The sequence below is a fragment of the Juglans regia genome, chromosome 1 (genome assembly GCF_001411555.2).
Source record: "Juglans regia cultivar Chandler chromosome 1, Walnut 2.0, whole genome shotgun sequence".
NCBI lineage: Eukaryota > Viridiplantae > Streptophyta > Magnoliopsida > Fagales > Juglandaceae > Juglans > Juglans regia.
In genome coordinates, this window is record NC_049901.1 from 23891754 (window position 1) to 23952701 (window position 60948).

The 60948-nt window shown below is 36.6% G+C and overlaps 1 protein-coding gene and 1 long non-coding RNA gene across 2 annotated transcripts; both read right to left on the reverse strand.

Annotated features, from left to right (window-relative positions):
• Positions 1-41396: 41396 nt before the first annotated feature.
• LOC108996715 lies at positions 41397-44352 on the reverse strand. Its single transcript, XR_004797825.1, has 3 exons — positions 44162-44352; positions 43968-44050; positions 41397-41646 (listed from the first exon to the last, which is right to left on the reverse strand). It is a non-coding gene; the product is annotated as an uncharacterized LOC108996715 (long non-coding RNA).
• Positions 44353-57820: 13468 nt separating this feature from the next.
• Positions 57821-60697, reverse strand: LOC108996690 (zinc finger protein NUTCRACKER). The gene is made up of 3 exons (XM_018972715.2): positions 60324-60697; positions 59767-60163; positions 57821-59155 (listed from the first exon to the last, which is right to left on the reverse strand). Exons 1-3 carry the CDS (start codon positions 60433-60435, stop codon positions 58288-58290), a joined length of 1377 nt encoding a protein of 458 aa, XP_018828260.1. The 5' UTR covers positions 60436-60697; the 3' UTR covers positions 57821-58287.
• Between the last annotated feature and the right edge of the window lie 251 nt (positions 60698-60948).

The following is a 60948-nucleotide window of genomic DNA, read 5'->3' on the forward strand; positions in this document are numbered from 1 at the left end:
CCCAACCAAAGTGCATTTGTACTTGGAAGGCTAATCTCTGATAATACCATGGTGGCCTATGAGATTCTACACTCTATGAACTCTAGAATGCAAGACAAAAAAGGCTTCATGGCTTTTAAATTGGACATGAGCAAGGCCTACGATAGGGTAGAGTGGAAATTCATTGAAGCCATCATGATCAAGATGGACATTCCTGTTCACTGGATCCATATCATTCAAGCTTGCCTCAATTCTGTATCTTATTCAATTCTTGTAAATAGAGAACCTCAACAGTCTTTTGTGCCTTCAAGGGGACAAAGGGTCCCCTTGTCTTATGTGCAGAAGCCCTCACTTCTCTTCTAAACCAGCTAAGGCATGTGGCAATTTAACTCCTATTTCTATTGGTAGAGGCCCAATCACTGTGAATCACCTTTTCTTTGCTGATGACAACCTCCTATTCTGCCAAGCAAAGCATGAGGAAATCAAGTGTGTGCTTAATATCCTTGAACTATACGAGAAAGGATCTGGACAGGTACTAAACAAGGATAAATCTGCTATTTTCTGTAGTAAGAACACTGCCCAGACTACTCAACAACAGATATTGCAGCTAGCAGGTGTCCAATCCACCTCTAGTCTCGAAAGATACCTGGGCTTACTTGCTTTGGTGGGTAGAAAAAATATTGACTCATTCCATTCCCTAATTGACAGAACCTGGACTCGAGTGACTAATTGGAGGACTAAGTTTCTCTCTACAGTAGGAAAGGAGATTTTGCTCAAGGCAGTCCTATAAGCCATCCCCACCTATGCAATGGGAATGTTCCTGTTACCAGCATCCATTACTAGAAAGTTGAATCAGATTCTTAGGAAATTCTGGTGGGGATTCAATGAAGACTCCTCCAAAATTCAATGGGTTAAGTGGAAGCAACTCAGTGGCAGCAAAGAAATAGGAGGACTTGGGTTTAGAGATCTAAGATGCTTTAATCTTGCTTTACTCTCAAAGCAGGGATGGAGGATCCTTCAAAATCCAACATCCCTAGTGGCACAAATTTTAAAGCAAAAGTATTTTAATAAAGGAGATTTGCTTGAAGCAAAGTTGGGGACAAGGCCTTCCTTTGTACGGAGAGGCATTCATGCTGGCTTAACACTGTTAAAGAAAGGTCTCATATGGAGGGTTGGAAATGGCCAGAAGATAAACATTTGGCAAGACAAATGGATCCTTTCACTACCTGCCCAAAAGTTCTTGACTCCTCGAGAAACAGATTGCTGGTGTGACAAGGTTAGTGATATTATTGAACCCCATCTGAAGCAATGGCACGAATCTCTCCTTTGTGAATTGTTTACTCATCAGGAAATAGAAGGCATCAAAGCCATTCCCATCAGTTTAGGGGGGAGAGAAGATAAACTTATATGGCAGTTTTCTCAAAATAACATATACACAGTCAAAAGTGGTTACCATCTCAGCAAAGAAATGGAAAGAGAGCAAGAAGGGGAATCATCAAGCAGGAAAAGGGACTGCCAAGTGTGGAAGACAATTTGGAAACTTAAAGTACCTCCTGCCACCAAGATGTTTCTATGGAGAGCATGCAGTGAGGCCCTTCCCACTCTGGCTAATCTTAAAAGGAGAAAGGTAGTAGAGGACATCATTTATCTAATATGCAACCAAGAACTTGAGACTTCTGGGCATGCTTTATGGGGATGTATTGGTGCTAAAGACGTGTGGTGTCAAGGTCCAAAGAAAGTGCAGAAATTATCTCTTCAAAGTGACTTGATTTTCAATGTGTGGGCAGGCCTGGTTGTTACTCTTGATCCAGTGGAGTTAGATGAGGTTGCAGTCACAATGAGGGTGATATGGTCTAGAAGAAATGACTGTTTGCATGGGAAAGTTTTTAAACATCCACAGGAAATCACAGATCAGGTCAGGACAGTAATTTCATCTCATAAGGAAGCCCTCCAATAGGAAACTGGCCTTAAAACAAAGCTTCTGGCAAGGGCTCATAGATGGACAAAACCTGTAGTAGGGATTCTAAAAGTTAACTGGGATGCAACTATGCAATCTAGGGAAGAGAAAATTGGTATAGGTGTACTCATTAACATTAATCGATGCCATGGTAATATCTTTGCCATGTAAGTTATCCAGAGACACCCTCTTATTTTGATCATATTCTTTTAAACCACGTACCTCAACAGTAGGTGTTACCACATTGCCTTTAGTGATTTCCCGCGTTCCCATTTCACAACCTAATTCCCTCGTAGGACCATTAGGGGTGTAATTCCTTGATATTAGGTTTGCTACAGCATCCATCCCCACTTGAGGACCATGGTTCTCTTGGAGGACAAAGGGTTCTAAAAACCTATCACCCTCCTGTACCGAAGTAGCCTGTGCATGGTCAGAGGGTTGACTTACCTCCTTTTTTCTAAACATGTTCCCGAGGCATAGATCATTAGGAGTTCCTACTCCTTATGTGCCCTCTGTTGGTGGCTGATATGGGCCTGCACGAAATCCTTCTTCCTTATTTTTTGCTGTCACCTTCTCATTCTCCTTCACTACCTTTTCTGGATAGACCTCTGGTACCTTGTGCAGTGAAACTTCTTGGACCAAATTGCCCTCTCCACCTTGCTGACCTCTCTGATGGTTATTTCTGCCCTTAGAACCACCATATCTACGTGTATAAAAAATGTTTGTATTACTGGGTTGTCCTCGAAGCCATGGACCAAACTAAGTTGAAGGCTGTGTGTCTCCTTGTTGAGTAGTACGTGATCTCAAGCACCCTTTTCCTTTGTGATTAAGTACACCACAATGAAAACAAAAGTTTTGCAGTCTCTCGTATTTAAGAGAAATCCAGTGTTGTTTATCGTCTAGCTTTAACCATTTCCCTCGTAACAATGGTTTATTGAGGTCCACAGCCACCCTTACTCTAAGGCACCTCCCCCATTCACGACCATCTGCCTCTGCCTCAACTCTAATGACATGGCCTATGGACTCTGCAAACTACTCTCCAAAACTTTCTGTCATAACTGAAAGTGGAAGGTTGTGGAGTTGTATCCAGAAGGGTTCAAAACAAAACTGCAGTGCCTCTATGGATACCTTGTCATCCACCTCCATCATGGTGAGTAGGTGTCTGTCAAAGAACCATGGACGTCCCACTCAAGACCTTTTCTTTGTCTTCTATCTTCTGAAACTCGATCATAACGGATTGTTCACCCAGCTCCTTAAAAGTTACCCACCCTTCCAACCTCCATATTTGGGACATTGTAATTCTAAAGCCATCGCTATTAACTCCCTTCTCGGTCAGAGCCTTCCCCACTATACAGTATTTGCCCCGTTTTTCCCCTCCGTTTGTGTTTCCCCTGCTTGAAATGGAAACAGTCGCTTTCTTCTTTGGAAAGTTGTAACCTCTCCCATCGTGATGCCAAGTCCTCAAACTCCATTACGTCTTACCACCCAAATCCCGAAACAGAACAAACGGAATGTTACACAAGCTCACAGAAGGTGAGACTTTAACCTTTGATAGAACAAAGGCACTGGAACCTCACGCTTTCTCCCAGAGAAAGAGAAGGCACTCTCTCGCGATTACTATGCCTTGAACTATACCTTATGTTTTAGTTAATTTTTTTTATTTTTTTGACAGGAAAACTCGTATTCATGAAAAACATTACAGAGAATGTTTATCTAGCCCTATGGCTTGGGATACATGAATAGGAACAGTATTGCACCACATCTCTATATCTTCAACATTTCAAATATGAGCAAGCCTATTATGAGCTACCTCATTCCCTAATCGATTAACATGATGAACTTTGCACTCTTTGAACAGTTGCATAAGTCTATTTGTATCCTGCACTAAAACTCTTAGTGAAGTAGATGAAACATTGGCTTCTTGAAGCTCATAAACCATCATCAAGCAATCATTTTCAAGGATAAGCTTTTCTATCCCCATATTTGCACATAACTGCAGGCCTCGAAACATGGCTAAAATTTCAATATTAGTAGGATCTGGAACGTCCTCTTCCAACTTACTAATTGCCATAACAATATCCCCTTTTGTATCTAGGAGAATGATACCCACTCCAACCTTATGTTGATCATAGAACATTGCACCATCTACATTCAATTTTAGAAAGTCTATTGGTGGGGGTTGCCAACTATAGCTTGTCTTCTGCTGAGAAACTGGGACTTACCTCATGGTATTCGGAACAATTTTCATTGATAAAGCAAAATCAATCACCTAATGTGGTTCCATGCATACTTTCTCATGCAACATTTTATTTCTTTTGAACCAAAAGCCCATGCAATTAGTACAAAACTAGTAAGCTCATCAAGTGTGCCTTCTTCCTTAATGCCCAGAGCCACTTCCTTCAATGTCATATTCTGATCCACATTTTGTATTAAAGGAACATATCTAATCCAGTGATCATGATTACTTGGACAGTGTAGAACAGCATGTAGTAGATCCTCAATTTTATCCTTGTAGAAGATACATTTACTATCCACATCAATTTGTTTCTTAGGTTTTTAAATGTTGGAAGTCCATCCCTGCATGCTCTCCAGGCAAATACTTTAACTTTGTTGGGAATCTTCAACTTCCATAGAGTAGACCATAATGAGTTTTGGTTTCTAGCATTCGATGTGTCCCCTATGCTCTCACCTTTGCTAGCTTTAAAGAATCGGTAGGCACTTTTGACACTAAATTTGCCACAATTTTTCTGGTCCCAAATCCATTTATATTCAACATCACTTGGGCATGACTAATCTTTAAGATCTCAGCTGCTATCTTTGGATTAAATTGAGCTCTGATTTTCCTCACATCTCACCAAAGGCATTTTAATCAATCAGTTCCTCAACATTGGCTTCAGGTGATGCAGACTCTACATAGGAGACTCCCTTTCTAGGGTTGGATGACTTGGTACCCAAGAGTCCTTCCAAGTTCTGACAGACTTGACATTCCCTATGCTCCACCTTCCTCTTTCAAGAAGTGGATTCTTGGCTTCCCAAATTACTCTCCAAGCATAAGAGGGGTTAGTTTCTAAAGGGGCGTAAAAAAAAATCAACTTTTGGAAAATACTTAGCCTTGTAGATTTTTTGTAGCAGACTTCCATCTTCTTGCAAGATTCTACCAACATGGCCATATTAAAAACTCTCAGATCTTTAAAACCTAGTCCTCCTCTATATTTTGATTCACACATTTTTGCCCAATTGACCTAGTGAATCTTCCTCTCTTCCTTTCTCTGACCCCACCATAATCTGGCCATCGTGTTTTCAAGCTCTGCACACAGACTACTAGGTAGCTTGAAATAACTCATAGCATAAGTTGGGATAAATAGTGTCACTGCTTTGATCAACACCTCTCTTCCCCCTTGAGAGAACATGTATTTGTTCCAGCTTTGTAACTTCAGCCATACCTTGTGCTTAATCTCATCGACTTGCCAATCACTGGAGGCAAACCAAGATACTTCAATTACTGTTGCACCTGACGAACCCCCCATAAGGACATAATTTCTTGTCGTTTCCACACTGATACATTCCTACTAAACACCAATAATGTTTTCTCTTCGTTAATCTGTTGTCCTGAGGAATTTTCATACTGCTGCAACAATAAGTGTAATCTTCTGTAGGTCTCAGTATTAACTTTGCAAAAGATGACATTGTCATCTGCAAAAAGCAAGTGATTAAGTTGTGGTGCTCCTCTGCAAATCTGGACCCTAGGATGGACTTGGAGCTATCAACTTTCCTTAAAAGACCAATGAGACCCTAAGTGCATGGTAGAAACATGTAGGGTGATAGAGGATCCCCTTGTCTTAACCCTCTAGTAGGAACTACATGCCCTGTGGGTTCCTCATTGATCATAATAGAAAAGGATGCAATCTGAACACGCTTCATTAGTAATTAAATCAATCTAGTGTCAAAACCCAGTTTGTTTATCATAGCCTCTAAGAAACCCTGTTCCACTATGTCATAAGTTTTACTCATATATAATTTTAAGGACATGAAACCTTTTTTCCCAATTCTCTTCTTTCCCAAGTGATGGATTAATTCATATGCAATCAACACATTACCTGTTATAAGTCTACAAGGAATAAAGGCACTTTGAAAATCAGAAATAACACGAGGATGTACAGCTTTAATCGATTTGCAATCACTTTTGACATTAGTTTATATTCAACATTGCAAAGGCTAATTGGTCAATAATCAGTCACTTTCAGAGGAGTTTTTTCTTAGGCACCAAGGTGATGAACATATAGTTTATAGATTGAGGGAACTCACCTGAGTTAAGTGCCTTGAGGACTACAGCAGAGACCGACTTTCTAATGATATGCTAGTATCGTTAGAAAAAATTTGGTGGCATACCATTTGGACCAGGGGCTTTTGTTGGATGCATCTACATGAGAGCCTTATAAACCTCTTCCTCTATGTAGACTTTGACCAGCTCCTCATTCATGCTATTGGTCACTTTCCTTTCCAAATTCTCCACTAGGTTGTCAACAAATCCCCTTTGCTCAGAAGCAATGAATAGTGAGCTAAAATAGTTAATAATAATCCTGTCTCGATTCTCTCTCTCTTGCCATTCTCCACACTCATTTTGCAACTTCTGAATGTTGTTCTTCTTTCTTCTTTGTGAGGCATTTGCATGAAAGAATTTAGTATTTTGGTCCCCCTCCTCTAACCACAAGACTCTTGATCTTTCTCTCCATATTATCTCATCTCTCTCTAGCCACAATTGAACATCCTGTCTTGCTTAGATGGCTTCATCCCTATCAAATCCTTTCAAATCAGTATACTGCAGCAACTGCAATTTCTGTTTAGCCTTCTGTAAATGAAAATGAACCTTTCCAAACTTAAGTTTATTCCAAGAGTCCAACTTTTGGTTGCTTCCTGTTATCATATCTACTACTTCACCCATACCATTATGAGAATTCCCAAACTTCCATTAGTCTTCAACAATCTTTGCACACCCTTCCTCTTCAACCCGCAAGGCTTCAAATCTAAAATCTGAAAGGCTTTTTTTCTTCTTTTAAAAATATTATCACCAGCTAATTCTAACCAAATAGGTAAATGATCAGAATAAGCTGTTGTTCCATGAGTAACAGTGGCTTTTTGGTATAAATTACACCAGGTGGAGTTTTCGACAAATCAATCTAACCTATCACTAATACTTGAAAGGCCCTTTCTTTTATTGCACCAAGTGAATATAGGTCCTTTAAAACCCAAATCTCTTAGCTCACACTTGGTTAAGACATTTCTAAAATCAGCCATCTCTTGCTCAGGTCTATTCCTGCCACCCCATTTCTCCTTCTGTGCTATGATTTCATTAAAATCACCAAAAACCAACTAGGCCTAATCCTCGCCTCTCCATAAAGCTCAAATTAAGATCCAAGTATTACCGCACTTAGTTGTATCAGGATGGTCATAGATACCCATAAGGAACAACACTTTTTTTAGAAGTAGTATCATCAATCATCATAGCATCAACGTGAGACTTTGAATAATTAAGAATAGACAAATTCACATCTTTTTTCCATAACATTGCATGCCCCCCCACTACGCCCTACACAGTCAATAGCTAAAAAATTAGCATACCCTAGTCTGAACTTACATTTCTCCATAGCATGAGCAACAAGTTTTGTTTCTTGAAGAAACAAAACGTCGGGATCTTCCTTCTTGATAAAATCTCGAAGGATTCGAATACCACGAGGGTTCCCAAGCCCATGGGTATTCCAGCTAAAGAGTTTCATGGTTCCTAGCGGGGTTGGGAACCAACCTCCACCGATAGTATTTGTTGATCTGTTGTATGCCCCTCACCCTCCCTCAGCTGAGCCTTGAGTCGTTTAGATGTTCTTCCTTGGTCCTTAAAAGTCACTGCCAACTTCTTCTTCCCCAGGTTTGTTAATTGACGAGGTTTCTTCTCTTGAGATGCTTTTAACAGTACCTTCCTTTTCCATCTACGGGTGCCTTCATTATTCTGTGAAAGAAATAAGCTTGCTAAAGGGCCTTCATTGTCCTGGTCTTTATTCTGGGGCAGCCTAGAAGTCCATGGGCCCAATTCATCTTCCACATTTCCTTCTAGTGGCCTATCCTTTGACTTATCTTCCTCATCATTCATCATCCACATCTTCCTTTCCTTTTCAAACTCCTATGATTTACGGCTTTCAAATTCTGGCTTATTTTGAACTTCTATATTTTGCTCCATAACGACTTCCTGCTGTAACGACCTAAATATAGGTTGTGTCCCAACAATCATGTCCTCCATAGTTTCCTCCGAGATTTCCTCTAAGTTTGAATTGGACAGATTCATTTCTGAGTAGATTGCCCCTCAAGGCTTGATGCTACCACCGTCCCCCGAGATGTTTACCAGCAAAGATGGTTTCTCCATCCCTCTCTTCTGATCCTATCTTCCCTTTGTCGTACCACCATTGCTACCTACAGGGAGCCAAGGGTCGTATGTAAACTCATTTACATCACGTGTTGCCATGTCTGTTGTGTAACAGCCCGCTAGAAATTCATTGGTGGAATTTCTATTGACTTTAGGAATCTCGTGAAAACTCCATAAGTTTTTATGAATCGACCAATCGCATAGGTTTTAGTCTGTCAACATAGTCAGTGTTATCACTCACTATAGTGCTAGAAATATGAGTTTTATTTATTTGAGATAGTTAGAAGTGTCAGAATGCGTTATGATCTACGCCATTAGACTCAGTTGATTATTTAGGATTTTATGGTGCAATAAATTTATTTTCATATTTTCGGACGAAACAGCTATTTGAAACCATAAAATTATTTTTAGGGGTACTTCGAGATTGAATTTTGGTAAACGATTTTCACTGTAGGTTAATATGAATATTTAGGAATTTTTAGTGCTAAGTTTATGATTCACTTTTTCGGAGTGAATAGTAATCTCGGTAAGCGCACCAATTGTAGTGTTTCAAAATCACAGTGTGGAATGTTCCAATTAGGTTAGAGAAATTTTATTTTGACACTTGGCAAGATCTTAGCCACACTTAGTGAATAATATTAGACATTTGGCACCATGAGGAGTGTTTGATGGATTTGAATGAATCAAGATATGAAATCATGCCACTTAAGCAAAACTTTGTTTCATCTGCTCAACCAAATTGTGTAGATCAAATAGGGCTTCAATCCTAGTGAAACCCTAAATGGTGAGAATCCAATTGAAATCCCAAAAGTATTATTGAAATCAGAACCCTAAACGGTTTCCCCAAAACCCTAAAGTTGGCCTCTAAATATTTTCTAATCCGATTTCTAGCATTGTGTTTAATCACTTGATTAAATCACTTCCACATGCTAATCCTTCAAATTTGTGTTAGAACATCATTATCCAACCTTGTTAACCTCAAAAAATTGATTGGGCTAAGTGATATTGGATTTGGGCTTGATAGCAACCCAAACCCTCTTTAAACCCCAAAATTTAGGCCCATTCAGTTAGGCCCATTAAGGCCCACGAATTTGGTCACCATAGGATTGCTTCATGGTAAAGTTTTATACCCCCACTTGGCTGGCCAGATCTTTACAAGAAGGGCCTAGAAGGTTTTTGAATTACAAAGCTAAAGGGCCACCTCACTCTTTCACTCTTATACTCCACCTTGAGAAAATATCTTGGACGGATTTTTATGAGAACAAAAGGGAAACACTCAAGCTTCCTTTCAGTCCTATCACTTTCCATAACTTATGTAAGAGGCTATCCAATCCACTTCCCACGAAAAGCAACTCTCCTTTACACTTTTCCTTTATAGAGCACAAAAGACACTCTCGGGCAGTTTTTCTTACCTCTATTGCACTCCTGTTTCCAAGCTTTTTTAAGTGTTTTCTTGCAAATTTTTCTTCATTAAAGTTGTTTCTTTTGGAGTCTAGTTTACGTGGATACCTTATTCATTCCATTTGGAGATAATTTGATTGGTCAAAAGTTGTTTAGACCCCATAAAGGTCATTCTGGGTGATTAACTGGAGAGATGTTATGTTTTGGAGTTTTTTACCAAGCTAATGAATAGATCTTGGTCCGAAATTTTTATGGAGTACTGTTAACATGTGTATATGATTATTGGTTGAGGATTTGTTGCATGATTAAAAGTTTTGGAGAAATATTTTCTTAGATCTAGAAACATAGAAACTGGAAGAGGAAAAACAGTTTCTGTTTTGAGAAAGTTAAAATCTTTTATGGTTTAATCTTATTCCAATGGTTTTGATATTTTTATTGGAAGATCCTAAGCCTCTTATATACATGTTAGAATGTTATTTTGAAGATATTTGATGTTAGTTTCAAAGATATGAAATTTTTTGCACTGAGATATTCGGTTAGGCCAAAGTGACGATGTTCTTGGCTAAATTTATGTTTTGGGTGATGTTTAACTATGTGATCTTGAGTTTGATGCTTGGATCTGTTTTAGGACACCTTTCTAAACCATGTGATGTTTTGGTTTAAAGATCACTTCTTTATAAGTCATGAATCAAGAGGTTGATCAAAACAAGTTAGAAACAAAATTCTATTTTGAACTTAGAAGAAAAACCAAAAAGTTCAAGTATGGTTTTAGTGATTTTGATGACTTTTGTTAATGATTCAAAACATGATTATTCTTAGGAATATGTTATGAGTATAGCAGAAGAAAAATTTTGGTTTAATCATGAGTTTTGAAATTTGAAAGAATTACAACAAAAATCAAAGGAAATAGCCTTTGTAAGTTTCGGCCCTATAGAGTTTTAATGGTTGTGTTTAGTTTTAAATTTTTCTGAATTGAGATTTGAGCTTAGGACAAAATTTACATAAGATATGTAAATTTTGGTATTTTTGGAGTTAGGATGCAAAATCATTAAGTTAGGGATAAAATGATCATTTTTCCATATGTAGAGGGTAAAATGGTAATTTTATAAGTTGATATTTTTTCATATTCCTAATTATTAGTGATTAAGTTCTAATTTTTAGAAATCACTATTTTCAGTTTCTCATTATCACACTTGAGTTTTGTCTAGAAGCGCGAAAATTAAGATAAGTTAGCTTTTAACTTACTATCAGTATAATGTGTATGAGTGATAAGTAAGGGAACTAAAGGGTATGTATGCATGTTATCATATATATGTGCCATGCCAAATCATTACATATTTATCTGTTACACATAATTTATTTTGTCATGTATTACTATAAATTGCTATACATTGCATGTTTATCATGTTAAGTTAAGTATACCATCTGTTACATGTATTTCATGTCATGTAATATTCACTGTCACATGTCATGTCATGTTACAAAATATTGTATGTTACATGTTATGCCAAGTTACAGAATATTGTCTGTTACATGTACACCATGTTATGAAATGGTGTCTGTTATATTTATGTCTTAAAGTATGTTATGTTTGTTGTCTTACGTTCATGTCACATTACGCTACGTCAGGACTTCTGTCTTTTATCTCACGTTCATATCATGTCACGTTACGAAATGCCATGTCTGCCAGTTAAGTTATTCATGTCAATCACGACCCTAAGCATTAGGATGAGGTAATATCCTAGTGGAACTCTTTTGTTCACACTAGAGTGTCTAAATAGGTGTGAAATTTCCTGGGTTGACGAAGTACAGTCAACAGGTTGTGAATGGGACCTAATTAGCTGGTCACCGGAGTGCGCCAGACACTAAAGCCAATGGAGCCACACTTTATGTTACGTGTGTCCACAGCAAGTGTGGCACAAACAATTAAGTCATGGGGTTACAACAATTATGGAGCATACACTACGTGAGACACATCAATTGTGACACATAGAATATGTGGGGCCACAACAATTGTGGAGTACGTATTAACGCACTCACAGTTGGTATAGAAACCTGTGATATGATGCAGTAATCGACAGGGACACACGGCTCAAGGGGACCTGTGTAGCACCCGTATGGTCACTTAAATGATTAAGTCTAGTGAATAAGATTTCAAGTTCATGTATTTTACATTCAAGTCATGTTTCACGTTATGTTATGTTCAAGTTCACGTTCATGTTATGCATCCTCACGTTCATGCTATGTTTCAAGTTCATATGATGTTTCAAGTTCGCGTTCATGTCAGGTTATGTTCACGTTCATGTTATGTTATGTACACATTCACGTTATGTTCAAGTTTACGTTCATGTCAAGTTTCAAGTTTATGTCATGTCAAGTTAAGTTTAATTTCCAAGTTCACATTTATGTTATGTCAGCTCATGTCATGTCATGTCAAGTTACGTTATACTTATTATTTCATGCCATGTTATGCCAGTATATGTTATGTTTTCTATTGACTTTAATTGTACATTCATGCCTTTATTGCCATGCATGCACCATTAACCTATGTGGAAGTTTCCTGTTAACTTGCTGAGATTTGTAATAAAATCTCATTGTGGTAGTCTCAACTACCATTTCTCCTGAATAGTAGATCTTGTTACAGGATCAGAAGGAGAATCGAGAGTTGACCAACTAGAAACGGTCGAGTAAGCAACGAGGTGACGTAGATGTAGTTACCTCAGATTACTACTTGTATTTTGTGGAGTTCAATCTCCAGCACTCTTTTGTTCTCAACCATTTTGGACTAATGTTGTGATCTCAGTTGTTTAGTATGTCATTATGTATAAAGTATGTTTTAAGTATTTGAGATATTTCAGTTTGGTGCATAATATTGCTAAAAAAAAAATTATCCGCTGCGAATATTGCATAATGCTAAATGCATGTTAGGAATATTGCATCTTATATGTCATGAATGAGGGTAAGTAACTTTGAGTTGCATGTCTCAACGCTTCAAATGCCCGTCCGATCCCAAGCGGAATTTGGAGGCGGCACACGTTGTCCATAGCTCACAATCACGGTATACATGTCCTAACTTCCCACATAAATAACAAAAAGTTGGGATACTCTTGTATGTGAATCTGATCCAAATAGGTTGAGTTGTGCCCAGATTAATCTTCTTATCTCTTAACAAGGGCTTTGTGATGTCCACACCGATAAATTCACCCGATGTCATCCCACCTTTTACCAAGTCAACTTACTTCTTGTACTCTTCCTATAGCATTACCAATGAGATTACCCATAAATTCATTCCTGGCTACATTACGGAGATTGTGGATACGTACGCAGAATAGAGCCTTTGTTAATCTAATTTGATGGATTTGTTTATGCCCATCCACTTCACTCACCAGTTCCAGATGTTTATCAAATGTCCAAGGTCCATCTCTCTTTACTCTATCCTTGTCCCGAACATCCTTAAATTCTGCAATGAACAATGTTGAGTCTAGATCACGAACTCTGATTGTCTTCACTGGTCAGAAGATTTTCTTCATAGTCTGCTTAAACGCTTCCTTGTTGTAATGCCTGGTTGTTAACAGCTAGAAGATTAGGCATTTGCCACTCCTAACGATTGCATCATCTAAATTTCAATTTTCAACTGAAGATGTCATTTTTAGTTTTTTTCGTTCACCTAGTTCAAAATAACTTTTACTAAATCACATATAGAGAGCATTGTTGTGAGTATTGAACCGGAATCCTTCTACTAAAAACCAAGTTACTCAATATTCTACTATTATAAATCAAAAACTCATATTTTTTGTTGAAGTAAAATGCTTGAGTACAAGAGATAAAAAAAAAAAGTTTCCTTTGAATGCACTTAAGTATTTTAATTTGTTGATGCATCTATTGCTACAAGCCGGAAAGGAAGGAGGAGCCCTATTCAGCCCACGATAATGGGTTGAGCATCGGTATGGAGGCCTTGCGTTCATCTATTGTAGTAAATAATATACCATGCAAATGAGGGAGATACACAAGATTTATGTAATTCAGCATAAAACCTACATTCACAGGGTGTTTTGAGTGCCAACCCACTCTCACGGCTTAACATATCTCTCAGTACAATAAGAGACGTACAATGGAGAATGAAGACCCTATTGCCTATAGGAAGAAGGTAATATCTCTGGAGTCCCCAAGATAAGGGAAGTTGAAGCCCCCCTTAGAAGCATTCCAGGAGTTCCCTGAATGTTTGGTAGGAAACCCTCTTTATTGAGGCATCCAGGGAGTAATTAGTGAGATGTTAGCTTATTGTCCCTATCACCCTTTCCCTGTACGTGTTTGACTTGTCTTGTAGTACTTTGTCACTTCTTTTTCATGTCTTATCACTTTATATGAGTTGCGCCTAGTTTATTTGGTATCAACAATTGCCCACAATTCTTAAGGCTGGTAGTGGCTAATCTGCATTGAGCTTAGTCCCCCCCCCCCAAAAAAAAAAAATATATAATTTCTCTATGCTTTTTTAAAATTTTTAAAATTTCAATGTACATAGAAATGCCACTCCAATGTTTCTTTTTTCCTATAGCCCCTGAATTTTGTAGAATTTCTATAAATTATCTAATTTCATAAAAATTAAATTAATACTAAGTTTAGGAGAAATAATAAACTATAACATGGATCCCAAACTAAGTTTAGATTTCTTAATATGGAATCTAAAGTAAAATACAAAAAAAAAAAATCATTTAAAATTGATGATCTATATGAAAAATGGTTGAAAGATTTTATCCTTTATACTTCATTGAGCAAGGAAAAATTTATTTAAAATCTCAATTGTAACGTTTTATACTTAATATGACACGAAGATATCTAGACTTTACATAAAATTTGATAAACTAACTTAGATACTAGAATGAAAGATGACATTCTAAAAGATCACTTGATAACTTATATGAAGAAAACAATTTCTAAATATGTTATTACAAAAATAATAGTGGATAAATATTATTCCATGAAATATTATCGTCAAGAATTTGAAACAGATATTAAGTTGTATTTTTTTAATTTTATTTCTATGCGTATACAATAAATTATTGAGATTTAATTATATATATAGTCATGCTTTATGATGTTTTAATCTTTTTTTCATTTTACATAAACATCTCGTGCAGTAGAAAAGTTTGATCCCCCAAAAAAATTTGCTGGTTCTACCACTAAAGGCTGGCTTGTCCAACAAGGAAGCCTTGGGAGTCTTCCAATTAATCAAAGTAGAGATGATTCGTGAAAACTACAAGAAGATAAAAGCTAAGAATTCGTCCCTAGTTTTCATCATTGTGTGAGGCAACAAAGATCTCTAAGGGCAGACCTCGAAGTGATGTGCAAATCTCAATAGGTCCATTGAGGATGGGCATCTGGAATGTCTGTTCGTGTGAACTTATACATGGTAATTGAGCATACTAATACTCGTTGTCATTTAGCGATTGTTGTGTAATGTGCATATCTCTGTGCTCTCTTTGTTGGTGCTAGTGGACTCTTTGCCCTCTTGAGGTGATTTCACCTTGTTGTTGTTGCTTTGGCGCTAAGGTTAGAAGTTTTTTTTGTTGTAACTTGTACTTAAATGGTCAGGGATCCTGTCTTCCAATGCTTCATCACCTTTTTGTCTTGTCTTTTCTTCCTTATTTTCCCTCTTGCTCTGGATGATTGTCAGAGTGGGTTGGGCCTAGTTTATTTGGTATCAACATATGCCAGCGATTCTTAAGACTGGCTTGTTCAACATGGAAACCTTGGAAATATTCCAATTATTCAAAGTAAAGATGATATGTGGAAACTACAAGAGGATGAACACTAGGAACTTGTCCCTGGTTTTTGTCATTGTGTGAGGCAACGAAGATCTCTGGGAGCAGACCTCAAAGAGATGTGCAAATCCCGATAAGGACATTGAGGATGGGCCTCTGGGATGTCTGGTCGTGTGAACGTCTACTTGATGGAATGTGCTTATCTTCGTGTGCTTTTTATTGGTGCTAGTGGACTCTATGCCCTCTTGAGGAAATTTCGGATTGGTGTCGTTGATTTGACGTTAAGGTTAGTACTTGATTGTAGCTCGAGAAGAGAATCGTTCTTCATGGAAGTTTTGTTGCTCGAGCGTTCCCTTGTTGATTGGAAAGAGTGTTGTAGGTTTGAGCTAGCATTGTTGCTTGGTGTGTTCCTTTGCTCTTGCGAAGGTAAGGAACTGAGGTGGCGAGAGATGTTCTCTACCATGCTACTACTTCGGGAGACGTACTCGACCACACTGTTGTGAGGGGAGCAATGCTCTATTGAGTTGCTACGGGAGACGTACTCAACCATGCTGCTCCCATGGGAGATGTACTCGACTGCACTGTTGCAGCAGGAGGCAATGCTCGACCGCTTTCCTAAGGTAGGATACATACTTGACTATGTTGCAGTGGAGGGAGCGATGATCCACTGAGCTAGTGCAGGAGACGTACCCAACTGCACTGCTCCTGTGGGAGATGTATTCAACCGCACTACTGTGGCAGGAGGCAGTTCTCGACCGCATTGCTCCTGTGGGAGATGTACTCAATCACACTGCTATGATGGAAGGCAATGCTCAACTACTCTGCTAAGGATGGAGACAGACTCGATTGTGCTATTGTGGGAAGAGTGATGCTCTACCGAGCTATTGTGGGAGATGTACTCAACTGCGCTGCTCTGATGGGATATGTACTTGACTGCACTATGTGGCAAGATGCGGTGAGGTTTTAATTGTACTTGCAAGTGGACAAACTATATCGAAGTATAGTTTAGTAAGAACAAGGTCAAACCCATAGGGGCTTGAAAAATCATAGGAAACCAATCAAATATAAACTAAAAAAATTCTAACTTAGTTCACAAAAATGAGTTTTGAAATAAAATAAGAAGTGAAGAACTAAACAATTAATAAATCAAAGTAAGAAATAATCAACTTAATAAGCTGATAAAAAAGTTAAAAAAATTCTAAAAATGCAAATTAATCTAAACAATGAATAAACTACTACTGGAGATTGAACTAAGATTTTGGAATTCATCTCATCAATTCATAGTAATATATTTATGAGAACTAATTCTTCTCGAACATCTACATGATAATCTAGAAATCAATCTTGTTATCATAGAAAATATCATCGTTGAAAGTTTACTTTTTAAGAAAACGTCTAAAGTATGTTGCTTTTCGCTCAAAAATATAAAATCAAATCATCACTTGTATTTCTTAAAACAAATTAGAAAAGATATTAGATTTTATTTTTAACAAAATTATGAATTAGGCTCTCAAATGATTAAGATTATTCTAAATCATGAGAGAAACATGATTGAATTCATATAAAAAATTATCTCTCAATTGATCTGAAGCACGAATAATATATTGTTGAACACATAAATAATTGGAAGAAAATCAATTTCATAAATAATATTATTAATCTTCAAGGAGGTTTCATCCTCAACTTTAGTAAAAAATCTAGCTAGATATATTTGTAACACATCGTACTTTAGTGTATTTTCAATGAGAGATTATTTTTAATTATTCAGAAATTTATTCTCTTATTTTAAAATTATTGGATTTTTAGTTGGGTTATTTTTATGATTTTTAGTTTACGAAAATTATTTTTGAAGTGTTTTCTCTAAATTAATTATTGTTATGCATTTAAATTTCTTCTCAAATTAAATTAACTTATTGTTGGATTTAATTATTTATTTTCATTTTAATCATTACGTTTGAATTATTTTATTTCACTTGCTGTTTTAAAATCGTTTCCATTAGATCATTTTTGTGATCTAAGATGTGAGAATTGGACCTCATTTTTTTCCTACATTTTCTCTTTCCTCTTTTCTTTTTCTTCTTTTCTTCTTTTCTTCTTTTCCATCCTTTCTTTCTTCTTTTCTTCCCTGGCTTCTCCCGCGCAACACCCCCTCTGCCTGTCTTCTCTCCGTCCATTTTCCTTCTCCCCCTAGCCTGCTGGCGCAGTGATCAACATCGCCCAACCCATCTTCCTCCTCAGCCACCAACGACCTCACCCCACCAACCTCAGCCCCTAACTCGTCGGCATTCTCCCCCACACACCACACCAAGCCGCGGCCACCAATTGCTCTAGCGCTGCCGTCGAGCCACCTCCGGCCACCATTCCTTCACCACTTCATCCTCCACCTCCTAGCAACCCAATGGACCCAACCCTAGCTCCGATCCGTCATCGATGAAGCACAACCAACCCCATTTCTGTTTTGGGTATTTTTGCACTTCAACCACCCTTTGCGCTGCCGCTGCCACCCACGGCCAACCACCACCACCACTAGCTTCACTGACATACCTAGGCCCTACCCTATCAATCTCGGGTCTTCGTTTGCACCCATTCAAAAGTGGATTTTTGAGACCCACGCCCACAGTGCATTTGGCACTGTTTTGTTGCTGCGTTGTCGCTTCTTGCAGCTCCGTGATCTTTCAAAAATTATATTATGACATTGTAAGTATTTTTCCAAAGAACTTTTGAGATTTAAATGTATTTTTGCGCTAACTCATATTTACTGTGAATTGGTTGGTTGTGCCGGACTAAGTCCGAGGAGTAAGGGAGTCCGTAGGATTGGATTATGGAGTTGTTTGGGTGATTGGTTTATGATGTGAGATTTATTGACGGTTTCGGATTTAAATATTGGTGTTTTGAGTTTGACTTTGGTTATGGTGGATATTGATGATTTTAGAAAGTGATGATATATTTTTAGAATTATGAGGGTTTTAAGTTTTGAGGAATTAAAAAAAAATGTTATTTTTGAAGTTTAGGCTTAAATATCGAAATACATGATTGATTGGAAACTTACGGAAATTACGTGATTATTTTTATAGGTGACGATTTATAGTCGACTCGACATTTTTGAAGAAAATTCTGGAAAAGTTAAGTCATCCAGGTAAGCGGGATTCCTATGCTAGGTTTTATATGAATTATTGAGACTGAGGTTGACTTTCTGAAAACTTTGCATATTTTGTGATTAAATGAAAACTTGAGAAAAACCAATCTCGGTCGTTTATTTGCATCACTCATGAAATCTGTACGAAAATGGAAAAATATTTTCTGACATACATTGTGTAGACATGAGCAATATTTGACATGCTTCTGAAATATGCAAAAGAGCGAATATGATATCATTGAGATTTTTTTATACATGTGATATGAAATGATTTGGATCCGTTTTTTATCAAATGGAAATGATGTGAATATGTTAAAAATGTGTTTTTATATGATATGGATATGAAAACTTTTGGCATACTTATCTGTTTAATTCTGATTCTGAATATGGTTCTGATATGATGATACTGGTTAAAATGATATGGTTGGTACCACCATGATATGATATGATATGAGTGCACCCACTTTGGAAACAAAGTGATCTTTTTACTTGTTCTTTCTTGTGTGCACACTCGGGGCTCCGAGATTGAAAAAGGAGAAGTTCACCACATGATACTGCCTGGTTTGGCCACCGAGGATAGCACAACCCTACCACGGGGGTTAAACATGGTATATGATATGATATGATAAGATGAAGATGTTCAGTTATGTTATGCCAAAGCGTTTTTGAGTATGAAATGGATCCTTAAATATGAATTGTTGATTTTGAGTATGAAAAGATTGAAAAGTCGCTCTGATTTTCTAATAACACGTTTTGCTGAGATCTGCATATAAAAATAAAATGTTTTTGTTTCTGCATACTGAACTTTCTGAAAAGACTCATGTTTACATACTAGTATATGTTCTCTACTTACTGAGTTGTTGATAACTCACTCATTATCTCCACAATATTTTTCAGATGATTTGAATGTTTCAGTTGAGGATCAAGGATATGGAGCATGGGTGAGAAGAGTTAAGAATGATGGTTTAAGCATAGAAGGTTTATATGGGTATTGAGGATTTTCATTCAGTAAGCTTGTTGTGCTCTGATGATGTGATTTGTTGGGAGATTGATGTTTATATTAAGACTTTGTATTGTCTTAGAATAGTTATTCTAGAGTAATTGATGTAAATATATGAGTATTTTGTTCGATAGAGAAAAATTAGAGTATGTACTATGTGGAAGGTAAATAATTTTTAAGTGACATGAGTTAACTCTTCAGACCCTCGGGGACGGGGCGTTACAATATTAATGGAAATAAACTCCAAAATATGAATGCAAATAAACATCAAAACAATATTTAAAAGAAACAAAAAAAAATTATAGTACTTTCAAAACATAAAGAAAAATTTTTTTCATCAGCTACTGTTCACTAACTCACACTCTCTGAAAAAAATGTGTGATGTGAAGGTGAATAGTGACTGATGTATAACATTCTTCAAACATAAATATAGCTGCAAAAATGGGGGTAGAACCCCTATTTTTATTTTTATTTTAGTTTATTTTATTTTATTTCCTCTTTTTCCCTACCACCGCGCTGAGTTCTATGTCTGTAAAATAGAACTTCACGGCCCCCTCTGTCCTCCCAGGGAGGAAGAGTACGGGACACTGCTATGGACACCAAATCCAATAGCCTATTTCAATTTTATTACTAACTAAAATAACAAAAAAACTACAAATAAAAACACATAACCAACTACACAGCCACAAGCACCAGCGTGAACCTAGACATCATGCCTACCGCAAGCATCAACAACTCGAGCCCCAACGGCATGAGCACCCAACTCACGCACGGACGCACAACCTCCACTGCCCAGGCGACACCTTCGCACTAGCACTGGTCGTATGACCACCGGTCGTAACATCGTCTGCCTCTCTCGAATAGCTCTTGCCCCAAATTGCATCCTATCCAAAGGTTCAACACCTCACTCGAGTCAAAATGAAGAAACATAACAACAAAAAATAGGACAAAAAAATATTGAAAAACTAAATGGATGAATAGTGCACATAGCGTCAGCAGTAGCATGTGCAGTACACTGATCACTCTGGAAGGAAAGTCGATAGTAATCTTGGAAGTCCCAGAGTTAGGGATTCCAGAGAAGCTGAGCGTGGTGTCGGCAGAAGTCTCCTTGGTGTAGCGTGATGGCCACGCGCAGACGAGATCCAAAACTTCCTCCCGCTCGTGCAGGCTACGCTCCACTCTGATGGACACCGGATTTGGTGGTTTTGAGGATCGATGGCTGGGCATCCTCCCGATGGGGCGTGTGTTGAAGGGTGACAACTAGAAAGACCCGAACGATGATCCTCCCTTATTTGGCCTAAAAAACACAAAAACATAACTAAAAAAACACTATACAAAAAATAAGAGGAGAAGGAAGCGGAGGAAAGAGAGAGAGGGGGGTGAGAGCCCCTTTCATTAGAATTGAGTCTAGGAGAGTTTAAAGAGAAGGGAGAGGGTTTTTTCTAGATTCTTCTACAGGACGTTACATTTAAAGTTAGAACATTGGTCAAATTAACTTCCAAGTTTGGTGACAATTGAAAGAAACCGTCACTAAAGGTTATCTTTGGTAACGACTAACTGACTTTCACAAATTATAAATCGACATAAAAAAAATCAAATCTGTTGTAATGCTTAAAGGAGTGGTTACCTAAAAAATGGAGTCTGGAGTGGAAAGGTCCATATTTTTCATGACAAAACCTTTAAACTTTAAAGTAGTAAAGATTAAAATTGTGAGAACTGATAGGATTCCAATGTTATTATAGAATAATGATAAAATTAGTAAATAATAGATAATAAATTTTAATAGAAGCAACAAAATTATAAAATCAACTATGTATATGCTAAATAGAGAACTAAAAAGTTGCTTACAAAATGGTGTAGGTAATAGATTTGGAGGTTGAGTTCTCAACTATTTTGAGGAAAATCGCTCAAGATGAATGAATATCTTGGTTATTTTTTGTTTTACAATTGCTATATATAGTGTGGGGAAAACAAAAGGGATGGAAATAAATTAATTAACAGTTTTAGCAAAATCCTGGATCTTATTTTGTCAGTTAGTTAGTAAAATGTCAGTACTCAGTACCCATTAATAGCATTGAGATTGATCTTGAGACGAGTATCTGAAAATCAATATTGTTGTTATTAGCATCTGATCAACATGACTTGTTTTATTAGTATGTTTTACTCACACAACTGAATTGTGAAGAGTTTACAAAACTACATGTCGGCGTGCAAGACTACTCACATGCATGCCTTCATATACTTATTATTGAGCCTACGCATGCAGTTCAAGTTGCTTGGACCCAAATAAAGTTCATTGTCTATACTTTTCCCTTCCAATGGAATACGCATATATATATATACACACACACACACACTAGTAGTAGAGCAATGTCCGAGGGACGTTAGCCTAGTTGGTGAAAAATATTTTTTACACAAAAAAAATGATTAATGAATTATCTAAGTGAAAACCTGGTGGCCGGTCCGTCGGTTCTTCTTCAATAAACAACCCTCCAATAGTAGCCCTCCATGTAAGCCTTCTGCTTTACATATTTTGCATTTGCTTACACCTGATCAACATCTCATACAACCCTCTCGTGCCTCCATCACTTTCTTCGTCTTCCACTTCATCCCAACCCAAACTCAGATCTCGACCCCACACTCCTCCCGATGACAACTCGACCCTGAGCCAAGTGACAGAGCTCGACCCCTAGAGAATGTTTCACAGTGCTCCCGTTCACTCGTTGTCGCTCTCTCTATCCTCACCATCGTGATTAATAATTTCGTTGCTTACATAACTTTTGCTGTTATGTTTTGATTTCGTTGCTCGTGGGTATTAGCTAATATCGGATTTCGGCAACATAGGCCAAGTGACTCCCATCAATTTGTGCGGCACTGCATGCTGACAATCTAAGTGATGAAATCAAACTAAATCGTAAACTTGGAATGGTTTATGGTTCTTTCTATAGTTTTGTTTTTGTGTTAGATGGACCTGGTTTTTTTAATGATGAGAGCAGTAAGCAGTTTAATTGTTCAGAGCACAACACAGGGAGAGAGGCATAGCTAGAGCGCTAGAGACACTCATTCGTCGTCACCAAGGGTCACATGCACAGTCGAGGTAAGGGTATTTCAACTTCTGCTCTCCCTTACAATAGGACATTTGTCAGGAAAATTATTATGGTGGAACAATTTGAAGATCCTTTACCACCCAGTGTCATTTCTCCCATATTTGCTTAGATTTGTTTGGAATTGATTGGTGGTAGTGACGAACTTTTCTCTATCGTTGTTCACGGTGTTGTGAAATGGGGAAGGGGTTTTGGTGGGGAAGGCATAGGCTAAAGGGATTTCTAAAGTGGGGGAAACTTTTCATTTGTGGATTCTAATCATGTGTGGGTTTGTGTATAGTGTATTTTTCTCCACTTTCTGACGTGTCTTTGTGTTATTGGTGGGTTGTTTTCCTCCCATTAACAGTTGGATTGTTCCAAAGCGTTTCACATTATCTAATGCATAGAAACAAAAAACAAATTTTAACAAATATCTTTGGATAATGATATGTTAGTGAAGTATAATAATTACATGTTTGGATAGATTAGAAAATAAAAAAATTAGTTCAAAATACACCATAGTTTAATACAAGTTTTGCAAATTGATCATTTTGCTAAATTTATTTAATACAAGTTTAACGAAAATATTAGTTCAAAATGTTGGCTGGCTAGTTTGTGGTAGACCATGCAATGCATGAAACCTCTTTATGATCATCGTGTAAATTAAGTCCAGGAAGATGCATATATATTGTGATTGGGCAGCATGTCACAGGTACATATTAATTTGAACATTACGTACCCATAATTCTTTTTTTTTAATCATGTTACGCCCCTTACATTTCATCTATCTTAATGGAGATATCTTAGCAAGAGCATAAATCATATTTATATTTCAAATCGGGATTAATTATTAGCTTATACTTTTGATCATAATATTAGCTAGTTTATCATTGTATTACAAAAATATTAAGAGTTTAAGAGTTTAATTCATAGACAACACTTCGATAATTCTGGCAACTGATTTTTGAGATCTCCACAATGATATTTCTCCATTGTTCTTCTCATGACGAGTGTGTAGGACATAGGGTTGCAAGCAAAATAATTGTTATGTATATCTCCAACTGTCTGACCATTGTTTGTGGTAGCCCAAACTTTTCCAGTACCATTTCTCTTTGCTCAATTGACCCAAGGGTACCCAGCAAATTCAATTTGCCATCAGAAAGGCCAGGACATGAACTTTTTCTATGATATTGATAACCATTGGGCACAAGGTTATGAACTTTGAGCCAAATTAAGCCCCGAATTTTGAGCAAAACTTACAAATGAAACTTAATGCAAAAAATCACCACAAAAGAAAAGACAAAATCAAAGTGGTAGAAGTTCTCATTCAATTAGATCAAAAGTTTTAGGAGCTTTACAATTACTTCTTTTCTATATAGGAAATAAAACTTCATTTCATCAAGAAACAGAATTACAAGATTGTTTATCAAGCCAAATAACATTTTCAACAAAAGAGAGAACACTATGCCCTCAAACTTGCATATCAGTTGCACTCCATGCATGTCTTGCAAGCCTATGTGCTGCCTAGTTTGCTGCTCTGTTTGTATGTTGCAGTTTGCACTCCTTGAATCCCTGCATCAGCCTTCGAACCTCAAGCACCAGTGTTTTGTCAGTTGCAAAAGACTCAATACCACTTTGTAAGCCTCTTCTATCATCAATAAGCAATCACTTTCCAGGATTAGATTATCAAAACCCATGTTCACACATAGTTGTAAGCCTCTTAACATAGCCAACACCTCAATACTTTTGGGGCTAGTTACCTCACTTTCCATCTTGCTAACAACCATAAGTACTTCACCACTACAATCCCTTAAAATAGCACCTACACCTGATTTCTTCATATCAAAAAACAAAGCTCCATCTGTATTAAGTTTGAAGAATCCATTAGGAGGAGGGGACCATTTGTAATCCACTTTCTGGATACTACCTCTCAATTGCATCCTAGGGACAGGTTTAATCTTTTGGGAAAGTGCAAAATCCATCACCGGATATGGAGGTACACAAATTTGGTCATGTAACATCTTATTGCACCTAAATCAGAAGCCCCATGCCATTAACACAAAGTCAAAGGAGAGCCTTTTGAATGAAAATCCATTGCAATGAGCAGAAAAGGCCTCTGGAGATCAAACTGAAGAATGGCAAGAAACGTTTTCACCCAATAATCATAGATAGAAGGACATGAAAACAAAGCATGTGCAAGATCTTCCAATTGAGTTTTACAAAAACAACCCATCCACATTAATGTTTCTCCTGATCAGATTAGCCATAGCAAGCAGTCCCTCCCTACAAGCTCTACAAGTAAAGATTTTAACCTTTTGAGGAACTTTTAATTTCCAAACAGCAGTCCAAAATGCTTTATGGGATGTCACAATGGACGTTTCCCCCATAGCAAGCTTCACATAGGTCTTGAAAAACCTATGGGCACTCTTCACACTAAACATACCACTCCTTTTATGCTTTTAAATCCATTTGTCAGTACCATTTGAGGGGCTAGGATGCAGCTTCAAAATGTCTTCTGCTTGTTTTGGATTGAAGAGATATCTCACTTTAGCTATTTCCCACCATTTAGTATTGATGTCGATAAGCATTGCAACCTATCCATCCAGTAAATCACACTCTCCATTCTGTTGTAAACTACCTCTATCCAAAACCTCTCCTAGATTTCAAATATCAGGGATCCATGCATCCCTCATAATATGAATGGAACAGTCATCCCCCCACCATCCATCTACCTCCTTTAATGAGATGATTCTTTGCTTCCCAAATCCCTCTCCAAGCATAAGAATGATTCACACCAAGAGTAGCATCTTGCAGGTTACGTTTTGGGAAATATTTAGCACTATAGACTTTGTAAAAAAGACTATCATTCTCTTGCAGTAGCCTCCATCCTTGCTTAGCCAAAAGAGCCATATTGAAAGTCTCGAACTCCTTGAATCCCAAACCACCAAAGAACTTAGACTCACACTGTAACGCCCTGTTCCCGAGGGTCCGGAGATTAACTCACATCACCTAAAAATCATTTCTAGATAATACTTTTAAAATAAACCAGAGTCTCCATAACATATTAACCTATTTGTTCAATACAAATATCCATTACTCTAAATACCAAAGCCACAAACAATATTAACTCTACCAAAAGACTCTCCAACAGTCATTGTGCCCTAAGGCACTTAGTCTTCTATGATCAACAAACTTGCAAGTACTTCCTATTCTTGATTTCCAGTTGTTGCATCAAAAATATCTGAAACATATTATGGAGATAGGGGTGAGTTATCAACAACTCAGTAAGCAGAGAACATATACTAGTATGTGAACATGAGCATTTACATATTTCATGATACAGAACAAAACACTTTATTTTCAGAATGCAGAGTCAGAACATGTTATTAAAAATATCAGAGCGAAAGTTCAAAAATATTCTTATTCAAATTCTTTTGGCATAGCATAACTGACCACCATCGTACCAGAGTATCATATCACATCAAAGGCCATGTTTCACCCCCGTGGTAGGGTTGTGCAAACCCCGGTAGCTAACCGAGCAGAAACAAAATGTGAATCTTCTCCTTATTTATTCTTGGAGCCCCGAGTGTGCACACAGGGAAGACCACCAGAAAACCACTTTGTTTCCAAAGTGGGTGCACCAAAAACAGAACAGTTGGTACCAACCCAAACAGAAGCCACTATTAGCACCCGTGGTAGGTCAAATAGGTCACCATCCACAAACCACATCCCGATTCAGAATGTCATGCCAAAAGTTTTCAGAAATTACATCATATCAGAATACAGAACATCTTCAGAACATAACAGAGTTTGCAGAAATCACATCATATCAGAGTACAGAATATCTTCATAACAGAATAGAGTTTTCAAAAATCACAAAACATAATTTTATGCACAAACTTTCGTATTCGCTCTCTTTTACACAATTCAGAAGTAAAATGCAAAATAGCTCATGTCTACACCAGTCATGCCAGAAAATATTTTATTCTTAAACAGAATCTCATGAGTAATGCAGAACAAATAACTGAAGTAGTTCAAATCTCTTTTCATAACAAAACATGCATATTTTCAAAATCAACCTCAGTCCATTTTATTTTTATGCAAATCTAGCATAGGGACCCCGCTTATCTGGAACTCTTTAGTCTTTCAAGATTCCTCAATGAAGCCGAATAAATATTAATCGCCACCTATAAAATTACGTAAATTCTGTAAATTTTCAATCAATCACGTATTTCGATAGTTGAACCTAAGAACCTATTTAAATCCTCAAAACCTAGAATTCTAATAATTCCTATAATACCACTATTTTCTAAAACCACCAATATCCACTTAATCAAATTCGTACCAATAAGAGATTTAATCGAGCAAGTATTTATGCATTTACCGAACTCAATAAAGAGTCCTATTTAAAAAAATAAAATAAAATATCTAAAGTACCAACAATATATTATAACTTAATAGAATACTAAGACTACTTTAAAAATCTTGTTAAATTCGCTATGCAAAACTCCTCTCTTAAAAATAGGTTTACTTCTTTTTATTCACAATATTGTTAAAATATTTTCTACACAAAAATAATGTTTAATGAGACTTAAAACCAAAACTCATTTTAACATAACAACAAAATAAATAAATAATTACCCATCATCCGAAAACACATTTCTAGAACGTAAGGGGTAAAATTGGAAATAGAAATCAGCTATCAAGTTAACACTTTATATATCTATGAAATATAATATATATGTATGTAAATCACTTATGAGAAGGAAAACAAAAACTGCTGTACACACAAAACTCAGAAAACACTCAGTGAGCGGCGGCAGGGGCCTACCCAAGGGAAACTGAGGCACGCGAGGAGGGGTAAGAGGCGACGGGGCTGACTGGAGGAGCTGTGATGGTGCGGCAGCAGAGCAAGAGCACGGCGGGGCTTCCATCGAGCAGTGCGAGCACGAGATAAAAAGAAGGAGAGGTGAGCGAGAGAGAGGGGGGAAAGGAGCAGATGCTCACCGTGAGGGCTGCTACGGGCTAAGGTGGTCTGTGGGCGTCTGGCGTCCTCTTCCGTGCAGGTGGTGATGGCTTGGAGTGGCTGGTGTGGTGCGGTGCAGTGCAGTGGTTCAGTGGGTGAAACTCTGTTTCGGGTGGCTAAAACAGGGGACAAACCGTAGGGTCTTCAGTGAGATGAGGGGTGGCTCTCGATTTCGTGAGGCTGAGCAGCGGCCAAGCAGAGGTGTTACGGTGCAATGGCTGAGGTTCCACGTGGACTGGGTCCGGTGAGTAGCGACTTGATGGCTTGGCTGGTCCTCTGTTTTTCGGTGGTGCAACAGAGGCGGTGTTTACACAGAGAGGGTGGTGGTGCACGGCTTGAGTGGTGGGCTTTGTGTGGCTGAGGTTCCATGTGCGTGGACTGAGTTTGGTGGAGAGTGACGCGTTGACCTGGTTGTGGGGGTGGCTGGGCTGCTGAATGAGGCTTGCGGTTTGGTGCTTTACAGAGGGTAGGGACTGGCTGCAAAGGCCACGGTTTCTTGTGTGCTAAGGGCGTGAAAGGAGGGCAGCGGCACATGAACTAGGGTTGAGAATGTTTAACCTATATATAAGAGCTATAAGTAGAAACAGAAAAAGAAAACCTAAAGAAGAGGAAGGGATGGACGTGCATGAAAATGGAAACGGTTTGACACCGTGCGACGTGAAATTGGACAACGCTTCCAAGGGCTGGGCTGGGCTGGGCTCTTAAGTCTAAAAAAAAAAAACAATACTTGGCCCATGAATGAGATTATTGCAGGTTTTTACCTTAAGTTTTTGGGTCTTTAATCAACCTAAAATAAATATAATTATCCCATAAATTTTCTGATGAACATCCCCTTGATCCATTAAAGAATTTAAAACCTAATTATCAAACCTATATAAAAATTATATATTGCCAAAAATATCTTAGGTTCAAACTCTCTTCTAAAAAAAAAAAATTTACTTGTAATCCCGAACGATAAACCCAAAACATTCTGTAAGGTAGTTTGGCTGGACCGGGTGTTACACACACATTTTAGATCAACTGACCCAATGCACTTTCCTCTCCTTTTGCTTTTAACCCCACCAAAATCTTGCCATCATTCTCTCAAGATCATTGCAAAGCTTGCTAGGGAGCTTGAAACTGTTCATAGCATATGATGGTATAGTCAAAGCAACAGCCTTAATTAGAATCTCCTTACCACCTTGAGAGAACATGTTCTCCTTCCAGCTTTGTAATTTCAACCAAACTTTGTGTTTGATGTCTACAAAAAGCTTGCCTCCTATGGTTGGTAAGTCAAAAAGCTTTACAATTACTTTTAGTTGTTGTTAGTTAATAATAGTTTATAGGAATTAAAATCCAAATAGCAAAAACCATGACATTTATACAAGTTTCAGTTTATACAATTGAATGACATACAACACTTCCAAGAATAAATAGTTTTTAAGTTGGAAATAAAAGAATATAAAGAAACCAAGTTAAGTGGACTATCATGGTTTTGTGTTTCACAATATGACTAAGAGAATCCAACCATAACCTAGCGAAACAGGAATTTAAGCCATGATTACTTGGGGCACAAAATTTTTCTTCCAAAATGAGTTAATTGTTAACCTCTTCATAAGGTCCTTTCTATTCTTCTATCATGTTTTCTCACTCTTCACCAGTGATCCTTGCAACCTATTACAAAGCCCGAATTCATCAAATTAAACGAAAGCAAGTGGCTTAACAATTGGAATATCACTACAAGGAATTTGGCTTCTACTGGCATTTTTTCTAGCGCCGCATTTGAAATCGACGGAACTGTTAAGCAACTACAATGACATTGGTTGTCGCAGCAGAATTAATGGGTCGTTATTGAAAATAGGCGCCAGTGAATAACACTCAGTTCTATTGTAGTGGATAGTAATTTTTCCAGGCGAATTTGTGCATTGCAAAAGAATCCCATCTTTGCGTCGGTACTATAACATCGATAAAATTTTTTATTGTGGTGATTTTTAAATAAACCACCGCAAAAGAACATGTAATTCCTTTCGTGCCTCAGGCTTTCCCCCTTTGTAATTCATATGCTTTCAAGCTCACATTGGATTCTCATTGATGTTCTCATCTCTATTTCCCATTCCCAAAAGGAAAACTGCGTCTTTGATAGCATCTTCGTGTTCTTCTTTGGGCATCTCCAGCCCTGCCGCTCCCTCCAAAGGCCACCACCATCATCTCTCTCGTGGAAATTTCCAACCTTTAATTTCACATATTAGGGTTTCTGCATTTAGAGTTCCTAATATCTTGAGGATTTATTTATGCTACCCTACATCTAGAACCTGAAGCCATTTATTCGAAGTTATGTGATTTTGGACAGGCTTCTTGTTTGGGGATCCGTATGAACCAACGTGAGTATATCCACGGAATCGCATAATCGATTTCCATCGCAATCTTGAACGACGGCGATTGGGTTTGTAAATCTTAAAGGTATTGCACTTCTCTTACTTAAACTAGTGAAGCAATCAGTTTGCCATTTTTCGTGCATATAGTCTCATGATGTATTTTCTACCTATATTCATATATTTTGGAATTGAATTTCAAAGGTCAGAATCAGGCCAAGTAAGGAAAGAAATTAAACCTTAGCCCAGTATACAATTTACTTCAGGCTCATTTCTTGCATGGAAATGATGGATGATCTAATATATCCCCCTTTTGTGTGTTGGCTTACTCTGTCTTCACTTCTTCCATGGAGATTTTGAAACTACATACAAATTCAAAATGGAATTTGTTCTCTCTTTACAGCTAGGCTACTGTCTTAACTTACATACGTAATCAACTATATTTTATTTGTTGCACATGATCGAATTCATTTCATTCTTTTGTATCTTCATGGTTTTGGGTAAATTATTTCCCAAACGTAACCCCAATCATATTCCCCACCTAGACTTCCTACTACACCATATAGTTGCTCTTGTTATTACATAAAAGAGTTCAAGCTAAGTTATGCTTTTATATTATTTCTTCCCAACTGTCAAATCCCATGAATAGGCAATGAATGGATGCCCATAGGCCTTTAATTATTGTCAACTCTTATTGTAATTATGTTTTGTACTATGGAAAGGGAACAAATTTATATGCACTATCATGAAAAGATTACATGGGATTTCTATACACTTTCACTTTAAGGGCCTTTGATTAGGAGTGAAATGCTCTTGTTGGCCACTGTATATGCCTCAGTTTAGGTAGGTGAAACAACAACTTTTAGAATAGTAGCTTTAGCTATTTCTCTATCTTAGCCTCCTACATATTTACGGAGCACTCAACTGGCTGGAGAGTGTGATCTCTTTTTCTTTTTTCACATTATTCATCAATTCCCAAGATTCAGAAATCTTCTTTATTCAGGCTAGTGGCCTTTTCCAATTCCCAATATATGCATTTACAAGACTCATAAGAATGGATAGAATCACAAAGCACATACCACTTGCAGTACTTCAATTAGAGAAACTAGTTAGACAGTAAGTTCTACACCTTAAATATTATTTCCCACCAAATTCCATTAATATATTTGGTCCTTGGGATGGAGAATGAGTCAACTAATTCACTATGCCACTCTGTATTCTTTTCCCCTAAACAAATGCCCTTAAACCATAGTGAAGAGGATAAAAGACATATTCATACTTCAAATATAGGACTTGCTTATCGAAGCAAACATCATATGCCAAACATTATTATTCAGGGTCATTGTATCCCAATTGGGAAATTTATGAATGCAATATTGTTAAGCAGTTGAAGGAGTGATTGTTATGTGTTGAAGGGAGAAGATCATGATGGCTTATATATATATTATGGCTGGTAGAGAGTGAATAATTTAGGTGAAAAGGTACATGAATCTTAATTAGTTGCAAAACCTCGATTATTAGCATGTAGCGGCCCATCTTTCTATGACTGGTGGGAGTGTGAATCAATAGAATCAGAGATTTGCCGTTTTAGCAACTAGTTTTCTCGTAAAGGCAACAACAAACATCGGAGATCATCATCTGAACTGTGTCACATTGGAGATCATCATCAACCTTAAAACTTCATTCGCCTACTAGGTAGCTAGGAGATTCATATTAATTCTTATTTCCAAGTAGATAGTCATGTGCATTATTATATTCTCTCCTAGTCCAATAATTATAAGTCTTGTTTCTGATCAGGTAGTACTACTACTGCTTTATATACATTCCAGCACTTTGATTACCTAGGAAACCGAGAAAGGATAAAGATTATTTCAACTTTTCTAAAATTATATATATCATGACGTTATTTAGTTTGAGATCAAACAATTTCCTAAAATCATTATTTGAATACCACTGCAATGTTCACCTTTATCATTTTCTGATCAATGTAAATCACTAGCTAGTTTGTTAGCATAGGCCTAATCAATTGGCAATTCACAGGAAATAGCTAGGCACAAATAAGTAATTTTCTTGTAGTGCCTCCAAATGTCTTTGGGATCTATGACGTCTGAATTTTCTATTAGCCGTATCATATGATCAACAGGTTCATGACTTCATTTTGGATGAAATAATATTCTAGAGTGTGTTCCTCAACTAATTAACATCTTAGATAGAAAGATGACAGTCTCTTGCATCACCGCTAGCCTATTTCAATGGCACTAATTTTGCCTACTAAAGAACTGAGAGGGTTCGGGTGACCAAAGAAAAATGTTTGAAAAGACCTTCCACAATTGTTGAAAGTGGATATTCGAAGTACGTTAATCGCTAGCCCAAAGATGAGTTAATGATCATTGTGATTTTTATGGCTATTTCTTGTGAGAATTCAAAAGAATATCCATGTGTGAAAAAGGGTACAAGAACTCATCAGACATATTAAAGCTGGACACTCATAAGGCAACCAAATCATTTAAGATTCTATACCTTAGATGTTGATCACTAGGTTTGAGGAAATTAAAATGCTAATTAAATCATGACTAGATCTTTCATGAGTTTAGGGGATGCTTGGAGAATGAGATAAGATAAGAAAAATATGTGAATAGTAATGAAATAGTTTGTAAATAGTAGTGAAAATGTTTGAGTAATAATGTTTTATGGGATTTTGGGAATTAAATGAGAGAAAAAAAGTTGAATAAAAATCTTATAAAATTAAAATAATGGTAGAATATTTGTGTATATTATTTTTGTTTTTGGATTTGAAAAAGTTAAATTATTTTTTGTATTTTATTTGAAAGTTTGGAAAAGTTGTAATCATAATTAGATAATAATTAGATGAAAAAGTTAAATATTTGAAATTGAAAAGTACTTATATTTAAATGATATTTGGAAAAAAAAAATGAGATGAGATGAGATTGGTTCAAATGAAACCATCCCATCTTCCAAACAAGCCTTTAAAGTAAGACCCAATGATTTAGTCAATTCTAGTTTCAAACGACCTGGGGAAAAATACATTTAAACACAGAATTGTGAGGAAATTTCTTAGATCCTTTGCTGAGTATTTCAAAAACAAAGATCATATATAGAGACAAAGAAAATCATAAACCTTGAGTACTAGTAGTGATCAATTAGCTAGAGTCAAATGACTCTAATGATCATTCCAGCTCATTTGATGAGAACGTAAATTTCATGGCCATTACTTTCTCTATAGTGAATAAATGTGAGGCTAATTATGATGATATGCCTGAAATAAAAAAATGTGTCACAAGATAATTAATTAAGAATCCGAAGATGATTTGCAATTTGCTTGTCATGGCAAGCCTTATGATTAATATTCTGCGTGTAAAACCTTGACATGATCATAAAATTATGTTGATGTTCTTGAGAATAGCACAACCCTAGAAAGTGAAATAGAGAAATCTAGTTCACAACTGAGGTTTTTTTTTTTTGGTCCCCCTAGTGGACTTGAGCATTTTGATCATATGTAAGTTTAGGGAAATCAACTACCTAGAACCAAGAAACGACTTGGGTGTACTAAGTTAGGAAATCCTACTTGTCACAACATTTCAACCTCACCCAACAACCATTTGTTTTCAATATCAAATTTAATGTATAGTTCAATGGGGACGTGTCTAGACTATAGTGTCATATTTGTCGATATATTGATATAAATGCAGGATTGATTGTTTTTATCACCACTAATAAAAAGCTTTCATCCCTACCTTAATTGTTTTTACCGTGTCAAAATCACTATTTACCTCTTTCATGGGTCATGCTTATAACCCCATTTCATAGACGACTTTAACAGCGTCGCCCTCGTCATGAAGGTTTACAGTATTTTGGATCTATTTTGTGACTAGATGGATAGAAGTTGGATGCACCTGATAAATAGAGTTACGTCAAAGGAGTACGTTGAAGGGGTCGAGAAGTTCCTCCCAATAGCTCAAGTGCACGCAACAGGAACTGACCACATCTGTTGTCCTTGTCGTTTGTGCTATAATAATATCTCCCTTCCTATATCCGAGGTGGAAACACACTTGTACCTAATGGGATTAATCCAAATTACAACCCCTGGATATTTCATGGGGAAGACGAGATTCTAGATGTTAGTGATGACAATTAGCCAGCGTCACCTAGTGATGATGACGAATATATTGATGACATGGAGCAGATGCTAGATGACATTCAGGACGGCATGTTCATGGGTGAGGTGGACGATGTTGTCAAACCAAGAGGTCACCCACCAATAGGTGAGGCAACCCCTTCCTCCACATTTGACAAACTATTAGATGATGCACAGCGTCCATTTTACTAGGGGTGTAAACAATATTTAAAGCTCTCATTCATTGTGAAGTTGCTTCACATTAAAGCCATTGGGGGTTGGTCGATTAAGTCATTCAATCTTTTCCTGAAGTTGTTGAGGTCTGTATTTTTGGGACGCTCATTTCCTGCATTCTTACGAAGCAACACAATCACTGAAGTGGGGTTTAGGCTTCAAATACCACAAAATACATGCTTGTCCTAATGATTGCGTATTATTTTGGAAGGACAATGCAGATATGAATGAGTGTCCAAAATGCAATGCCCCTCGGTGGCTGCCGAATACACATAGAAACTGTTTAATCCCTCATAAGGTGTTACGTCATTGTCCTTTGAAGCCAAGGTTGCAACGACTATATATATCAGCTAAGATTTCAGCTAATATGAGATGGCATAAAGAGCATAGAAACAGTGATGATGGTACTATGAGGCATCCAACCGATTCACAAGTTTGGACTACTTTCGACAATGATCATAGTTGGTTTGCATGAGATGGTCGCAATATCAGGCTTGGTTTAGCGAGTGATGGTTTCATTCCTTTCAACAACCTTGCAAAACCGTACAGTATATGGCCCGTTATCCTCATGTCGTATAACCTGCCTCCATGGCTATGCATGAAAGACCAATTCTTCATCATGTCTCTCATTATTCCTGGTCCAAAATCACCTGGAAATGAGATTGATGTATACTTGCAGCCCTTGGTAGATGAATTGAATGAGCTTTGGGAGAATGGGGTGCATACATATGATGCGTACAAGAAGGAAACTTTCAGATTTCATGCGGCTTTAATGTGGACAATAAACGACTTCTCCGCATATGGGAACCTCTTGGGTTGGTCAACTAAAGGAAAATTGGCTTGTCCTTCATGCAATGCTGATAGATGCTATGTGGTTGACCTTTGGCCGTAAGCATTGCTACATGGGACATCGTTGATTTTTACCCTCAAACCACGTATAGCAAAAGAAAAATCTTGTTTCAACAGAAATGATGATCACCGCATGCAACCAATCTACTTATCCAGACCAGATATTGTCCGTCAACTCAGTCTTCTTGGGGACTTGGAATTTGGCAAAGGTCGGAAGAAGAGAAAATGGACTCTTCAAGAATTGAACTGGACCAAGAGAAGCATTTTCTACAACTTACCGTATTGGTCCTAACTTCAGCTTCGGCATAACCTGGAAGTAATGCATATTGAAAAGAATATTTGTGACAACATACTCGGCACCCTAATGAACATTCCAGGAAAAAAGTAAAGATAATATTAACGCTCGTCGTGACCTTGCAAATTTGGGTATAAGAAAAGAACTTCATTTGATGCAACAAGATGACCGATGTGCAATGCCACATGCATGTTTTACACTAAATGACGATGAGAGGAAAAAGTTTTGTGAGTGGTTGGCGGATGTGAAGTTCCCAGATGGGTTCGCTGCAAATAGTTCAATATGTGTTTTTGCTCGTGATTATAAAATTTCTGGGATGAAAAGTCATGACTGTCATGTTTTCTTGCAGAGACTAGTCCCTATTGCAGTCATGGGGTGTTTACGAAATGATGTTGCTTTGCCTTTGATAGAGCTTAGTCAATTCTTCAAAGAGATTTGTGCACGAACTCTAAGGGTACGTTTGGGTGTTGAAAAGTGTTGAGAAGTGTTGAGAATGTTTGTGAATAGTTATGAGTAGAGATTGGAGTGAGTTTGTGGGTCCCATTGAGAGTATTTTGAGTTGTTTGGATGTGTGAAGTATGTTGAGTTGTTGACTTTTGAGTAGGTAGTTGAAAAATGTGTGGGTCCCATAAATATTATAGTGATTTGATTTTTAATAATAAATATTATAATGATTTTATTATAGTGATTTTTTAATATTAATAAATATTGTAGTGATTTTATTTTACTTTTATATATAATAATGATAAATATTATAATGATTTTATTTTTAATTTATATATAATAATGATAAATATTATAATGATTTTATTTTTAATTTATATATAATAGTGATAAATATTATAATGATTTTATTTATATATATATAATAGTGATAAATATTATAGTAATGTTATTTTTTATTTATATATTATAGTGATTTTATTTTTAATTTATATATAATAGTGATAAATATTATAGTATTTTATTTTTTATTTATATATAATAGTGATTTTATTTTTTATTTATATATTATAGTGATTTTATTTTTTATTTATATATTATAATGATTTTATTTTTATTTATATTTAATAGTGATAAATATTATAGTAATTTTATTTTTTATTTATTATATATTATAGTGATTTTATTTTTTATTTATATATTATAGTGATTTTATTTTTTATTTATATATTATAGTGATTTTATTTTTTATTTATATATAATAGTGATAAATATTTTTTATTTATATATTATAGTTATTTTATTTTTTATTTATATATTATAGTGATTTTATTTTTTATTTCTATATTATTGTGATTTTATTTTTTATTTATATATTATAATGATTTTATTTTTTATTTATATTTAATAGTGATAAATATTATAGTGATTTTATTTTTTATTTATATATTATAGTATTTTATTTTTTATTTATATATTATAGTGATTTTATTTTTTATTTATATTTAATAGTTATAAATATTATAGTGATTTTATTTTTTATTTATATATTATAGTGATTTTATTTTTTATTTATATATTATAGTGATTTTATTTTTTATTCATATATTATAATGATTTTATTTTTTATTTATATTTAATAGTTATAAATATTATAGTGATTTTATTTTTTATTTATATATTATAGTGATTTTATTTTTTATTTATATCTAATAGTGATAAGTATTATAGAATGTTTGTGAATAGTTATGAGTAGAGATTGAAGTGGGTTTGTGGGTCCCATTGAGAGTATTTTAAATTGTTTGGTATGTGAAGTATTTTCAAAAGTACGAGAAGACTTGAAAAGTGTTGAGGATACTCTAGTACCCAAACACAGCCTAAGTGTGGACAGTTTGGCAAAGCTCGAAAGTGATATCGTCCTGATTTTATGCAAGTTGGATGATATTTCCCCCTTCATTCTTCGATGTGATGGACCACATAGCTCTCCATTTGCCCTGTGAGGCTTTGCTTGCTGGACCAATTCAATATGTGGATGTACCCATTTGAGCGGTTTCTCGGAAGATTCAAGCGGTATGTTAAGACCAAGGCTCGCCCAGAGGGATCAATAGCGAAGGCATACATTCATGTCGAATGCTTGACATTTTGCTCGATTTATCTCAACGATATTAAGACGAGATTCAACATACCTGACCGCAACATTGATGGTTTGGAGGATGATAGGATAGATGGATTTAGCATTTTCACACAGAAGGTCTGTCCCCTAGGTGTGGCATCACCTATACAATATGATCCAAGACTATTTACCGAAGCTTGTTGGTATGTGCTTAACACTGCACCGAGATTGCTGCCTACATAGAGTGTGATATCCCGTATTTTAGTGTTTTTTTTTAAATTAAAGAATTATTATTTTTATTTAATTTAAATATTGGTTCTCTTATTTTACATTTATCGGATTTTTCGTTGGATTTATTTTATAATTTTTAAGTTGTGAAAATTACTTTGATGTACTTTCTTGGTTTTAATTATTGTTTTGTATTTAAATTGCTCTTTACTTTAAATTAGTTTAATGTTGGACTTTAAAATTATCGTATTGTTGGATTTTTATTATTATTTTATTATAACTAGTCTTTGCATTTAAATCATTTTATTCAACATACTATTTTGAAATTCTTTTCGTTGGACCATTCTTTTTGTGACCTAAGTTGTGAGGACTGTACCTCATTTCTTTCACTCACTTTTTCTTTTTTCTTTTTCCTCTTTTTCTTTTCTTCTTTTCCTCTTGTTATTTTTCCTTCATTTCTTTTTCTCCTCTCTCTCTCTCCCCCCGCGACACCCTTCCTCTCTCCCCCCTTCCATGCATCGTCCTCTACAATGCCGTTGTACGCCACCCATTTCCATCACCACCCCTCCCAACCGTTTCCCCACCGGCCAGCAACCTCACTCACCCCTCCGTTTCCAACCCCTCTTGCACTACCATCAGCCCCCATCACAGCTCTAAGCCGCAGCGCCCATTGAGTTCGCGCGTCGGCGTCGCGCCACCATTGGCCACCACCTCTTCACCACATCATCGGCGACCCCCTAGCTACCTAACCCACCCATCCTCAACCTCGATTCGCCACCGGTGAAGCCCATCCATCCCCATTTTCGATTTGAGCTTTTTGGACTTCAACCGCCGCCCACGCCGCCACCCACGACCAACCACCACCACCATTAGCTTCACCAACATCCCTAAGCCCTTCCCTAGTAATCTCAAGTCTTCGTTTGTCCTTGTTCAAAAGTTGGGTTTTTGAGACCCACGACCTTTGTCCATTTTTCATTGTTTCGTTGTTGTGCTGCCGCTTCTAGCACCTCCATGATCCTTCGAAAATTATATTATAGCACTATAAATATTTTTCCAATAAAATTTTGAGATTTAAATGTATTTTTCTACTAACTCATATTTACTGTGAATTGGTTGGTTGTGCCAGACTAAGTCCGAGGAGTAAGGAGGTTGGTTGGATTGGATGATGAAGTTGTTTGTGTGATTGGTTTATACTATGAGATTTGTTGGTTGTTTCGAGTTTAAATATTAGTGTTTTGAGTTTGACGTTGGTTATAGTGGATATTGATGATTTTAGAAAATGATGATATATTTTGAGATTACGAGAGTTTTAAGTTTTGAGGAATTAAAATAGGTTATTTTATAAACTTAGGCATAAATATCGAAATACGTGATTGATTGGAAACTTACGAAAATTACGTTATTATTTTTATAGGTGACGATTTATAGTCGACTCGACATTTGTTAGGAAAATTCTGAAAAGCTAAGAAATCATGGTAAGGTGGGTTCCTATGCTACACTTTGGATAAAATAAAATGTTCTGAGGTTGATTTTATAAAATATGCATGTTTTGTTATGAAACGAAATTTTGGAAACAACCTCAGTTATTTGTTCTGCATTACTCATGAAATTCTGTATAAGAACAAAATATTTTCTGTCATGACTAGTGTGAACATGAGCTTATTTTGACATTTTGTTTCCGAACTGTGCAAATATGAAATTTTGCATAAATTATATTTTTTTCATCTAATTATGTTCTGTTTCGAAAATGTTCTGTACTCTGATATGATATGATGTGATTTCTGAAACCTCTGGCATGACATTTTGTTTCTGTTCTGTTCTAACCTTACCACGAGTGTAAAACTGTGGCCTCTGTTCTAGTTAGTACCAACTTTTCTGTTTCTGGTGCACCCACTTTGGAAATAAAGTGATTTTTTATGTGGTCTTTCTTATGTGCACACTCGGGGCTCTGAGATTGATAAGGGGAAGATTCACATTCTGTTTCTTCTTGGTTGGCCTTCAGCGTTTGCACAACCCTACCACGGGGCTTAAACACGAAATTCTGTTCTGATATGATGTTTTACTTATGTTGTGCCAAGGAAATTTTGAATAAGAATATTTTTAAACTTTCGCTCTGATATTTTTGATAACATGTTCTGACTCTGCATTCTACAAATAAAGTGTTTTGTTCTGCATTCTGAAATCTGTAAATGCTCATATTTGCATACTAGTATATATTCTCTACTTACTGAGTTGTTGATAACTCACCCCCTTTATCTTCACAATATTTTCAGATGATTTTGGATTTTTCAATTGAGGATCAAGACTATGAAGCATTGAGTGATATGACTTAAGAATAATGGTTTAAGAATAGAAAGTTTTCGATGGGTATTGGTGATTTTTGTTAATTATATTGTTGAAATGTGAGTTTAAGTGACATGTAAAGAAGTTGATTTTTTTTTTTGGGTTACTGTGTTGAGGATTTGATATATGAGTTTGTGCAGTTAATTAAATTTGAAGTGCATATGTTTGATTTAGAGCTTTTAGAAGTATATTAGCAGTGTTGGAGTTGATTATCAGGTAACATGAGTTAACTCTCCTGACCCTCGGGGATGAAGCGTTACATAGAATAACCATCTTTTATATGCTCTCAGTATTTTATGCTATACAATTGGTTCTTGAACTTAGCATGCATTTAAACTTGCTGAACATCTTTTATGGTTATTGTTGTCAAAGCATTTTAAGACCAAATGATAATACCATATTTCTTTCAGTGAGCACTATCGACTAAGTAAGGAAAGAACCCAATGCTAGCTGATGGAACGCATTGAGTAGAGTTTCTTGCATGGTTCAAGAAACGTGTATGTCACCCCACTTACACTTCTCCTCGTCAATTTGAATTAAGTTTTAAGTAACTAATAGTACTATACAGTCCACGCATAATTTCATGCTTATTAATGGACTTGGTTGTAATTTTTCAGGTTCAAACTATGCATGAAGATACCCCTACTGAAGTCGCAGATGATCTATATGCCTTAGCGTGCAGCCCTGAATCGCATATTAGATCATACGCAGTGTGCATCGTTAATGGAAAAAGGTTCCACACAAAGTATCGAGAGCAAAGTCATCGCGTTCAAAATTCTGGTGTTTTAGTCACAGGTGATGAGGAAGCAAACAATTTGGACTTTTATGGTGTTCTAAATGATGTTGTAGAGTTACATTATATGGGATGGCGTCGAGTCTACTTGTTCAGCTGTGACTGGTTTGACGTTGGTGATTGAATACGAGGTGTTTGAGTGGATTCACATATGACTAGTGTCAATCTTGCCAGGGCATGGTACAAAGATGAACCCTTTGTTTTAGCATGCCAAGCTGAACAATGTTTCTATGTCAAAGATATAAGGGTGAAAGGTTGTCACAACCCTGCCCAGGGGAAGGGCGGGATTGCGACATACATGCTTGTTCTTTTTCTTTCATTTTCATTTTATTCCTTTTCTTTTCTTTTCTTTTTCTAGTAACATGCTATCGGCATGAACATGACACATGCGCACTCTAAATTTTTTATCTAATAAAGGGAACACCTGATGGACATTCTATTCAAACATTCATCTATAAGAGACTCTCAGAGTCCATCTCAACATAAAACGTCTATACATAAACATAACCCATCATCCGTAACATAATTATTCTAGTTAGGGAAGGTCCTAAGCGTCTGTCTCTCCCTTTGCAGTAATGCCTTGCTCCTCAGCCTTTTCGTCATTACCTAGACGTTTAAAACATTTAAAACAAAATGAGTCGATCACTCAGTAAGTAGTACACCATGCAGTGAACATACTAGGCATCTATTCTTTTCTTTTGAAAACATGCATACATAAACATTTTTACTAATTCTTAACAATACTTTCTTGCATAACAATTTAAGGAATAAGTCATACTTCCATGCATAAACATTTCTTTGCTTTTCATACATAAACATTTCTTAGTAATAACTTTACTTTACGTTTCACTTTCTTTGGTCGGTACACACTATTACGCCTCGTGTGTTGGGGTTAGCGGTCTTCCTTTGGACCTGGATTCCATCCGTGGTCACAGGTTGGGAATCCATTTTCAATCAAGGGCAGCACTGGGTGCACTACCAGTACTACTTACTCGGCATTGCAATCTGCCCATTCCTTTGGTATCCTTTTCATTCTTATGGCTTTACATAGTTGCATACATTAAAACATTCATTATTTCATTCATTCATCTCAGTCCTTTTAGTCCAATTCATCTAACAGTTCATTCATGGAAAACGTCATTTGAAAGCATGAACTTAACATCATCTTTTCATTTAACAGTGCATTCATGAAGAAACATCATTTTTCATGGCATCCATAAAGCATCAGTTCATAGGGACAATTTAACATCAGTTCATAGGGACATCTTAAAACATTTCCTTCGTGTCATTTAAAGCATCAGTTCATAGGGACATTTAAAAATACTTTCTTCGCGTCCTTTAAAGCATCAGTTCATAGGGCATTTTAAAACACTTTCTTTGCATCATTTAAAAGCATAAGTTCATATGGACATTTTAAAACTCATTTAAAACATCACTTGAAGCATAAGGCATAAGACATTCATTTCCTTTTCTTTGCAATCAAAACATTTTCATCATCTTTCTTACTTCGATGCACATGCATTTTTATGAACAAAATACATTTTCATGCTATACTACATATAGGATAACCAATAAGTTTATTGAGAGAGCATGTATGGAAATCTCATGACTTACAACCTACATGCATGCATTACCTTATACATATACACACAATTATAATTGATAGGGTGCTTAACAGGGGCTATCAAGAAAGGGCTTGTACATACTATATACATTTACTCTTTCTTTAAAAGAACATTTGAAGAGAGAGCGAGAGACGTTCTTTCATAAAGAGAACTTGGTGTAAGAAACATGGTCATAGCTACTTACCTCTATACTCCTCGATACTTCTATCATCAATATAGGTCATATTCCAATAAATAACATAAGCCTGTTAATACTCATACAATATTATTTTGCCTTCCCTTTAAAAGAGAAAGCCACGATATTACCATCTAGCATCCCTTCTATGCTTAACATTAACCCAAATGACTACTTCTCACCTAGACTTACAGAAGAAATAACTTAAATATTAAGACATGTTAGTTGTCCATGGAAAGGCTATTTAAAAGGCTTACATGAAAAGTAGTTAAGAATTCATAGGATTCAAGCAATGTTTCTTTGGTTCAAGCTCACTTTGAGTTATGGACATTAGGAGATAAAATCTGGAATTCTCGACAATGGGCTTTAAAATAGATTTAGGCATCTCAAGTAGGCTAACAAGCTTAGAAAACATGCCTTTTAATCAACTTGTAGTCCCTCATTATAAAAAAGTTAGCTTATCGATATTTTGGACTCTTGGGTTAGGTAGCATTTAACCAAACGAGGGACAACATAAATGGGCTATTTTTATGGCATGACATGGACTTAAGAATACTTGGACAACTTTGCATATCATAATATATCAAGCACAATTAATCTCTTATATCTAAACTAAGCTAAGCTATAACCTATTTACATAAGTAATATATTAATTAGTTAGATAAAACCTCCCATTAAAATTAAAGTAGTATAAAGTATAGCAAAGTTACCCATTAAGAAACTTTAAAACCATTAAACACTCAGGCTTATGATTTACTCACTTAATACCTTTTAAAAGCAATATATAAAATTATAGAACCAAGTAAAACCTTTAACCAAACCTCTAGCATCCTAAAAATAAATTATCAACCAAACCTCAACACAAGGCACATGATACCAACATATGTAATTTAAAATCTTTTTAATCATCACCTATGATTAAACCAAGTTAAATAACAACATAGTATTTTCAAAATATAGGAAAATACATAGCAAAACAATTATGATACCATTCGGTTTGGACCAAAAACAGGGCATACATATTTATTTGTAATATAGGAAATTAATTACATCAAAATACAAGCTAAAACAACTTAGTTGGCTTCCAAAATCATATCAAAATAAATGAGTCAAATTAGGATTTTTACGTTAAGTTCTTAGCTCCTTTCCAAACACAAGTGGAAGACCAAATAGAGGTATAGCCATGTGGATGAAGAGCAACACGATATCACTGTTTTAAACCCCAAAACCGAAACATAAAAGTCATCAAAAGAAAGCCCACTTGATTAAACCATGGCTAAATTCGAAATACACAAAGGAGAAGAATTAAGGGTACTCTTACCTTGATATGGAGTCATAAGCTTGAAGATGATGAGAGGAGTTGGTTTCTTGAAGAACAAAAGAGAGGAGAAGAAGAGAGGGTTGGCTTTACCTTGCTTGGAAAGGGAGTGGAATTTTTATTTCTTTTCTCTTGGGTGAGGGTCAACGGTATGGGGGATAGAAATGCTTAGGATTAGTTTTTATTTGTTTTCATCTTTTCTCTTTTCTTGGCTTGGACGATGGGTGGAAGGAAAGTAAAGTCAATGGCTTCCTTAGGAAGCTCATGGGTCAAAGGGCTTGATGGCTTGCTTTAGAAGCCTATGGATGCAAAAGCTTATTTGCTAGTCTTGGGAATCCTACGGGTGAAAGGGATAAAGGCTTTAGTTGCTTGGTCAAAGCTTATCACCTAAGCTTGGAAGATGGATGGTGGAGATCTATCCACCTCAATAATGCTTTTCACCAACCAATCCAATGGTAGGGATTAATTGGGTCATTTCTTAAATAAATAAAATTTAAAGGCTTAAAGGAAAATATTTCAAAGTCTTAAAAATAATACCCTTGATTTATTTTAAAAAATCATATTTTTAAAATAAAGCATACTCATATTAAAATAAATTAATTGAAAGTAATAAAAATATATTTATCTCAAAATATTTAACTTAAAGAATTAATAAAAGACGTAAGGACCTACGTAGTAGGATTCGAGTATTACAAAGGTAGTTGGTATGTCATACAAAAGTTCACGAATAGAAATGTATACGACATCCCACAAGTGCATTTAAACAAGGATCATGAGACGTCATAAAGTGACGGTGAGGCGTATCAAGATGAGGAAGTAGACTATTTCCCAAGAAATGTTGACGACGCCAATGATGGTGTGGCATGTCCACTCCATAGGCCTGATATACAACCATTTGAGTTTGATGCATCAACATTGGTTCGATCATCTGGAAAACAACAACTGGGAAGAGATTTTATTGACGACGCAGAGGTTGAGTCAGGTTTAGACAGTGGCATTGGCGAGCATTCTTGTTCTGATATGGAGGAGACGGATTCTGATGATGATATTCTGTTTGCAAGGAGTAGTCATTATAAACCACATAGGCAAGAAGGTTACTTTCCTTTTGATTGAACTGGCACCTGTACAGTTCCTGTGTAATGTACTTTTTAAACATCGTTTACTGCACTAACACATGCCTCTATCTTGGCATATAAGCTGCTACTTTCGACAACTTATTTGAAGTATATCTAAAGACACCTCATGTTAAGCTCATGGAGCATGGAGTCACGTTTGGTTATGGTGGGCAGTCAACACTTAGGCCAGTTAGGAGATTGGCTTGGTTGAAGATCATTTAAATTTACAGATATGAATGTGTAATATTAGTGCTTGAAGGCTTGGCCAAGGCAATTCTTGATATGTATTAACATACACTATTTTTACTCCTAATTTGACATCGATTTTGCTCCTGCTTCATGCACGTTATGTAAAACTATTTTGGAGTCAATTCTTGCACATTTATTAGATTTATATTGGGACTTTCCTCCGTTTGTGGCAGGTGATAGTCCTTGGAGGCGCTTGATGGTCATGTATCGTTTGGTGGGTATGTTGCACATATTGGCAGGCATTGCAACCATATCCATTTGGAAGGAAAATATATCCTTTTACAGTCTTTAGATATTTAACCTCTGGAAGCTAACATTGAAGCCTATTTCTCTTGTTTTTCTTTCTCTCTAACTCTCTCTCTCTCACTTGCACACACACTCATATATAGGTTGTCTTGTATGACTACTAGTATCGTTATAGTTATATTACCCATGTATATATATATATATATACTTGGAATAATGTATATATGTGTGTGTGTGTGTGTATGTATACATTTAAATTACCCAATTCGATTTTCACTCTAGAGCATGTCTAGACATAAATAATAATTGTTGTACGCCTTATTTACCATGAGCACAAGTTGGGAAATGTCATATGCACTTTGTTGATTAATGAGGAATTCATGTGTTCAATGTGCATGTTATTGATATGGGATGACTCCCCTCAGAAAAGCATATGGGTATTGTCAAACCAAAAGATATGAAAAATAAATATATTTGTTAAGAATTGAATGGGATGCAACAAATCAATGGCACCTTACGTAAATGGTCCAATAAAAAAGATTATTAAATTTCGGCAATTTAACAGTACCAATTTGGGATATTGGTATTCAATTGGTGACTATTATGAAGTACGATTTGGGCAAATTGCTTAATATGCTTTAGTATTCAATTTTAAGGCATGACAAGGAATGGTGTTGCAGTCATATATATGACTGGGTGAGGGGTACGTAAGTATTTTATGCAGTTTAGTATATTAAAAATAACCTGCACTGGCTAGCCCAACCAAAAATAATGTAAAAAAACATATAGAGCAAATGATAGCTTAGACAGTTCTGAAAATGTACAGGGAAGCACATGGTTATATAGTTTTCAGCAGAACAAGTCAACTTAAGTCTCAGTTTCACAAGTGACTTGGCAGATTATTTTGGCTTGAGGTTTAGAGACTAGAAATGGGCGGTATACTAAATGATGCCTGGGAGGTAAAAGTTGGGACTTAGGGATAAATTTATTTCCCTTCCAATGCTTCAGAAAGGTTAAAATTGGACGGATGAACAATAAGATATTTGATGTGACAGCTGGATTGAATGTTATCTGATGGGTTGGTGAAGTTGTGAGGGTTATTTGGTTGTTCATATGGCCATAACCAGCTATCAGAGAGCATTGCTAAGGAATTGCTCTTCACTTACAGCGTACCCACATGAAAGATTGCTGATCATTTTCCAGGGTCTGTTATGTTTCTAGAGCTTTGGTCCCTCACATAAATGAGTTGGAACATATAGTCACCACATGCATAACATTTCTGCTGACATTGTTATAGTATTTTAGTGCAACCAAGGTATTGCTCTCGCTTGGTTGACTAGATTTCCAGTGGATGAGCATTTTCCAGGTATGGGACTTTTCACAAAACCATAGAAACAAACTCCATAAAGGTATCATTATTCATTTCCCTTATGTATGGCTATAATTTCTTTCTTTGTAATAATATAGTTGGAGTGCTTTGTGGTTTAGATGTGTCTCCTAGGGGGACATTAACAATGTACAAATTTGGCTTGGGTGGTATAGATTGGTTTATGATTATTTGAGTTGCACTTATCTCAGTTTATCTGATATAAAGTTTACAAGGAAGTATAGTTATATATATATATATATATATATTTATATATATGTATATATATAGTTATGATAGGATAATGTTACCTACACTTTACTAAGCATTAGCAGGCTGCCTTGGTTGATGCAACGGTAGGCTATTAATATGTTTAGATGTTTTTTTTTTTTTGTCAAGAAGGTACTTGAGGTGTTGATCCTGGATGCATGTAAGCCGAGGGCTATGTTACTACAATACGACAATTGCTATGTTGGGGGTACAACTCATCATGGATGCCGGAATGATGGATGAGAGATTGTGAAGTGAATGAATGCTTAGAGAATGAAATTCTCATTGCCTATCTCACCCAGCCCTACCAGGCCATTAATATTGATGCCTATAAGTTTTATGTCAAGTTGGATTCAGTGGTTTAAGCTTGACTTCTTTGTATTTTGGAAGTTTCCATACATTAAGTTTGTAATTGCTTAAGTGGATTTGGGATGTAATAGTTAAAAATCCTTGATTAGTTTTGTCTTAAACCGATCAAGGATTTTTAACAAATGTATGTGGATGGAATATTAAAATCAAATGGTTGTTGATTTGATTCAATACTTGAGTCTGTTATAGGAATGCATATTTATGAGTTTGTAATATATATGGTTTTGCATTTAAGATAAGGACTGCAAATACAGTATTACGTAATGTTCCTAAGCAATTTGAAAACATTTCCAAAGCAGGTACTAATGCATTTTAGTTGGCCGTATGTGACGGGTATCTGAACGTAAGTGAGCAATATTTGCAACGATTTTAGAGACTCACTGGAAATGGATACCACATAACGTATGGCTCGCACTAGTGTATCCCAATGATGTCCTGCGTTGGGAAAACAAATTTTTGCAATGAAATAAGACGTTGCTACAAATTGAGAATGGTTTTTGCAGTGAAATCCGTTGCAGAATAATCGACAGAATTCTCATGCGGCGATTGTAAAACCACCTAGAAAAAATCTGCATTTTACAGCGAACTCATGAACTGCTGCAAATGCTGAAGAAGATTATTCTGTCGGTATTAATTTTCTGCGGTGAACATACACGCTGGAATAGAGTAACATTAGCGACGAGAAGGCTGAATCGTCGGCAATATTTGCGGCACTAAAATTGGCTATTGCAGCGTTCAAATTGTCATTATTTACCATTTCTGGCAGTTTATAACCGCATTTGAAAACTTTTGCCGACGTGTATAAGACCTAATTGCAGCGTAAAAAAATTCTCCCAAAATAATGTTATCCACGGCGATTAGTGGAAGAACGATGGAGGTAATTTTATGCATCTGTTTTTTGGCAACCAATGTGCGGCGAAGTATAAAATGTGGGGAAAATATTATTCTCGACAATTTAGCATCTTTTTGCAGCGAACTTGCACTGCCGATAAAGGCCATATTCCTTGTAGTGAATAATATTCAAACTGAGTTTTGTGCAATAGAAAGAAATATGTAAATAAATCAAAGTTAAAATATAACTTAATCATTATTACTATAACTTAAGAAAGTGTGAATGGTATAGAAGAATGCAGCTATTCACCTAGCTAGAGTTATCAACCCTATGGAAGCCGATCTTCAGGGAGCTTTAAACAACAAAGTGTTGTAGAAGATACAAAAAATAGAAGCAACAAAGAAACATTAATTCATCTAGCAACAATGAATTGAGATGAAACATTTATGGTGGCATTAATTTCTAGATGTGGTTAAGCAACAAAGTATTGTAGAAGCATTTTTGTAACTGTGTTGTCTTTGATATTTCAAGGATCTTATGAAGTATCTATTAAAAAAAAAAAGTGAAAATAGAAACTAAACTATAGATAATGGACTATAGATAATGGAATTGAATCCAGAATAGGGGAATTGATGCTAAAGCTGAAACTAGTATGCAGAGATAGCCCATGAACAATGGATAATAGAGCAAATATATTGGATAGTGTGCCACAAGAACTAACAGCATTGTGAATTTATAGATAAAGACACCATTTAATTTTCATTGCATAACCAATGAATCCATTTGTATTTACAACATCCAGAGTTTGGAAAGGGATCCACAAAAAATAATAAGTGAACTTACCATGATGCTCCTATTACTACTGGACAACCAAGTGAGTAGTCTGTATGAATACGACTACCAAATCTATCCCTGGATTCTAGCAAGATCACCTGAAAAAAAAAATTGACAATATTAAGAATTGCAGAAAGTAAGACAGAGTCTTGCCTACCTAAAGCTTCTAGTAAAGAAAAAAAGATATATTGTATTACATATGATCACCTTAAATGATGCATCATTAAGGATATGTGCAGTACCTACAACTGACATACCACTACCAATGATTATAACTGAAGTTATTTGTGGCACCCTCGACCCCTATGTGTGATTTGGAGAAATCGCGATGCCGAGGCGCAGACCACAAGGATCAAACACCCCAAGCGCAACATGAAAGCAAGTGTGTGCAAGCATGAAACTTAAAAGTGTACAGTTATAGACGCAATGGAAAAGTAAAAAGGGGCAGTCTGAACTGTTGAAAGTACCAGAATTTCAAATATTTAAGAAATGGATCGCACGTTAAAAACAAGTAAAGTCATGCCATAATGACCATTGTGCAAATAATTCATGGAACGACCCTTTCGAGAGTATACCAAGTATGAGCGAGTGTAGGGAGGTCCGAGTATTTGGGAAGATTCATGTTGATAACACTCAAGAGCAGATTCTGCGAGTGACCGCACTTCAAGCATTCGCGACGAAGAAGGTTTGAATTATTCCATCAAATCCTACATAGGCCAACATATATACTACCGATCAGCTCTAAGGCAATGGTATCCTCACACCCAGACTTTATCCAAGAGGTACCTATCTAATCAAAGTACACGTATCCCATCTAAGTTAAGCAACTCACTCTGAAAGGCTCGAAACCAACCCAACCAACCATTAAAGAACACATATAACTTCTACTCGACAACAAATACTAATCTACTCACGACCCCAGTTCTAACTAGCATTCATCCTAGTGGTACTAAACTCAATATCATTCACCACTAAAGTCACCCAATCCTATTTTCAGCCTAACTTGATCACATTCTACACCATCACATATACCACCATTTCCAACACCCTGATGGACCTATATCCTTAGAATCGACAAAAATTATTTCCTAAATTTGCACCATCTAGAACCCTTAAATTTGATAAGAATTGTTTCCTAAAATTAGCCAACCCTATAACCTCAAACCCGATAATAATCATTTTCCGAAGTCTGCAAGATTATTAACCTTATATCTAATAAAAATCGCCTCTTAAAGCTTGTAGATTCTAAAATCCCAAATGTTATCAAATTGTTCCTCAGAGTCGGCAAAATCTAAAACCATCAATTTAATTGACTCCTCAAATACTTGTTCAACCTGCCACCTCAAATTCCATAAACTTGTTTCATAAATCCTATAGAATCTCAAACCTTAGATCTCTTATGCGTTTAGAAGCTATTACCTTCAACTGCTCATGGCTTCAGTCTTTGCTCCATTGAGTTCGACTAGACTATGTCATTTCCCCTTCAAGCCTTGATATTTTGAAAAAAAAATTGCTAAGAGTTCAAGCCTACTATACTAAATATTCATACCTATCATGCTAAAAATTCCAGCCAACATTGCTAAAATCTAAGTCTAACTTCCTAAGATTTTTAAGCCTATGGTACTAAGATTGAGGTCTAGAATTCTGGTACTATACCATGGATTTACCTAGAGCCAAACTGCTCTGATACCACCTGTGGCGCCCTCGACATCCACGTATGATTTGCCGAGGCGCGGACCACACGAATCACACACCCCAAGCGCAACGTGAAAGCAAGTGTAAGTAAGCATGCAACTTATAAGTGTACAGTTATAAATGCAATGGAAAAGTAAAGAGGGGCAGTCTGAATTGTTAAGAGTACCAAAATTTCAAATATTTAAGAAATGGACCGCATGTTAAAAACAAGTAAAGTCATGCCATAATGACCATTATGCAAAGAATTCAAGGAAGGACCCTTTCGAGAGTGTAACATGTGTAACGCCCCAAACCCGATTGGCCTGGAGAATTACTACATGTCACTTAAGAACATATTTTCCAACACAACTAAAATAAAACTCCAAAACTTTATTAGTAAAACTCAATCTCATGTACTCTAAATAACCACATTGAAAACTCTACGAAGTCATTACTGCAACAAACTAAACTAAGGAGTTCACAATTTCCCGGTAGTCATAACAAACCAAACTAATAATTTCATAAGTCTTACTAAATCCAAGTCCAAGATATAATTAAATCTAAAAGACATTAAAACTAAAGGACAACAGAATTCTTTCTTCTAACATCCTCTTCTCAGCTTAATCATGCTCACCAATCTAATCCATGTCCCCAGTTGGACTCTCCACATCATCTGAAAAATATTATGAAGATAGAGGGTGAGTTATCAACAACTCAGTAAGCAGAGGACATATGCTAGCGTGCAAACATGAGCATTTACAAAGTATAGCATGCAGAACAAAACATTTTCCAGAGTTATCATGCAGAGCAGAACATATTTTCAAAAGTAACAGAGCGATGGTTTTAAGACACGTAAAACCCATAATACTTTGGCATAACATAAACTGAGTATCATCATCAGATCAAAACAGAGCATCACACAGAGCAGAGACCATGTTTCACCCCCGTGGTAGGGTTGTGCTAACCCCGGTGGCCAAACCAAGCAGAGACAGAGGTGAAATCTTTCCTTTATTCTTCTCGAAGCCCCGAGTGTGCACACAGGAAAGACCATAATAAAACTACTTTGTTTCCTAAGTGGGTGCACTCAAAGATAGAGAAGTTGGTACCAACCCAAACAGAGCAGAGCATAACAGAGCAGAGCAGAGACAGAGTCAGATACAAATACCAGTACACCATGCCAAAGGTTTTCAGATGTTATATCAAAATAATACAAAGTACCAAAACAGAATCAGACAGTTTACACACACTGACAACAAAAGCCAGAACATCTTTCTAAATAAATGCACAATTTTCCATATTCTCAATATCGCTCCTTTTTTTTTTTCAGATTTTAGAAAACACATGATAGAATTTAGCTCATGTCTACACAATGCATGTCATAACATGTTTTTCCTTTTTCACACAGATTTCATGAATAATGCAGATAAGTGACCGAGGTTGATCTTTGTTTTCACACGTTCCCATCATATCACAAAATATGCAAGTTTTCATAAAATCAACCTCAGTCTTATTAACTTGTATAAAGCCTAGTATGGGAACCCCGCTTACCTGGACAACGTAGCTTTTCAGAATTTTCCTCAAAAAGGTCGAGTCGAATATAAATCGTCACCTATAAAAATAATAACATAATTTCCGTAAGTTTTCAATCAATCACGGATTTCGATATTTAAGCCTAAGCTTTTAAAATAACCTATTTTAATATCTCAACACTTAAAACCCTCATAATCTCAAAATATATCATCACTTCCTAAAAATCACCAATATCCACCATGACCAATGTCAAACTCAAAACACCAATATTTAAACCCGAAACAGCCAACAAATTTCATAGCATAAACCAAACTCACACAAACAACTCCACCATCAAATCCAACCGACCCCCTTACTCCTCGGATTCAGTCCGGCACAACCAACAAATTTACAGTAAATATGAATTAGCGCAGAAATACATTTAAATCTCAAAAGTTCTTTAGGAAAAATACTTACAATGCTATAATATAATTTTTGAAAGATCACAGAGGTGCTAGATACAGCAACGCAGCAACAAAACAGTGCCAAATGCACTGTGGTCGTGGGTCTCAAAAATTCACTTTTGAACGGGTGCAAACGAAGACCCGAGATTGATAGGGTAAGGCTTAGGGATGTCGGTGAAACTAGTGGTGGTGGTGGTTGGCCGTGGGTGGCGGCGTAGAGGTCAGTCGAAGGCTAAAATACCCAAAACGGAAATGTTGAGGGTGGGGCTTCACCGGTGACAGATCGGAGGTGGGGTTGGGTCCATTGGGTTGCTAGGAGGTCGAGGATGATGTGGTGAGAAGATGGTGGCCGGAGGTGGCGCGACGACGGCGTAGCGGCGCAAGGAGTGCTGCGACTTGGTGATGCGCGTGGGAGCTAATGGCGGCGCGGTTGGGGCTCAGATTACAGGGGGTGGTCGCCGGTGGCTGGGGAGGATGGTGGGCCGGGCGGTGTCGTGCACAGCGGCGCTAGGCGGCGGGGCTGGGTGGATGAAGGAACGGACGGAGAGAGGGAGGGGGAGAGTCGTGCGCGCGCGGAAGAGGAGGGAGAAAAGAAGAAAAAGAAAAAGAGAAAGAGAAAATGTAGGGAAAGAAATGAGGTCCAATCTCCACATCTTGGGTCACAAAAATGATCCAACGGAAACGATTTTAAAACAGCAAGTAAAATAAAATAATTGAAACGTAATGATTAAAATGAAAATAAATAATTAAATCCAACAATGAGTTAATTTAATATGAAAAATAATTTAAATGTATTACAATAATCAATTATAAGAAAGCACTTCAGAATAATTTTCACAAAATTAAAATCATAAAAATAAACTCACTAAAAATCCAATCAATTTTAAAACAAGAGAATAAATTTTTAAATTAATAACAAATAATCTTTCAATTAAAAATACACTAAAATATGGGGTGTTACAACATGTATGAGTGAGTGTAGGGAGGTCCGAGTATTTGAGAAGATCCATGTTGATAACACTCAAGAGTGCATTATGCGGGTGACCGCACTTCAAGCGTTCGCGGCAAAGAAAGTTTGAATTATTCGGTCAAATCCTACATAGGCCAAGATATATACTATCGATCAACTCTAAGGCAATGGTATCAGAGCCTATCCTAACCAGAAATGTGGAACTTGAGCCATGCCATCTACAACAGACGGGTCTAACGAGGACGTAGGAATTTAAGAGGGAGAGATTGTGATACCCCCATATGATAAGGATAAGGGTAGGTGGTGTATGAGATCTCATATTACTTGGGAATGATAAGTTCTTGCTCCTTATAAGGTTCCAATTGGGCTCAAATTGTATCATTAACTAGTCATTTTGAAGTATAGACCTTACGGTTTGGGCCTTCCATTGGGACATTACACTATTGAACTTTGTTGCCTCTAAATATGGGACGCAAATGCGTCTAGTCATCATACACATGCATATTAGCATGGGAACAACTTTCTCAAGCACATATAAACTTAATGCAAGATTAAAAGAGACACCCTGACTTAATTAGAGTAAATCCTGACTTAATTATTTTAGTTAAAAATACACCCTCTCTCTGCTCCATCTTTTCTCCTCACGAATTAAAATTAAATAAATAAAGAGACAACTGTTAATATTGATACATGCTTAAGCAAGAAAAACCAATATAGATTTTTTTTTTTTTGACATTCAAATAGACAATTGGCACCCAAGACAAATCACATTAAATACAAGAACAAGGTTATATTTTTCATTGCAATCATGCCAATTTAAAAAAAAAAAAAAAACAAATCAACGCACTTTTTTGAATAGTTTATCATTTGATCAGGCCCATTCTTTCACATTTCTCAGTAAATCTAGGTGATTAAGAGATAATTATATTGTTAATTGAATCAGAATAATGAGTTGGGCAAGTTTTGTTGTAAATATGTAATCTGGAAGGGAACATTTACATGCACTACATCATTGGACTATTAGACCAAATAGAAATTGAATGTGTGTGTGTGAGAGTGTAAATAGTGAGAGAGAGTAGTACCACCACCACAAAGTCAATGACACCACCACCACCACCAGCAACAAAAATAGAGGAACACAACAGAAATAATCTATTTTACACTAAAATCTAAAACATATTAGGAAGCAGGCGAGAGGCCAGAAATATGCGAGACCCAATCCAACCCAACTGTGAAAAATCAAAACCAAAAATCAAACAACCAATAAAAAAATGAAAATTAGACAACCAGTACCATATTACATTCACTCTTATGGGAATCAGCATGTAACTTTGTACTGAACAAAGAAATTCTCACTGGGAAGAGGCTTCAGCCATTGCGACCACCTGTTGTGGTTGTCATTACGGCCTCTAACACCCTATTCAATAAAAATCAAGAATTAAAACCAGACTCAAAACAGAAAATCATAGAAGAATCCCGACCAAAAATTGGTTGGAACAAACTAACACATAAAACAATGGAATCCTAGATTAAAAAAATAAAGAAAAAGGGAACAAAGCCAACCCAGCTATAATTCTACGGTAGCTGAGCTAGGCTCCTCTAGCCATGGACGGTGGAGAGAGAGAGAGAGAGAGAGAGAGAGAGAGAGCGAACTATTGAAACCACAGTTTCTAAGGCACGGTGGAGGAGATCAAGAAGTGAAGCTGCAGATCTGGCTGGCTCGGTGTTGTTTGGTATGGTGGAGCCGTTACTACAACAGGAAAGGGGCGCAGCTGGTGGTGGCGCTGGAAATTGCAGAAGTTGTGGTCAAGATGATGGAAATAGGGGGAGAGAAAGGCGTTGGGGTTGGGTCTCATGGCTTCGATGGTTTGGGTTTCAACAACACGCACTGTTTTGAAAGCACCACCCGTAGAGTCGACGGAGGCGGCAGAGATGCATACATGCATACAGATCATTAGCAAGAAAAATGAGAGAGGGATCTGGACCTAAAGTAAAAATGGAAAATTTAGAGAAACCCTAGTAGAAACCCATCTATCACAACATACAAACCAAAAAGAAACCCATGTATGTTTTTCACAAACAAAGAAATCAAATCATTTAAAGGAAAATAAAAAATATGAAAAAAGAATTGCAATCCTCAAACCAGCTTGAACGACATGAAAAACAATAATGTTGTAGAAAACAAACCTGAAGTTGTAGATATGAAGACGAAGAGAAAAGTTAAGATGAAGAGACAGAGAAGGAAATGAATTTGGTTTTGGAGGGAGAAGACGAAAGAGAATATGCAGAAAAATGAAAGAGAAGACAGAAAGGTAAGAAAGAAAAGAAATTCAGCCAACCCCACATTTGACTCAAGAAGAGACTGAAAGAGGTAAAAAAATAAAAAAATAAAATTGACCACCAACCAACCCTCTGACGCACCTGCACTAAAAGATCAAAACGCTCTAATTTAAACAGACACAAAAGAACAAAATAGAAGGATAGAAAATACACAACATGCCAAACACGGACTACACATGGAGGACGACAAATTCACTATTCACAACTATCGCCACTTATTATATATGGAGCGTTAGAAGATCAACTCTATATATTATCACATGATGATCAGTAAACTAATTACTAAAGTATTATGTACAATCATCAGATTCAGGCTTTTTAAAAATGAGATTTGTAGACGGGAGTCAGAAAATCCAACAAAATCCATAATCGGTCAAACTGGGGTCACCACATTAGGATCAAATAAGCCAGGAGATAAAACCCTTATCCCCTTGTCCTCTTTTCCAGGTTTATTTTCGATTCTGGAGGCCCCCTTTGGATTTTTTGCAATAGTTGAAAAACGAAAAAACATCAACTCGAGGACAACACGACGTACACTTGATGACATTCATTTTCTTTTCCCGAGACATTCTACCTATACATAATTGAATCAAAAGCACGTCAATGTTTAGGCTTGAAACATGGGCTGCCGTGTTCGAAAGTTATAAATTGTGTTGTTCACAGAACTTTCAAAACTTGTACTGCACACCACGCAACACTCACGTTCTGTCATGTAACCAAAAGTAAGACACAGTCAAAGAGACTGGTACAAGTATATGGTTTCTTTTCTCTTTCCACGTTCTTTTTCCCTTTTGCTTTTTAATCCTTATTTCCCCTTTCATGTTTGTTGATTAGTTTGATCATGCACTCGTGGAAAGGACTAGAAAAACCTATTGATCAAGAGAAGTTATTTAGCCTAACTAATTTATATTCCAAAAGTATATATATATATATATATATATACTCTTTTCAGTATTGTGACTATATATATATATATATATATATATAAACACAATACTGAAAAAACATATATATCACGCGTCTAGAAACCTGACGAATGATTTTCATCAAGATGCATGTGCAAAATTAGCATGCAATGTGTTAAAAATTCTTGACAGGAAAAAAACATATAGAAGATCATATATATATGCATTGCGACCATCATTTTACAGGTTGCAATCAAGTGATCACCGCTCATTTTGCAGGTAAATTAACATGCATAACATATATATTTTGCAATCACTACAAGAAAAATAAATATATATGATGAGTTATTTACGTCGAATATGACCATTTGTGATAAGAATAAACTCATTTTGATAAAAAATAATCATTTTCTTAATGCGAAAACTTTAATGTGCCTATCTCCGTATTATGCATGTATTATAGCTACTATATATTGTCTTTATAATTAATTGTAAAACTATATATCCAAGGTTGGGCGATTAAAAAGTTACAATGGTTTATTTTAAGCAATATATAATAGGCTAAAGCCTATATGTACTAGAATTATATAAGCTAATTTTTCCCACAGGAAATTTTCTCTTAAGCTAGCCAGTTTGACAAGCAGTACCAAACCATAACAGATAGGAAAAAAAATGCAATAATGGAGTCCAAAAGGAGCTCTTGCTTTTTCCCCACTACTGATCCACCCCCTTTAATCGCATAAAAGCCACCATTTTGAAAAGGGATCAGCTTTCAAGGGTTCAAGAGAATATGCATGGATCTTCCTCCTTCAGCTCTTAAAATTTTTCTGAGCACTGAACTTTTTGCCCCCATGCATCAAGCACTCAATGCCTTCTTTTCATTCACTGCAAAGTTACCAATTAAATACATAAATATTCTTTCCCCAACTCCAAACTTCACTTTATTATCATCAACTTTCCATCGCACTGCAATCCATGAAATTCCCTTATGACGAAATCCATCCATTGATTGATGAAGGGTGGCAGATGGGTTGTACACCCACACCCAGAAAGTCCCTAGTTTGCCTTCCAGCACCATCTTCATTCTGCGTGCGCCGGCGTTTCGCAGGGTGTATCTGCGACAGATCCCCTCCCGATTTTTCTGCATTGTTCCCGAGATTAGTAACTAATGTGTTTGAGCCATACAGTCCACACAACTTGTTACCATATTGAACTTGACTGTCTGCATTGAACTTCAACCGAAAGTTCCCAAGGAATGACGGCTCAGTTGAAGTAGCACCAATTTGAGCAGCTTTCTGCAATAAAGCCGTAGCCGACATATTTGCTGAAGGTGTTTGATGGGACTGGTGTTGGGTGCTGTACAAGGAAGGAACACTTAAAAGCTGAGTTCCAGTCTCCTTCACGTCGCTTAGCGGAAGTGAAGTAGTGCTTGATAGCTCTTCGGGGGAACTAGAAGAAAGCTTAGTTCCGAACACCAAATTTAGATGATATTCTGATGGTGGAGGATTCGAGCACGACACGAATGGATCTGCAAACATCGCCCCTGAACACGGTCCAAGTTGATGAATCCCTTGGAGATTGCTGGTGCTCATTACTTCGTGGCCGCCTTGGGATCCTTGGCCCATCCACAGGGATAGTCCCCGCGTCGTCGGATTAATTATGTCATCACTGCCTACGTTTGGCTTGAAAATAGAGGGCAAATGCTGTGCCATGTTAGGGCCTAGTGGTATTCCCATGAAATGGTGGTTGATATTGCCGGCCACTGCGTTGTTCATGTTGGATACTGCATTCATTCTTGCTGTTTCTTCGGCCAAGGCGTCACAGAAGGCCCTATGAGTTATGAAGCTATCTCGCCTGCTCACATAAACGATACAAATGTAAATTAAAAACTAGGAGAGGCATGGATAAAAGCAGAGAATAACCGAAACAGAAGAAAATATAATAAATCTGACATGAAAATGATCATATTTGACCGAAACTATGGGGGATTAACCTGTTGTGGGACAACTACAAACACACAAATATTGGTAGAAGTTATAACAGGTAAGATTAAGACAGCATTCCTATAGCTAGTTATTAACGACAATTTGTCTTTCTAGCTAGTTATTTATCAGCACCAGGGTCCCCCTCTTTGTTTCCTCTTAGAGAGAGAGAGAGAGACAGACAGAGAGAGAGAGTAGAACAGACAATAACATAACAGCGACAAAAAACACATTCATGCTCTATTTAGCTTCTTGATTTTTCTTCTTTGAGTTGGCAGACCGTAGATCACTACTGTTACAGACAAAAATATTAAAACCCCAAGTATCATTTCCTAGATTTCTTTGCCTCCTTAATTTTCTCCCCGATCTGATCAACGCTGATCAATTACTACTTTTAGGCGTAAAATATATATCAAGATCCTATAATCACCATGAATCTACCGACAATATTAACGATAATGAACGATCTTAGCAAAAAATTACCGTGAAAATATAGTCCCACAGTCGCATTTATATTCTCTAGTGCCACAAGTCTTGGAGTGCGCTTTCCAATCTGACTGCACAGCGTACCGCTTTGAGCACTTCTCACATTTCCACTTCTTCTCGCCGTGTTTTCGACAAAAGTGCTTCTTTATACCGGTTAGGTCTCCAAGAGCCCTAGAAGGGTGGTGGTGGACGCAGGTCTTTTCAGGGCACACATAAACTCGCTTCCTTGGTTCTTTGACGGACCTTTGCTTCAGCTTCCATGGAAGGTTATGTCCCCGCCGGTGGAGTTGCAAATTTTGATCCCTTTGAAAACCCTTCCCGCAAATTTCGCACAAGAATCTGTTGGTGGCCATAAGGGTCTTCGGCGATAAAGCGATGACTTCAGCTTCAGGATCTGTTGAAAAGCATTCATTGGGAATCGTCATTTGATAAACATAAATTACTATGAGTATAAACCTTGATTATATATAACGGATCAGAGAGAGAGAGAGAGACAGAGTGGGAGGCATATGTAAAAGCAACATGGATCATGTTGAGAATACATAGAATCTTGCCTGGGGTGCCAGGGAGGCTTCTCTTCTTCTTTGCGACAGTAGGATTGGGTTCAGCAATTGTGTTTTGGACAAAACCATTTGGAAGTTCTTCTTCAGCCATCCTTTCTAGCATCGCAGGTTTCCCTTCTCTGTATCTTTCAATGATCTATGACCCAGAAAGGTTTTGTTTTGGGTAAAGCCCAGAAAAAGTAAAGCTCCGGTCCCAAACTGAGTATTGATTAGTAACTGAATCAAGAGAAGCCCCAGAGAAGGAGTTGCTTTCTTTTGGCCTCAAGTAGTACTCTCAACCCTAGCTAACAACTCAAGCGGATGATATAGGCGAGATTGGATCTCTCCCTCTCTCTCTCTCTCTCTCTAAAAAAATGTCTGCAGTCACATTTTGATTATCTACTTTTTAGGTGGAATATAATACTACTGATCATCAGCTGTGCGAGGCGGTGAAAAGTTAAAGTTGGCGGGGACTAAGGGAGAGGGGTTTGATGAGCAAAGGTGCATGATGATGACACATATAATAAGGTCGGGAGAAAAGCTAATTCCAAGCTAGCTTTTATTTGGAATGATTATCCCATAATTTGTTTGCCTTTTCATTTTTTTCATTTTTATAATCGACCCTCGTTCAATTCAT

What these genes read in the sequence shown, in the direction of transcription:
- LOC108996690 (XM_018972715.2), bottom strand. Translation starts at nt 60,435, where the DNA reads ATGCTAGAAAGGATGGCTGAAGAAGAACTTCCAAATGGTTTTGTCCAA. An exon ending in AAGCCTCCCTGGCACCCCAG is followed by an intron (nt 60,164 to 60,323) that starts GCAAGATTCTAT and finishes GCTTTTCAACAG; the next exon opens with ATCCTGAAGCTGAAGTCATC. An exon ending in TGTGGGACTATATTTTCACG is followed by an intron (nt 59,156 to 59,766) that starts GTAATTTTTTGC and finishes TTATGTGAGCAG; the next exon opens with GCGAGATAGCTTCATAACTC.